The sequence below is a fragment of the Amborella trichopoda genome, chromosome 7 (assembly GCF_054954075.1).
Source record: "Amborella trichopoda isolate Santa Cruz 75 chromosome 7, AtrichopodaSantaCruz75HAP2 v2.0, whole genome shotgun sequence".
NCBI lineage: Eukaryota > Viridiplantae > Streptophyta > Magnoliopsida > Amborellales > Amborellaceae > Amborella > Amborella trichopoda.
Window position 1 is genome coordinate 2309682 of NC_142342.1, and position 60879 is coordinate 2370560.

Below are 60879 nucleotides of genomic sequence, written 5' to 3' on the forward strand. Positions count from 1 at the left end.
CTCTTGAGGAGCAAGTTTTGATGAGAGAGAGAGATATAAATCGTGGTCACATCTCTTTTTTTCTTTGGATGTGATCCTTTCTGGTCTTGCACAACTTTTCAGATAGATTCATGCACCAATATTCCACATGGTTCTTGATGGTCTTCATACTTCACTGCCGCCCTTCAAGAGATTTGCATGGAGGTCTTACTATAGCTTTTACCTCATCTAATAACTCATAAAAAAATATAATTCAAGCATTGGAAAACGTTTACATTGATCATCTCTACATGAACAATATGGTTGTAAAAAAAAATAGGATTTGAAACTCTAAAAATAGTATATATTTTAACAAATTATCTAGACCGTCCATTTTGTCCTAATAATAAGTTTACAAGATCTGTAAGATTTGCACTATTTTTTAAGTTTCAAATTATATTGTCCATGTGAGAAATTGATTTTAGAGCCATCATAGATATTTTTCTCGTCGAAAGTGCTTTCCATATGAGGATTTGTGGTGAGGCTCTATTTGCTTTTAAAAAATCATACGCTTAATAGAAAGTTCATCATTTTTTTAAAAACAATTGTTTCATGCGGCGGGGACTGCATTTCTGCATTTGCGATCCCCGAAGTATAAAACATCCATCTTAAAGATGGATGCTTAAGATGGATGCAAATAGATGGTCCATCTAAAAACAATTGAAACTGACTATCTAAATGTTTTTTTAATAGAAATATTATTTTAAATTTTTAAAGTTTATTTATTTATTCATATTCATGAACCTCCATATTAGAGATTATATGTTCTTAAAAACTAAGTCCAAAAATCAATCTCAAAAATAAATTTTTAAGAAGTGACTCATTTGTACATGGACTAATAGAAGCCGTCGGATCTTGCCAAGAGTGAGTGCCCGAGGGCTTCCATTATTTCATGGATTGAAAACTGAATTCGACTCCGTATTTCCCAAAAATGGAATGGGACAGTCATTCGAAAACGAGAAAAGAAAGGCGTCAAGACATCTATATGACCCAGTGAGACATCTCACGAGTTGGATTCGAACCAAGACCTCTTGCACTCAGCGAACTACCCTTTTTTCGACTCGTGAGTTTGGTAACCCGGTCTGTCACGCCACATACTACATTCGGAGGCGCCCTTCCACCTACTTATCCCGCGAAAAAAGTGTGTTGTTTTTATTTTTTTAACACCCCTCGCAAAGTAGATCTTGCTTTTGGTTCGTTTGAATACTGTGCGGTCTTCTTTTGTTCGCTGTGACTCTCTCTCTCTCTCTCTCTGTCTGTCTGTGGATAGGGTTTGCATGACCTCATTGAGAGGTGTCATGAGGATGACCTCGCTTGTACGGTGGAGTGATATTCGTTTCTAGAGTGGCAAATTAATTATTATTTTTACACTTATTTCTTAAATAAAGCATGCTTCTGGTTCATTTGAATACTGTGCAGTCTTTCTTTTCTTGGCTACAGCTGTGACACTCTCAGATGAAATTTTTATTTTCCTATTGAAAAAGTTCATAGAGTCGAGGCTCTAAACAATCAAAATAAAACCCACCTCAACATTTTTACTAGAAGAAGTTATTTTGATGTTTAAATATCTTTAAATTGATCATCTCGACATCAAGATGCATGAACATTAGAAAAAAATTGATTTCAAGTTTTGAAAATAATGCACCGTGTAACGTATTTTTGGACCGTCAATTGTCAAGTTTTCATAGATCTGCTCGATCTATCATATTTTTAAAGGTTTAAATTTTATAATTAAAAATAAAGCTATCACAAAGATTTTGAGTACCGAAACCACATTTCTCGACACTATTTGAAAGTGTGATTTACTTAATTGTTTAGAGCCTCGGCTCTATACAAACCGCTCCAAATAAGTATTGGTACACGCAACCTTTCTCCAAACTACTTATGTTGGGGGTTTGTCACATAAATAAACCCACCCAGTTGCATAGCTATTTCTCTCTCTCTCTCTCTCTCTCTCTCTCTCTCTCTCATATTTAAAGACAATTTTTATTATCTTCACTTGATTGGTGCTCACAACCTTATTGAGAGCAGGAGCTCCAAACTATATTTTTTGGGGTTGAACGTAATTAAAATCACCCGTATACATGGCTATTTCTTTTTGTTTCCATTTTGTGTGTTAGGCAGTAAATTTGGGGCCTTACTCTGGAGCTTTATGGCTTCCTCCTCTTTCAAATGTTATGCAGAAGAAGCATTTCCGATTTGGGTATTTAAAAATCATGCAGGGACAGTTTTAATTTTTGTGAGGGGTAGTTTGGGGAAAATATAATACCAAGTTCAAATTTAATAGTGAGAATGGGGCTGGAGTCGTGGTGGTAGCACCACCTGAACCTTAGTTAAAAGTTATGAACTCAATTCTCACTAATACTTTCAAAAAATTGATTTTTTTCAAAATGTGGAGGGGCCTTTAATCCCCAATGCTTTACCAAAAAAAAATTCATATTTATAGTGGTATAGTCTATGGAGTACCATGATGAAGGCCTCTAAGAGAAACATTGTGGAGTCCAAAGCATGTATGTTATAGTAAAATTGGCTGGGCGCGTGCTGATAGCACCACCTGAGCCCCAATTAAAAGCCATAACCTCTATTCTCACTAATACTTTCAAAACATTGACCATTTCCAAAACGTATAACCGTCTCTAATCCCCAAGGCTCTACCAAAAAAAACAAAATTCATATTTATAGTGGTATAGTCTATGGAGTACCACGGTGAAGGCCCCCAAGAGCAACAACGTGGAGTACAAAGCAGGTATGTAAATTTGAATGAGGTACATGTTTACCTAGAATGTTCTACAAGATAGCGTCAAATATATACCATTCAACTAAACTAAATGATGTAAAATATTGTAATTATACTTGTAACAAGTTGCCACCTTATAGAAATTTTTTTTTAATTAAAATACTAGTTTGAAATGTGGAACCAACCCGGTTTATTTAAGAAATACTATTATAATTTATATGTATTCAAAATTTAATTTGTATACAATGAGACCATTTATCTTTGGTACAGAGAAGTCACAATTATTTACAACCATACGATCTGAAATCTAATAGCTTGGGTGTATCACAAAGTTCGAAAAACAATTTGAACTTTGAGATTGGTCAATAAAATAAATGCAGCTACCCAATTTCACATCCAATGGTCAAGATTAATTGTGATCACCTTGTACCAAAAATAAATGATCTCATTGTATATTTTCTCATAATACCACCTTGTATAAAAAATAAATGGTCTCATTGTATATCCGCACATAATGGGAAAATATACTATAGGAAAGTAAATAATGAGACCATTCATTTTTGGTACAAGGTGGTCATAATTAATCTTGACCATTGGATGTGAAATTGGGTGGCTACATTAATTTTATTGACCAATTTCAAAGTTCAAAACAAAAATTCTTGAACTTTGTGATACACCCAAGCTATCAGATTTCAGATCGGATGGTTGTAAGTAATTGTGACCTCCTTTGTACCAAAGATAAATGATCTCATTGTATAGAATCCCTTGTTTTATATAAGAAGTTTGGATCCAATTTCTATGTGGCCAAACCCTCATATGTAGAAATACGGGCCTCTTAATAAATCTATTTTTGAGATGGATTTTAAGGCTTAATTTTTAAGGACATATAATTTCTAACTTTGAGATCATGAATATGAATAAATAAATAAAATTTAAAAACTAAAAATAATAATTCTAATAAAAAACATTTGGAGCGTTAGTTTCCATTGTTTTTAGGTGGAACACCTACTTGCATACATCTTTGAGATGGATGCTTTACACTTTCTAAACTGCGTATGTAGAAATGCGGTCCAGCGCGCATGAAACAATTTTCCATGAATTTTCCCATGAAAAAGTGATAAAGTGACGTAATGTGATAAGAGAAACCACGTATGAAATAAAGTGATGTATTGTGTCAATAAGACTTCAAAACTCCATCCAATTAATCATATCGACCTCAAAATGTACGGACAAGAAAAAAAAAAAGATTACAAATTCTAAAATTAATACATCTTGTAACACATTATCTAGACCGTCCATTTTCAAGATTTTCATACGTTTATAAATCTACTTAGATTTGAACTACTTTTTAGTGGTCCGACTAAATATTAAAAAAATTCAAAATAAAATCTCAAAAAATAAGAGCTTTGTTTGAAATATGTATTTAAATGTCTTTTATCATTTTGGTGGAAAGTGTTTTGGCCATGAATACTTATTTTTATACTTTCCCAACTTTTTGGAATATTTAAAAAATACCCCTAGGTACAAATTGATTTTTTAAAATCTATTTTTCATTATTTTTTCAATTTCATGTGGATGTGGTTTATTTAATCAAGCTTTAAATATACTTTTCTTATTTTTTTGGAGTTTTTAAATTTTTATTAATACTTTTTGGACCTGCCAAGACCACTTCAAAAATGGTTTAAATCAAGCAAATCTATAAATGTATAAATTTTTTGAAAATAGACGGTTTAGATAATGTGTTGCAAAATGACCACGTTTGGAATTTCATGCAATTGTGACATCATCCGCATGCTATGACATGTCATTTTGCAAAATGACCATGTTTCATTAGGAGGATTACCTTCGGTGGCCTCGCCTTCAATTTCTCCCAAACTATACAATATTTGGAGCTGAAAAAATTTGCAGATAAGCTCCTCACTCAATTCCCTGAACATCAATATAACTAATGCAGAGAGAGAATAAAACCAAAAAATTAACAATAAAAAGAAAGAAGGTTGAGAAAAAATACCATCTCTCTAGGGAATCCACCCCAAAACAATGTCTTGACAAGACCAAATCTCTTCACGGGAAGAAATTTTATTAACTCTTTTACTCTGAGATAAGATTTTCCACTTGATTTTCGATATGGATAGGAAACTTGATCTAAAAAATATCTATTTTTATAGGAACGATGATCTCAGGAATATCGTTTTTAACAGGAATGAGATGAAAGTCATCTCATTCACCTTCATTGCCTTGATCTCCAACGTTACTTTCCAAATTCCATTCACACTAAAGTTGAGCGACCTTCTGCGTGAGCTCTTCTACTATATCAGCTAAGGCAATAACTTTTTAAATTTCTCCACTAGGGTTTGAACTTCCTGAGTCAACAACAACTGTAATCTTTCGAGGGGTGCCTCCATTGAAGTCATTTTAACCCGGTCTGATACCAATTGATGCAGGGAGAAAATAACACGGGAAAAATAAACCGCTCTGATGCCAATTGATGCAGAGAGAAAATAACACGGGAAAAATAAAAAATAAAAAATTGAGATAATATACCATCTCTCAAGGTCTGCAAGGGAATCCACCTCAAAACAATCTCTTCATGAGAGAAAATTTTATTAACTCATTCACTCTAATTTACAATGAAGGGAAACCTCCTCCCTTTAAATAGACTAAAAAAAGAAAAGATAAGCAAAAGAAAAACCTTTGTACATGCACTCTCCTATATTATCAAAATAATGAATGACCTAATTTGGATTTTTTTACATACTTTAATTAAGGGTTATATTTTGGGGATTTTTAAGAATTATCTTAGTTTAGATTATTAGGGGTTACTTTAATTATTCTTTTGTTTAGAGAGTGCACATGGATAATTAAGTGGTTATGAGTTTATATTGTATTTGTCTTGTATCGGTGGGGATTTTTAAGAATTATCTTAGTTTAGATTATTAGGGGGTATTTTAATTATTCTTTTGCTTAGGGAGTGCGCATGGATAATTAGGTGGTTATGAGTTTAGTAGTTATGAGTTTATTTGGTGGTTATGAGTTTATATTGTATTTATCTTGCTTTGGTTGGGTTACTTAGTTTGGAATGTAAATAGTATTTATCTTGTATTGGTTAGGTTACTTAATTTGGAATGTAAATAGGATAAGATGAAATCTAATGGGAGTTTTATCTTTTCACAATAATACGGCTTTGGATAAAAATGTAGGATACGAGGGTTTTGGATAAAGACCTCGGAAAGCAATAGGATGCTTTGGTAAAACGTAGCTATCTATTTAGCACATGAAGTTAAATAGAAGAAAAATAGAGATGAGAGAAAATAGGGAGGAGAGATAAAAAAAGAAAGTGCAATAGGAAAGTGCGTATAGAGAGGTTTTTCTTTTGCTTATCTTTACTTTCTTTAGTCTATTTAAAGGGAGGTTTCCTTTCATTGTAAATTAGAGTGAATGAGTTAATAAAATTTGGTATTATGAAGATATTTGGTCTCGTAAAGAGATTGTTTTGGGGTGTATTCCCTTATAGACCTTGAGAAAAGGTATATTCTCTCAACTTTTTATTTTTTATTTTTCCCGTGTTATTTTCTACTTGCATCAATAACCTATTGGATGGCTGTCTTCAAGATTGAAAAGTCCCAAATAAAACCTAAAACAAATACTGCAATAAAATGACCTTTGGCTAATAAAATCTCCATAACCGCTGGGATATGATGAGTTTTTAGATGTAACTTAAGGCAGAATAACCTCAACTTAATTTTCCACTAGCTTCTGGATAGAAAATAGATATGAATCTATTAAAATCCAGCAAAATTGTAAGGAATATAATGATTAAGGTGACCCTAGGCTCCCAAAGGCAAATCACCTATATTTCACCCCTGAAATCACAACCAATTTGCCCTTTAGTTTTCTACTCTGTGTGATCAAAGTTGCAAAAGTACCCAAAGCCCTAGGCACTTTTGGGGTTGGAAAATTGGGTTGTAACCTTGGGGCTTTAGATTTCTTATGCGGCAAGAATTGAGCTCTTGTAAGAGAGACCCCTATCCTAAGCCCAATTATGTATTACAAGTACCAAACTAGGCCGAAATCAAGTTAGAAACTCTAGTTCCTAGGGCTCGGGTCAACCCTATTTTCCTTATATTTTTCTCTTGAGTCTACTAATCAATGCAGCCCACACCTGGCTCTGGCCAGCCTAAGCCCACGTCAGGCTTGGTCTAAGGCTGGCTGGCCTGTCTCATTGCCAGCCCTACACATTAGCTCCTTAGAATTAGGCCCTAAACACCTCCAAAAGGTGTTAGATACCTCCACACACGCAGTCTCTCCATAGAGAGAGTGCGAGACTTAGATCATAGCCAAAATATTTCCTACTCCTCTGGGAGTGTACAATTCATCTACTCCCTCTGAGAAATTTAGATATATTTTACATCCCAAATTTTAGGGATGCAACCTTGGAACCGGGCAAAAACCTCAAATAAATAAAACAATCAAGTCTACTTGTTTAAAAAAAAAGGAAAAAGTGTTTGATGTGTCAGTCGACTCACACTATTTTGTGTGGACTCCCTATAATATATCTCAAAGATGTATTTTCGATCTAAAATTTAAGGTTCGGTAATCTCAACCATGATAATAATCTAAATTTATAGCCTCCTTCGTCCCTTAAGACCAACAAGGGGTACTATGGAAATATTTACCTGCTATCCACCAATTACGCCTTTCAGCCTGTTCTTAGGCCCTGACCCACCCTCCGTGGACGAACCTTGTGGAGTAACCCTTGGGTTTTCCGAGCATTCGATTCTCACCACCGTCCTAAGGGAGTTAATATACGATATGCTCCGTAGGAGCATGCTTTATGTGCTCATAATTATCTCTTGCCTTTCCTTTTCCAAAGGGAAATTGTGCACTTTCCCATGACCACAATGGATACGTGTTCCTTTTTCATGTGAGATTGTGCACTTTGCATGACCACACTAGATAAGTGGACAGGAGATCATCCAATCAATGGGTTAGATGGTAATCAAGAGAACCGTAGCTGTTGGGCCCCAACCCTCTCTTTTTCACCATCCAATTTCCTATCATGCGCCATTGACCCTCACGACTACTTATCCCAAATGGTAATGAGGATTACAATATAGAGACCCATTTGTTTTTTGGATTGACTCAACTATTTATCCCATGCCCCTTGCGCCCACCTAAACACGTATACGACGCATACACATGCACACAAATGTTAGATAAATAAGGATTATATATATTGAGACCATTTAGCTTTGATATAAGGTGGTCACAATCATTTACAACCATTTGATGTGAAATTTGATAGCTTGCATGCATCACAAAGTTTGAGAAATTTTCTTTTGAAGTTTGAGCTTGGTCAATGAAATAATTGCAGCTACCCAATTTCACATCAAATGGTCAATATTAATGTGACCACTTCATATCAAAGGTAAATGGTCTCATTCTATACTTTCCCATAAATAAATGCTTATAATAATCATGACTTCTAAAAAAAAACAAGGGAAGTCATGAGAAAATATATGGAGACTTATGGCCTCACCGAGAGTATGACCCTTGATAGACAGAATAACGAACTAGGATTTATAGAGCCAACCTCAATTAGTTGAGAAAAAAATCTGATGATGATGATGAATAGTCATGACTTTGAATCATGCGCACTAAATATCTCCTTGCATACATTCACTTCCATTTGATGCCCAGTAAAATTGCTATATTTTTTGCTTAATTTCCCATAATACAATTCATTTTATCTGAGCCAGAGTTTTTCTAAAATTCAGCTGAATATTATATTTCATAAAACTTCTGCAAATGTTTTACACAAAATACTATATCTTCAAATAAAATTCAATTGAAATCATTAATGAGTTGTAAAAATCCTGGCCTTTACCTCCTATGAGCTTTCATCTTTACATTAATTTTCCTTTTTGTTAAAAAGCACTTAACCACAACATACTCGACTATGCAAAGTCTAAGTTTTCCAACTTCAATCGTCAATTTTTTAGCAGCTAGTACAACTTTCTGAAGGTTTGGTTGGTTACAAGCTCTGATACTTAAAAGTTACTCTTTTTTGTAGTACGATTTTTAAAACAGATTCAATTTTTTTTTGAGGAGTGAAATTCTAAATTTTTTAATTTATCTGAGCAAATATTCAATGCGTAAAGCAAGATCCCCATATATTCTTGGGGCCTTTCCAGAAAGGCATCCACTGTCCATAAACCAATATAAACCTAAGTTGACTGTCACATGAAATATGCGGTGGGGAGCCATCTATCATACACCGCCCGTGCATAGTAGTCTTTGTATTACAATCCACTCCATCAAGACCAATCTCTTTATATGTCACAAAGAATCAGAGTTGGCAAACTAAGTAAGAGATTGTCACAAAGAATCATAGTTAGCAAAATTAAATAATAGAGGCCAGGATGTTCCGACCAGTGCCTTGGTTGGGTTGGTTAAAAGTAAAATTTGTGTTTGGTCGAAACTTGGTCCAAATGAAAATTTGGTTTATTTTAGCTAAACAGATTGGCAAATCTTGACCGAACGATTTGGTTCCATTACTTTTTGTAATATATTTTATATTTTTTAATATTATTTTTATTTAAAAATTATGAAAATCCAACCAACTAATATTACTAATTAAACTACACATCTCACCGGTTTTGTTGCCGATCTGATTTGACCTTGTTAACACCTCAAATAATACAATAAGCGCTATGTATCATGCATGCTAGAGTAGTGTTCGATTGCAAAAACTGGGCTCCGAACCCGAACATGGTTCGGTCCAGGTAATTCAGAACCAATTATGGGTAACTAAGAATCCGGGAAAGTCTGGCCCAGCTAAAAGTTATATATATAAAAAAAAAGTACTACATAAATCAAAAAACTAAAAAAATTATCTTTAGAGTATGTTTAAACAAAGGGTGCAGTTCGCATACGGACGCCTCCATAGGTGTAGAGGTAAGGTGCCCCTTAAAATTTTATCATGGTATATAATTTTGATGTAAAATGTTATTAGGATTATCTCAAAATCTATGTTTTTATCTAATTATAAAATTTTAAATTTCAAAAATGGTTAAAATCCAATAGATCTATAAACATATAAAAATCTTGAAAATGGACGGTGTAGATAATATGTTGGAAAATGCACTATTTCTAATACTTAAAATTTTTTTTTTTTTTTATTTCATACATCTCGATGTCGAGATGATCAATCAAAGGGTTTTTCAACATTAAAGCTGACTTTTCCGATGGATTTTTTAGTGGCATCCGTAGTTCTACATTATAAGGTAACATCCTTATATAAACTTTTTCCTTACACAAAACACATCTAAATAAAGTTAAAAAAGTAGCGAAAAAATGGGTTTTCAATAAAGCAATTTGTGAATGGGGTGTTTTGAAATAATTCAGGAGTACTTTAGAAACAATCTAAAAAAGAGAGAAAATGTAAAAAATAAATATTTATGGTCTAAACCCTTTCTAATCTTTGCAAAAAAAAGTTTCTTATTTTTTAGATTTTTAATAAATGTTTTAAAAAAAAATTCGATATCTTGGAGGTTCACCACAAAAACCACCTAAAACAAAACCGAACTGCCAGAGGCCGGTTCCGGGTTCAGACTAGCCGGGATGTGGTTCAGACCAGCCGGGATGTCGAACACTGTGCTACAGTCACATAAAATGCTAGATAGAGAATCTTCCTGTTTTATTTCTCTCCTCCTCAACAACCCTGATAGTCATTCAACGGCACACGCAAAGTGACATTAAAAAGGAGAACATCTTTTTTTAATTTTATTTTAGAAAAATTACGTACATATTCCTTATATTTTTGTTAGTACGAAAATATTTCAAACTTTTATGTTATGACTCTGATGTCAGTTTTTTTAACTTGATAATATTTAAGAAAAAAAAAAAAAACGAAACTACCTATTTTTCGGTTTTTGAAAAACAGAAATTTTTTTAATTTTAATTTTTCAATAATCGTTTTTTTTTTTTGGAATTTTAGATCTCTCTCTACCCTTCATCGCACAGTTTTTGGATACCGATCTATACGGATGCCGATGCTGCCATGAGGGAATGCCTTGATCCTTCACTTGTGATCGACGGCAGGAGGGCGAACTACAACCTTGCATCGATGGGCATCACTTGATCCTGACCGTCCACTCCCCAAAATGGTTTTTCACCATTTTTGCTCCCCCCTCTCTCTCTTTCCTCTGGGTCGATATGTTTATCCATTCTCTCACTATACATTATATTCGGTGGACTTTCTAAAATGAAGTAAAGTGGCAATCACAAAGATTCCTTATAAAAAACATTCTTCCTTAATATTAGAAGGGACCACGTACTAGTTCAGATCATTGAAACAGTATTGGGGGATGCAATGAACAATGGATGATTCTTTCTCTCTCTAGATTATTCACTGGGAGAATCAATGAATAATCTAGACTGCACGCTCACCAGCGTCTTGGTTTTCTTCCTCGCCTTCATTGTTAGGGATCGACAGCTCCTAGCCTTCCTTCAAATTTGTTGACCCCACCATAGAGATCGGCGTCCAAAATCCATGGGGTGAAGCGTAGAGAGAGATTGAAAAACCTAAAAAAAAATAAAAATTGGTTATTGAAAAATCAAAATTAAAAAAAAGTCGGTTTTTCAAAATCGAAAATGGGCAATTTCGTCTTTTTAAAAAATATATATATTATGAAGGTTGAAAAAACTGATATCTGTGTAATAACAAAAGGTTTTAAATATATTTATAATATCAGAAAATTCAATAGATATTTACGTAATTTTTCCTTTTATTATATTCTTGAACATTTTTCGAATCTTTTAGTTAAGTATAATCACATTGTAAAGGTCTCAAGGAAAAGACAAGAGCGTTATTCTTTCTATCCGAATCTTTGGTGACCATTCGGTTGGCTTGGAAAGGCAAATCCCATGGACTATGCAATTTCCTAATATTTATTTTTTTATTTTTATTTTTTTAAGCATGTAAAAAGAGAGGCAAGTGCCAGGTGCCAACCCATCATGAATTGTTGTTTTTCATGACAAGGCCTGACGTTTTTGTTCTCTATTGCTCATTGTGCTTCACCTGCACGACTCTTGTATCGGAATAGAATATCATCCATGTTTAGTAGCATAGTAAGTGGTACCTTGGCACATTGTCGGATTTTTATCAATATTTTTTTTTTTTTATTTCAGTATAGAAAACAATGACATTTCTTGTAAATTTATGCTAAGTACCATGTAAAGTTTAGAATAAAAAAAGATTATTTCCTTGGGTTAACTTTACATGGGACATTCCAACAAATAAGGTGCTTTTGGATTCAATATTTTATTTCCTATAGACAATAAGAATGATTGTAATACATCTTGACATGGTATATTCTTTTCTTGGGTGAACTTTACATTGTAGATTCCAAACAAATAAGGTGCCTTTGGATTCAATATTTTCTTTTCTATTGACAATAAGAGTGGTTTTTTAATTTTGTTTTAATATAATTTTTTATAATTTAAAAAGAATTTGTGCCACATTAAAATAAGGTGCCAAAAATATAACACACAACCAGAAAATTGTATATGAAGCTCTAGTAAACGAGTATATTGGAAACTTAGTTCAGTTTTATGTTAAAGATATCAACAATTGAAGCTATTTTTATAATTAGACAAATGGTTGAGAAGTTTAGGGAAAAGAGAAAATACTTTCATATGGTCTTTATTGATTTAAAGAAACTATACAATAAGATACCTATACAATTAATTTTATGGGGTGATGGAAAAAAAAAGGAGTCTCTATAGGATATATTGATTTGGTGAGAGATATGTACGAGGGAGTGTTAACTAGTTTGAGAACAAATAAGAGAGAAACAAGTTAGTTTTCAGTAACAGTAAGCCTTCATCAATGATCAGTGTTGAGCCTATATGTTTTTGCTTTGGTTATGAACAAGTTAACTAGGTATCTATAGAATGAGGTACCATGGTGTATATTGTTCATAGTTGATTGATGAAACTAAAGATGGTGTTAATGCAAAGTTAGAACTTTAAAAGGATGCCCTAGAATCCAAATGGTTCAAAATTGACCGATCTAAGATAGAAGAAATAGATGCAAGTTTAGTAACAACAGGAGTAGAAATGAGGTAGTAATTAAAATTGATCCCAAAGAAGTACCTAAAAAATATTGTTCTTTTGTGGGTTCGATAATCCATGAGAAATAGAGAAATTGAGGAGGATGTCACACATAGAACTACAGTTGGGTGGGTGAAGTGGAGGTGTGCTTATGGAGTTTTATGTGATCGCCGAATACAAATAAAATTGAAGGGGAAGTACTATACGACGGCTGTAGGACCAACTATGCCTTTGGGGACGGAACATTAGGTGGTCAAGAAACAACATATTTATTGAATTAGTGTAGTTAAGATGACGATATAGAGATAGATGAGTGGTAGGACAAGAAATGATAGAATTCAAAATAAATACACTGGAAGGAACTTAAGGGTGGCTACAATAGGTGACAAAATGAGTGAAAATAGACTTAGGGGGCTAGCCATGTACCACATCGATCATAATATTGGTGGATTCGCATGGGGTTGTTCGCCGTACTTAGTTGATTGACAAAAGTTTCTAAAACTAGGTAGCGCCTTTTGAATCTTAAGTAGTCTATCAATGGTGCGAAGCATCTTTGCCTCGGGGAGTGAAACTTAGGTTATACCTTATAAAGTTAGCGAACAACGATTTGGTTCAAGTGGAAGGCCCTAAAAAAGTAGCGAGAAGACCTAAAAGGAAATGGATGGAATTAATAACAAGAGATATGGTGATTTATTGTCCAAATAAGGATATGATCCTTGATTGAGATAAATAGCATAACACAATATGTTTAGCCACCGAAATAATTGGTATAGGGTTTTGACGATGATGAAAAGGATGATGATGATATTTGTTGATTCGAAAAGTTTTTTCTTTTCTTATTTTTCATTAATTTATGCCAAAAAAAAATAATTGCAAATTTCAGCTATTTTTTGCAAATTTGAGTTTCATTACCATATACATATATATATGAAAAGTTGATTAAAATATTAGAAAATATTTAAAATGAGAGTCCCAATTTTTTAATCACTTTTCAGAGAGAATATTTCATATATATATATATGGAGTTATATTTATTAAAATATGAGGTTTGTACAAGGTGGCAACTTTACTTTTAGAAGTAAGGTTGCGATGTTCTACATGATCAATTTAATTAGAGGATGTAGATTTCATCTGTATTTTAAAATAGTGTAAAAAATAGCATATCTTCTAAGTTAGTATCAAATTTAAATCACCAAATAAAACAGACAGTGGCGATTATAGTAACCTTTCACAATCTAATATTGCAACTTTATATAATTTTTTCCCTTTACTAAATGCTCTTAGATATATAAATTGAGAATTAGATGTGAGAAGAAGACCATATGGGAATTCAAAGATTAATCGTTCTCTAGTACGGAGATCTAAGCAAAATTGGAGAAAATAAAGGCATGAAGACTAATTTAAAAGACTTACATGTAAGATTAATCATTCTCGAGTACGGAGATCTAAGCAAAATTGGAGAAAAAAAAAAAAAGGCATGAAGACGAATTTAAAAGACTTATATGTAGGGTTTGATTGGGTGTCTTCTTACCACTTATGATCCACTATTTCATTAAAATCAATCCTAATAATGAATTGCATGTTTATTGGCTCATAGAAGTATATGAGATAAACTTATAGGAATTTATACATAAATTGATCTCTCTAAAAAGCTAGTTTTATTTTGTTAAAGTAATATGTCAAAAATCACATTTTTAGCCACAAATTACTAAAAACAGTTAAAAAATTTTAATTAGTTCAACTAGGAAATAATCTTATAAAATACAAGGTATATACTAGACAACTAATAAAATAATATTATGCATAGTAAATTAATTTCAGATAAGATAGTCTACTCCTGATAATATTAACTGTCATCTAAGTAGTTATTTTCGTTTGGTAATACACCTTACATAGTAAGAGACATGTGATATGCATGTTTCAATTATTGTGATTATAATCTCAACAAGGTAAAGACAATTATTTTTATAAAAATATTGATATCCAAAAAAAATTTGGGATAAAAGATTAAGTTTCCTTAAAAGTTGATATTCCTCAAAATAGGAGAAGGTCTCCCTTCTTTCAAATTCCTAGATTCGATATAGACAAAAGTATTTCTTAACTCGAGGGTTTCTTTTTCTAATCAGATTTTCTATGACACGCCAAAAATAAATTATTAGTGAAAGTTCTCAGCATGGGAGTACTTGTTATTTCATAAGATTGCAACTGTCCTTGCTCTTGCTCTAACTAAAAATAAGTAGAATAAAATTTTTTATATAAAAATTGAGAAGAGTTTTGCAAGTGCGTCGGTTAGAGAGGAGAGAATATGGGGGACAATACCTTTTGTCACACTTTTCATGGACCTTTTTGCATTTCTTATAGGTTTGTATCAACTTTAACAAAGTGCCTGGTCTTATAATAAACTTCAAGAAAGCTAACGCCTCTAGACTTACAGGAAACCATGCACGAAATTTCTATAGAAGCCGGTGTACAGTTGGAGATTCCTCCTTTGGATTTTCAGATTGATAGATAATGGACAAAGGAAAATTGTTTCATATTTCTACGATATACGGTCCTAAGGTATAGAGCATTTATTTCAAAGATGAATGCAAATAGATGGTCCATCAAAAAACAATTGAAACTAATGGTCCAAACATTTTTTTTATAAAATCATTATTTTCATTTCTTAAAATTTTTTTTTTTTTTTTATATTCATGATCTCCATGTTAGAAATTAAATATCCTTAAAAATTAAATCCAAAAATCCATTGCAAAAACAGGATTTTAAAAACCGTGTCCACGGCTAAAACGTGAATCTCTACCTACATGGGGCCTACTCTTGCAGCCGCACTCTCTTTTCTCCACCTTAATCCCCAATCTCCATCTCAACACACCAACGTTAATTCTAGTTACCAATCCCATGAATCTTTGGCTCTCTCTTTAACACTTAATTCTAGTTAGCAAGTAAGACTAAGGCCGGCAATGGGCCGGGTGGCCCATTCTGGACAGGTTGGCCTGGCCCTAAAAAAGTGGGGCTTAGGCTACAAACTGTGGTCTAAGAGCCAGGCTAGAGTTAGTACCAGCCCAGTTTGACTCGGCCCTGCCCTGATTTTATCCAGCTCTAAGAGAGCCAAGGTCGGGCCTGGACCGGCCCTATAGGGACAAGGGCCAACCTAGCCGGCCTGTTGCCACCCTCTTTTGATTAAGACAAAGTCCAAGAGATCAGTAGGGACTTGATTGGACCCGACCCAAAATTAAAAAAAAAATATTTACTATTATGTTAAATATATATATATAAAAGTTTATATAAGGTTGCAACCTTAAAATGTAGAACTACGGATGCACCTCAAAAATCCATCGGAAAAGATTGTTTTAATATTGAAAAACTCTCTAATTGATCATCTTGATGTTGAGATGTAGGACTATGAAAAAAGAAATAATTTTGAATCCCAAAAATGATGACATCTTACAAAACATTATCTAGACCGTCCATTTTAAAGATTTTCATATGTTGATAGATCTACTTGATTTTAATCATTTTTAGAGTTTAAAATTTTATAATTAAATATGAAAATAGATTTTGAGATAATCTCAAGATATTTTTACATCAAAATTATACGCTATGATAAAACTTGGAGGTGCGCCTTAAATGGATTGTTTAAGGTTGCAACCTTATGAAACCACACCTATATATATATATATATATATATATATATATATATATATATATATATATATATATATATATATATATATATATATATATATATAACATAGATTTATGATATTTAAATATTAATATTTATAATTAAATATTATTAAAAATAATATATTAAATATTATTTGTATAATAACACAATTTAGGTCAGGTCCACATGGACCCGAACCCGAATAGAGTTTGGATCCGATATTTGGACTCGACCCGAACTGTTGGGTCTAATTCTTGGATCCATACCCGGACCCAGGTTAAGTCTGGATGTTGGGTCTTGGGTCGGGTCTGGGTCCATTGCCACCCTTAGAAAACGGCGCCTCCAGCCCTTTCTCTACGCTTAACGCTAATTACCTTTGTGGGACCTCTTTTAGCCTTTTGATTAGGATAAGTCCATGAAAGCGGCGCATTGCTTCCCAAGGTGGGGCCCATCCCCTACATAAGTCTAATATGGCGGCACAAAGAGAAGATGTACGCGTCGATTTGGAGGTCTAATTAATTCGAGCATAAATAGGATGATGTAAGTGTCGAATCTTCACCTCTCCACCATAAATATTGTAAGTTTCCCCCTTACAGAAAGCTAGCGTGGGTATCTCTCTCTAAGGCCCGCATAATTCCTAATCTATGATAAAAAATGGATAGGGGGTGTATTAATTACCTGAAGAAAAATAAAACAAAATAAAATTAAAAGTATAGTGATTTACATACTGATTTTAAAATTTTAAGTAAAATACAAAATTTTTCATTTATATGTAAAATTTACAAAAGATGGTAGATCAACTTTTTTTTTTTTTTTCAAAACTACCCTTTGGTCAACCTGAATTTAGATTTTTTTTTTTTTTTTTAGTTTACTCATTAGAAAAACGGAGCCTTAAAGTATGGGGCCCTGCCCTACTAATGATAAAAAAAACCTAAAAAAAATTTAAAAAAATTTAAAAATTGAATTGATCAAGGGATAATTTTGAAAAAAAAAAAAAAAAAAACCGATTAACCGACCTTCTTTGTAATTTCTACCTATAAACGAAGTGTTTTGTATTTTACATAAAGTTTTAAGGTATATATGTAAATCACTAAAAAAAAAAAAAAAAGAACAAAGAGAAAGGTTGGGACATCTCTCTATCACCATCCACTGACACCTTAAAAAAAAACTAATTCCTTTTCTATTTCCAAAAACAAATAGGAGCTTCCCCATTGAATTACCTAAAAAGAAGAATGGGCAAAAGTTTAGCATGGACTTGGAATTCTGAAGCCCCACTGAATTACCTAAAAAGAAGAAAGGGCGAAAGTTTAGCATGGACTTAGAATTCTCCACCAGAATTCTCCATTAGAATTCTCCACTAGAATTCTCCATTAGAATTCTCCACTAGAATTCTCCACCAGACTAATTAAGTGGTTCCCATGGAGAAAGCTAGGGTGGGGCTGTCCATTTTGTTTCTCTCCCTTTGATTGTCGCAATCGTCCACTATAAATATGGGGGGGTGGGGGGTGGCTCATATGAAAAGATAGTATGGGGTTCTCTACTCTCCTTCGTTTCTTCTACCAGGTTCTCTCTCTATCTCTCTCCCTCTCCCTCTCTCAGATTGTTAACAATGCTTTACTGTGAATAGGTAAACCCTTGGTGCTAAATTGTTATTTTGCTTTTTTGCGTCATATCTTAATATAAGCTTGAGTTCGTTGTGTTACTATACTCATATCCCTTTGGTTTCTCTGTTTCCACAGAAGTTTAAGAGCATTTTAAGGGCAGCATTCCCTACAAATATTGGGCAGCTTCAAACTCATAATCTTTCTATGTCACATGTACCACTATTTGGCCCTCCCCTTCACATGCGTCAACAATCTCAGCAGTTGCACCGCTTGGAACCAGCATTCGTGCATAATTCCACGATTTCGAGCAAAACAATCGCAGCCATTACTCTTGCGGCTGCTGTACAACTCGTGAGCGGTCAGTGCGACTACACCGGTTGTAGCAGGATTCCGTCAGCCGTTTTTTCACGTTATCCGGATTACTTCGACGCCTTTGTGATCTTTTTAGTGCTAACTTTTGCTAGCTCTGGTATGGGGACGAGGCTTGGTCATTATTTTCCTTTACTTGGGAAATTCATGGGAGAAATAGGGGTTTTATGTGTGATTTTAGCATTTGGATTGGCTATTTGGGTCATACTTCCTTTAGGTTTAAGGTGGATCTCGTGGGTCTCTTTGCTTCCTCTTTTGCCATCCATATTAACTTTGCACCCTAGTGTGCTTAGTCCTCAAGTGATGCGAAAGTTTAGAAACCGGTTGCATTATTTCAAGAAATGGGTTAAAAAGATCATTTTTTAGAGAAACATGAGAAACCTAATGCTGTGAAAGTGATCGTGATTTTTTTGTGCAAAAAGTAAACGGCCTCTTTGTATTATGTAGAGTTTTCAATGCATTTAAGAGTTGTCATTATTAGGTTTAATGATAGTAGTCAAAATCACCACTCAAATATTTCTCAAAACCTTGAGGGTATTATAATTTTTGTTAAAAATAAAAGGACATTCGTTTTAGAGAACAAGCAAGAAACTATGGTGATATTTGTATAAATAATCAACGATACACGTAATATTTATCCCTTTTTTATGGTCATCCTATTATGGCTTATAGATTGCAGGATTTTTTGGGCTTTAAGAGACAGAGCTTGGCCCCTATAGGAGAGAGCAAAGGGACCCTTGCATGGCACGTAAGAAGAGTGCAGTATTCCCGTAGATTTTGGATTCGCTCACTTTCCACTTATGAGAAAATAAATATAAAATTTTTCTTTCGTGATAGCGATGTTGTAGGAATTTTGGCCATGTTTAGAGAAAGAGTGATTTATGCACGGTTCCAAAAAATTTATATAAAATACGAAATGCTTCACTTACAGGTAAAAATTACAAAGAAAAGTTGGACAACCCATTTTTTTTAGTTTTTTCAAAATTACTTCTCACTCAACTTGAATTTTGAATTTTTTTTTTTTTTTTTTAAGATTTTTCATTTGTAGGACAATACCTTGAAGATTGGGGCACTGCCCTACTAACAAAAAAAAAATAATAATAATCAAAATTCAGGTTGACCTATAGGCAATTTTTAAAAAAAAAAAGGTAGATTGACTAACCTTCTTTGTAATTTCCGCCTATAAACAGAATAATTTGTATTTTACCTAAAATTTTAAGATCCATACGTAAATTACTCTTAGAGAAAAGTATATATATGTTATAAACAAAACTATAATCCCCATTAATAGTAGATGATTTGGACTTTTCGACGCCACAACACAACCCTTTGGGATGAACAACGTAAATTTATTATTATTATTATTATTATTATTATTATTATTATTATTATTATTATTATTATTATTATTATTATTATTAGATATTCACCTATTTAGAACTTTGCCGATGTTATATACGATTTTGGGTCGAAAATCGTTTTTTGGAGTTTGCCAGTTCCATAAGCCGGATTACCCAAAAACCGTTCAATCGCACCCACCAGCAATAAAGAGATGTATAAAATGTGTTGAAGACATGGTTTTGCAGTCTTTTGGGCTAAAACTTGATTTTTGAGGAAATAAAATTGAAACAAAAAACCTCTGGCCTTCAAGGCATCTTGCAAGGTTCTTTCCTTTGATGTAATCAACATTGTAATAGGTACCACAATTATTTTTTAAAAAAATATAAAAATAAAAATTAAAGAGTTCATTTTCTATGGTATACAATCATGTCTAATTGGTCGAGGAATATATTGTTTTACTCAAATTCAGTTAGAATTTTGAGTAATTTACTTATGGGCACGCAAAAAAGTAAAATACAAAATAAGTCAATTTTGAATGAAAATTACGCAGAAGGTTGGTCAACTTATACGTTTTTATTTTTCCAAAATTACCTCTAGGTCCAATTATGGCATCCACGGATTGCCTTTTAATTTAATGTAATTTTTAGTTTTTCATTAATTGGGCAATTCCCTAACGTGAGGGGCAGTGCTAGTCCAAAAGATAGTCCGAGGTTAACATCCACGAACCACCTTATTTCTTAGCAAACAAATTAGCTAATGCAGTCTGATGATGCCAACCTCGAACCGCCCTAAAGAGCACCAAAGAAGATGGTCTGAGAATGGGCAGCTCAGACTGCCTCTGAATACTTAACAAAGTCAGTCTTTGCAGTCAAAGAATGCCAACATCGAAGCACATTGTAAAGTACCACAAAAGGTCGTCCGATGATGATAGCATCGGACATACTAGATTCTTTTCCAAGCATTAGGGCACAACCCTTCTATCGAAAAAACTCAAAAAAAAATTTAAAATGCGGTCTGAGGATGGTATCCTCAGACCTAAGGGCAATTTTGAAAAAAATAAAAAACCTAATGTTGACCAACCTACGGCGCAATTTTTAACCCAAAATTGACTCATTCGTGTTTTAATAATTTTTTATGTCCGTATAATTCACTCAACAATTTTTCTCCCACTTTAACATATGGAACTTGTTTCTATATGGAATATCTTGTATGATCACACCAACAAGTAATTCTCGTTATAAAATTGAGTTCTTTAGGCAAACTATTAGGTATAAGAATTGGTCATGCTTGGATAGAGATCACTGAATGCATTTGACTGTGTTATTTTAACAACTTAGATACGGAATTGTGCTAAATCGTCTTTTTCTTGTGACTTCTTTGTGTAAAAGATAAATGGTGACTTTGTTGATAATCTCTATGAATACTACGAATTAATCTGACTTACGCCAAAAAAATAAAATTAAGCTTAACTAACTGTTAAGACGTAAAATCAAGGTATCAAGACCTGTGTAGTGGATGCCCACTAACCAATTTTACTTGAGATCGGCTAGATCAACGATCTAGATTGGGCTGGCGACTGAGCCATTCGATGAACTTAAAAGAAAACAAAAAGCAAAAAAGGGACATTTGTGTATTTTTGTTTTTGACCGTTTTTTGGTTTATAACACTTATTAAAATTATTTAATAATTGCTGATATTGTTTTCCTTGGAGATTTGCATATATAATTATACATTATTTATAATCCCTGATTTCGACTAGAAATTAATATGGTCCTGATCGATTCTTGATCTAGATTGGGAATTTTCATTCCAAATTGATATTTTTTCAAGCATTGAAAAATTACTGCATATATTTTTGACAAAGAAACCATTACTGTATATATTATGTACTATATATAAGATCCAACTGCCAATTTCAACTGGGAATCGGCACGACACAATCAAGATCAATCCTCAATCCAGATCGGCAATTTCTGATCCATACTGATATCTTTTCAAACATTGAGCAAACCCATTTACAAAATTCACTAATTCATTATCTAGAGTAAAAAGTTAACATAAAAATAAATAATAAGACTATTTATTAAAGAAAGCTATCACCCCAAACCATTGGGCAACTTGGTGTGTCACTTACTACATAGTCTCGGAAAATCATTCCCCGAAACTAAGGGTAAAGAAAACTATAACCCCAAATACCCGATTTCACATATGACAATTAAAGATGATGGTAAACATAGTGTCGCAAAATAAATGATCAGACAATATTTTCAGGAGCACGTACATCATAGTCTTGCAAGAGTATATTGTACATTAACTCTCTCCATAAAAGAGAAATTTTGGAAGATTTTTATATTTTAATTTTTGGGACCCAATTAATAATAATCATATAACTATTTTCTAACAAATAAAATAAAAATAAACTTTGAGTTGAGTTCTTCAACACTTAGGTGTTGCCCTCGGAAATTGAACATTCCCTATTCAATCTCGGGGGGCGTTTTTTTCTTCAAGCATATACAACATACGATTTGAAAATTTTATTTTTCAAGGATGGTATCTAGGCTCTAGAGGTTATATCCCAAAATATAGGGTGCTCTTGGCTAGAGATTTATCAACCAAGGGAGCAAATGAACAGTATCATCCCATGAGAGCAGCATATCTTTCAACTATTTTCAGATAAAGTCCAAAATGTACGAGTTAATGACCCTTTCAATCTCTAAAGTAGAAAAATCCAAGGGGAAAAAACTGTGGTGATTTTCCACGTAGAGATGAGTGTTTTTGTTGCATCCAATATCTCTCACCACGTTAACTTCAATCTTTGCGAGATGTACCACCTTAACACCATCAACTGCCACATGCTTTCTCTCACTAAAGATTCCACCACCCCCCACCACACTATATAAACCCCTCTCACCCCTAACTATCCTCTCACTTCAACTTCTCTTTCTCTCTCTAAACCATGGCTCTCATTTCTAAGTCTCTTCTTGTCTCACTTCTCTTCTCTCTCCTTGTTTGTGCCTTCTCTTACAGAGGCAAGTTGCAGAGAAGCCTGGATGATGCTCGACAATGCAGGATGAGTAAGATATCGACGAGCCAGGCTTCTCGGATCATTCGATCTGAGGGCGGCATTACCGAACTCTGGGATGAGTACGAGGATCAATTCCAGTGCGCGGGTGTTGCAGCCATGAGGAATACCATCCAGCCCAATTCTCTCTCTCTCCCCAATTTTTCTCCTGCTCCTCGTGTGGTCTACATTGAGCAAGGTAAACCCATACTCCATCAGCACTAGTACCAAAAAACCGCACTGGATTGTGCGGCCTGACTATCTAAGCGTTACACCAATGATTTAAAAAAAGGATTGGTGATACGGATCGGACATTGCAAAAATCGATGTAGATCGATGAATCGGCAGTCCGGATCATTATTTTACTATCCAAAAAAAATTGTGAACCAGCGTAGAGGACACGTGTAAAAATAACGAACCGGCCAAAAACCAGTCAGGATCGGTGAATTGGCATTTTTAATATAGCAAAATAATGTTTTTACAGTAGAAAAATATCATTTTACTTATGGTAGTAAATCGCCAGCTCTCTTCTAGACTAAGACGATTGAAAGAATCTATATGGGGTGTGACTGATTCCCAAGTCCAATTAGGCAATTCTACGATTGGACAGTTTTTAAATCACTATGTGACAAACATTAATGCATTCGAAAACTACTAACTATTTCAAAACGGTTAGGTACTAGTTATCCTCACTAAATTACCGAAAAAAAAAGAAGAGAAAAGACTTAGACAAAAAACTACCCAAGAAATGTAACCTATAGGCTAGGGATTTCATGGCCCAGCTTAATGCATGCATTTCATTTCATTTTGTTTTTAATCTAAACAAAAAATTTCAAAAAATTGGGGAATTTTCCACCTGTCTGATATTGAAAAGGTGGAATAGTTGTATATCCAGAGAAAAAAAAAAAAAAAAAAAAAAAAAAAAACGACAAGATGGGGGTGGTCTCACATCACTCACTTTCTCTCTCTCTCAACGGTGGAAGAAAGTAAGAAGAATGTTGTTTATTTCATGGCAGGTAGCGGCATACTGGGATTATCAGCCCCAGGTTGCTCAGAATCATTCCGCAGCGGAGAGAGACGCTCATTCCAACGTGGAGGACAAACCAGAGAGAGAAGGCTCAGAGATCAACACCAACAGGTGCAGCGCATTCGAAGTGGAGACATCATTGGCATTCCGCCCGGCGTCACCCACTGGTGCTACAACGATGACAACTCTCAAGAGCTCATCGCCTTCTCTGTTATCGATCTCACCAACAAGATCAACCAGCTCGATCCCAAACTTAGGGTAGAGAGACAAACTTTCTCTCTCATAATTACATGATAGTTCTTAGACAGAACAGGCCGAATCGAGTTCCTGCCTGTGACCCTAGTAGTGGTTTGGGATCCTAGTCCTTACTTTAAAATATAATGATATTATTTTTTAAAAATTACTATTAGAAGAGTATTTTTCTCTTGAGAAATTTTATCGAAATACATTTAATTTATCATCTATTTATCGTGTTACCTGCCGTCAATTATTCCAACTCATAACCACGTATTTCAATGTTATTTTGGAATTAAATAAAAAAATTGGGTAAGACGTTGAATAGTTCATGTTTGATAAAGATTGAACAGTCCCTATTGAATTGGTTTAGTTGGTATTTTTCAGCAATTTTATCTGGCTGGTGGGGAACCTAGGGGTCAGCAAGAGAGAGGAAGAGAGGAAGAAGGCAGAGGTCGGCAGGAGGGAAATGGAAAGGCAGGAAACATACAACAGAGATATGAGAGTACAGAGGGAGAGAGGAGAGGAGAGCAGGGAAGAGAGAGATTCATTCAAACAATCTTGCCTCAGATCGACACGAGGTTTTTAGCCGAATCATTCGGCATTCCAGACGAATTGGCGCAAAGGATTCAGAGAGAGGATGAGAGAGGTCTGATTGTGAGAGTTGAGAAACAGGGGATGAGAGCTCTGATCCCTGAAGAAGAAGAGAGAGAAGAAGAGGAGAGAGAAAGAGAGGGAGCGAGTGTGAATGGTTTGGAAGAGCTGTACTGCAACGTCAAGATCAGGCAAAACATTGACACGCTGAGAGATATTGATATATACTCGCGCCAAGGTGGTCGCCTCAAGACCATCAACCGCAAGAACCTGCCTATTTTAGAAATCTTGGACATGAGTGCTCAGAAAGTGGGCTTGTACTCGGTATGATCTTCTCTTTATCTCTCTACAGTCTACACCCCATTAGCACACTTGCAAACACTCCATTTCTCCCACCTACAATGTAACTAATGTTTCAAAAGGTACTTAGCTATATTGCTTTACTTTCTCTACTTTTATGGTCCTTATACCAATTATAGAGCCTCTCTCTCCAAATGAACTATCATGCCTTCCTCCTACTTTCAAAAGTCCGTCTTTGTTAGTTATGTGCCTCTGTCTTTCTTTCTTTCTCTATTTACATCTCTACCTCCACTCTGATCAAAAACTCGAACGCCACCCCCTCATCTCTCCACAGAACGCCATCTTTGCCCCTCATTGGTCGACAAATGCGCACACGATCGCCTACATCACCCGCGGCGAGGGCCAGATCCAAATTATCGGCACCAACGGCCAGAAAGTGATGGACGACAGGGTCCGACAAGGCGATGTAATCGTTGTCCCTCAGTTCTTCTCATCCATGTGCAAGGCCGGAAGCCAAGGAATTGAGTGGATCGCCATCAAGACCTCGGACCTCCCCATCCACACCCCACTTGTGGGTTACACTTCAGCTATCAAGGGGATGCCCATTGAAGTGCTCACCAATGCTTATAGAATCTCAAACCAGCAGGCACAAGATATCAAATACAACAGGGAAGAACAGCTCATGATCTTCCCCTCTTCCTCCTCGCGCTCTGACTCCTCTTGAGGAGGAAGTTTTGATGAGAGAGAATAGATTGAGAAGATGAGGATTTTGGTTTCTTGTTCATATACATATATATCTGTACATATGCATATAAATAAGTGAGAGAAGCAACTCGTGGTCTTCTTTCTAACTTCCAATAAAGCATGCTTTTGGTACATTTGAAGAGTGTGCGGTCTTTCATTTGTTGGATATTGCTGTGTCGTACGTTCTCTTTCCACTCTACTTTAGGGTTTGTCCCACAAGTAAAAATGGGAAAATTATAGAAGGAAAAAGTTTATATTAGGATGCAACCTTATAACGCAGAATTACGGATACACCTAAAAAGTCGATTTAAAAAGTCGATTGGAAAAGGTAGTTTAAATGTTGAAAAACCCTTTGATTAATCATCTCGACATCGAGATGTACGACAATGAAAAATAAAAAGATTTTAAATCTCAAAAATAGTGCATTTTAAAACATATTATTTACATTGTCTATTTTCAAGATTTTCATATGTTTATAGATCTACTTGATTTTAACTATTTTTTAAATTTAAAATTTTATAATTAGATATAAAAATAGATTTTGAGATAACCTTATGAACATTTTACATCAAAATTATATACCATGATAAAATTTGAAAATACACCTTTTCTCTACAGCTACGGATGTATGTGTATGATACGTGCACCCACTATAGAAAGGAAAAAGTTTATATAGAGCCAAACAGCTACGGATGCATCTGTATACTAAGTGCACCCATTACAGAAAGGAAAAAGTTTATATAGAGCCAATGCTCGAAACAATCAAATTAGAGCCTACCTAATAAATTTCACTATATGAGGTTATTTTGATGCTCAAATATCCTCAAATTGATCATCTCGACATTAAGATGCATGGACATGAGAAAAAAAAATGGATTTCAAGTTTTGAAAATAGTGTACTTTGTACTGCATTTTTACCGTCAATTTTCAGGATTTTCAAGTTTTCATAGATCTGTCGATCTATACTATTTTTAAGCTTTAAACTTTATCAATTAATATTAAAATATATTTTAAGGCTATCACAAAGGTTTCTAGCATTGAAACCGCATTTCTCAACTTTATTTGAAGGTAGGCTCTAATTTGATTGTTTAGAGCCTAAGCTCTATACAAACTGCACCCTTATAGAAATAACCCAAATTCAACTTTGTATGCATTCTACCCCATTACTTTTAAGGGGAGTATATAATGAGACCATTTATTTTTGGTACATGAAGATCACAATTACTTACAACCAACCGATGTGAAATCTGATAGCTTGAGTGTAACACAAAGTTCAAAAAAAAATTCTTTTAAACTTTGAGCTTGGTCAATGAAATAAATGTAGCTACCCAATTTCACATCTAATTATAAAGATTAATGGTGATCGTCTTGTATCAAATGTAAATATTCTCATTACATATTTTCCCTATTTTTAATATCATATTAAAATCCAAGAATGTTTTTTCCTTATATTTACCACAATAAAAAAATTTAACACTAAAATACTTTTTTTCTCTCTTGCCCTATAGCAAATCTCTCTCTCTATCCCTTATCTCTCACTTTTTCTCTCAAACTCTCTCTCTCTACCCCCTCTCTTTCTCTCTCTACCCACCATCTATCTCTCTTGCCTTGTTGGGTGGCCTGGCGAATCATTCTCTCTACCGCCTTGTCTCTCACTTTTTCTCTCTACCCCTCTCTTTCTTTCTCTACCCACCATCTATCTCTCTTGCCCTTGTTGGGAAGCCGAGCAGGCTGATAATGTGAATAGCCCGCACCCCTTGCTGCTCCGCCGGTGCACCCATATAGCACCCGCACTAATTGCTGCTACGTATGCACCATTGGTGGTGGTAGTCGAAGAGAGAGGATATATAGGAGAATGGGGCATCCGTTATTGGGGCAGTTGAGAGTTGTTGTTTAGGCGGGGTGCATCATAAGAGGAATGCAAGACAAAATTAGCAGGGAAGATTTGCTCTTCTTGTTACTTCATTTATGGAGAAATGCTGAAATTGTTGTCTTCAGGGAAAGATGGGTACCCATCTAAACTCAAAAGCTATATCTATAGAATATAATGTGACATTTTTTAAAAAAATAGAGAGAGAAGTGTGCACATCTGTGAGAAGGAGACGACATCTTGTTTCATTCCATAGATCTCCGTTCCCCACTGAGAGAATGTGTTTGTTTCCTTCCGCAGAGACAATGGGTTTCTTTTCTAGAGAAGGCGGGTGGAGAGAGAGAAATGGTGGGTAGAAAAAAAAGAGAGGGCCGGTCGAGAGAGATAGAGAGAATTTTAGAGAGAGAGAAGGTGGGTCAAGAGAGAAAGTACTGTAATAGGGGAAGAGATATAAAAAGAGCATTTTAATTTTAAATTTTTAGACTTTTTGACTTGAAGTAAATACAAGAAAAAATAATGTTGGATCTAGGGTATGATACTATAACTATTGGGAATAGATTGTAACGCACTATAAAATTTACTGGTAAATAACACCGGAAAAAATTAACAGCGTTTTAGATAGAGAAATAAAAACGAGAAAAAAAATCACAAAAAAAAAGAACAAAACGTACGGATACGAGTATTCCGACATTGATCAAATTCAATAGAAAAAAAAAACACCCACAAATAGGCCACTCTCTCTCTATACGATCTATAAAGATCAATTCTTTTTTATTCAATGAAAATCGTCAGTTTACATTATACAATCCTCGTTTTATAATCTCAAACATTTGCTAAGATAACTCCTAGTCACGTACCCCGAAAGTTCTAAAAGGAACTTCTAATACAATGCTAACTCTATCTAATATCCTAATACTTACTAGAAAAGACTATAACACGACACTTCAACCCTATCTAAAGCCTACAAGACCATATCACGTGCCATCCCCATCTAAAACCTACAAGAACATATCACGTGCCATCCCCAAAAGATAAATCCTTTGCTTTCCTACTTAAACCCAAACATAATAACTAATCAAAATATTGATTCTTTCCATCTAACTCAAAAAGATATCCATCCTTTCAAAATAGGAAACGAAGTATACTTTTTAAAACTAAAGATAATTTTTCTTCTACAAGTAACTCCTATCCAAAAAAAAAAACTACGGACTTTTTGTTTCTTAACAAGAACTAAAAAAACTACAAGCTCTTTTATCTCTTAACAAAAAGAGACTTTATAAAAGTAACCTAAAAAAATACTAATCCTATTTCTAAAACTTGATCCTAATAAAATAAAATAAAAAAATCTATCCACATCTCTAAAAATAAAAATAAAATTTTGAACATCTCAATTTTGATCGGCATTAAGATTTCTACAAAATTGATTTTAGGGACATCTATAATTTTCCCCTAAATAAATCCTTCCCAATGTACAACTATTTTTTATTGATCCCTCTCTGGTCCACCCCAATGCATAGCTATTTCTTTTACCTCTCTCTCATGTGGAAAGATGAAATTATTCACATAGATTGGTGCTCGCAACCCTATTGAGATAGGGCTGGGCCCGATGACTTCGCCCGTGCCGACCCTAAAAAGGTAGGGCCAGGGCCAGGGCCACAGTTTGTGGCCTGGGGGCCTGCCTTGGGTCCCGGGCAACCAGGTTTGGCCCGGCTTTGTTAAGGCCAGCACATGCTTAACCCATTGCCACCCCTATTGCCACCCTTATGAGATCAGGAGCTCCAAACTATTTTTTTTAGGGGTTAACATAATCAAAATCACCCTTGTGATTATTTCTTTTGGTTCCATTTTGTGTGTTAGGAGTAAAATTTTGGGCCTTACTCTGGAGGTTTATAGCTTCTTCCTCTTTCAAATGTTCTGCACAAGAAGCATTTCCGATATGGGTATTTAAAAATCATGGAGGGACATTTTTAATTTTTGTGATGGGTAATTTGGAAAGAATGTAATACGAAGTTAAAATTTATAGTCAGAACGAGGTCGTGGTGGTAGCACCACTTGAGCCTTAGTTTAAAAAGGTCACGACCTCCATTCTCACTAATACTTCAAAAAATTGACTCTTTCTAAAATGCGTTGGGGCCTGTAATCCCAGCTGATTTACCAAAAAATTAAAAAAAGCTCATATTTATAGTGGAATAGTCTATAGAGTACCATGGGAAGGCCTCTAAGAGAGAGACTGTGGAGTCCTACATGTGAAATTGAATTTGGTACGTTTATCTAGAGTGTTCTATGTAAATTGCTCCAAGCATTTTGACTTTGTCATAAGGAAGAGATAAGGTCCCTATAATGGCAAGAGATAATCTAGAAAGCCTCTCTGTATGACCTACATATACATGTCCTTTGATTGTGAGATATTTAGGAATGAGAAGTAGCCTCCTATGCTGGCACCTTGAATAAAATCTTTAATTTAGAAAGTACTCCATGCTCCTTCCAACAAGTAGGATTAGAGCAAGGCTCATGAGAAAAATTATTATTCAGGTAATTCAACAAACAAACAAACAAAAAAAATCTTTTTCTCACTAAAATGACTATAAAAAATGGTGTACTCAAATGAAAATATTGTTGGCTTCATAAGACAATTAGGATGTTGTTGAAAAGGGATATGAATACCCTTTGGAAGATTTCACTGAGTCAAAATAAAAAGAGATTGCTAAAAGAGCCATGAAAGCTTTTTTTATTGGGATTGTATACTATAAGACCATATATCTTTGGTGTAAGAAGGTCAAAGTTATTTCTAGTCATTATATGTCAAATTGGATGGCTTGTGTGTCAAGAAGTTCGATAATTTTTTCAAACATTGAGGCCAGCCAGTGACACTCTTACAAGTTACAACCACCCTATTTGAAATTTGATGGACAAGAGTGATTGTAACAAAAGTAAATAGTCTCTTTGTATACTTTTTTTCTTCTTTCTTTTACACAAATGCATAGATGAACCACTTCTTGAAAAGCTACTTCCACAGTAAATTCCAATCGAGTGGAGGAGAGTCTTCAAAATTCCTCTAATGGAGCAAAGTGAAGAATGTTCACCTTTAAATTCTTAGGACCGAGTATGAAGCATTGCACATAAATAAATCTTGGACACTCTTAAAATACTTCTCAAGAGTCTTGGATGTAGAAAATTAATTGAGAAGAAATTGGAAGAAATTGAATATGTTCAGCTGATTAAAAATATAATGGTCACTTGATTATAAGTATGAGCATATTGTTGTAGTCATCAAAGAATCGAAGGATCTGGAAGCTCTGACAGCTGACTAACTCATAAAATCCTTGTGGTAATTTAAAAAAGAAAATCTACTTGGAAATTCTTGTATACCTTTTGTACAATAAAAATAAAAAGGTAACAAACATCCCAAGCCATCAAATGTTAATTGAATAGTCTGGGGTTCACAAACTCCATGTACAAGTTTTCTCAGACTTTTATATCAATGGACAATCTAGCCATCTAATTCACAACAGATGGCTGTAGTGTCAGTTAACTTCTTATAGTAAACTTGTTGAATACTTTTCCTTTTGTTAAATTAAATAAATAAATAATAGATGATCCACCCAAATACCATAGGAGTATAAAGTACAGCAGAAAGGAATCTTGCGGCATTTTATTTTGAAATCAGTGGGGAAGATTCATGCGGCATCTTAATAAAAGAAAAATAAGTGTTAAAAAAAAGACTTAATAAAAGAAAATGAATAATAGGATGTTAAGGATCGTCCATCAAAAAGGATTGTTCAGATTCTATTTCTGAATTGGATTTTTATATATGGCAACCATACATTTGATTATATTTTTTTATTAATTTTGGGAGTAGTATAAAGATGATTTGAGAGTTTTGAAATAGATTCCACAAGGTGTTTTAGCCATGGTATCAAATATAGAATTCGATCCCATAGTTTACAGAAGTGAAGTTCTAAGCACATGATCGAATGATGAACACCTTCAAAAAAAACCTGGAGTTATATGAAGCTTCAAGCCTTTTCCAACACTTACGTGATCATATTGTCCCAGACAATATAATCACACTAGTGTTTTGGTGTTCCAAATGTAAATAGGTTGTTTTTGCTGGATTCACCATGTATGAATAATGAGCAAAAGGCCATGCATCAGCTCCAAACATGGGCAACAATGGGATAAAAGTCCCCTTGACGGATTGAATTCGATTATTAAAGGGTGCAGTTTCATACTTCTCTAAAAAAAACTTTGAAGGTTGCAATGTAGTAGAGTTGAGGTATTTTATCATATCCATTTGATTTAATCAAATGATGCAGAATTTTTATACGGTTTTTTGAGAAAGTGTTAAATTCTAACACATCTGTATGATGCTAAACCCTAACATATCCGTAGGATAGCGTCAAATATATACTATCCAACAAAATTGGACGATGACAAATACTGCAACTATATTTCTACCAAGTTGCCGCTTATAGAAACTTTTCTTTAATTAAAATACTGGTTTGAAATGTGGAACCAACCCGGTTAATTTAAGAAATACTTTTATAATTTATATGTATCCAAAATTTAATTTGTTTTATATTTGAATTTTTGCATGAACAAGTTACAAGGTGACGTATTGTGATAATAGACGCCCCCATAGGTTTGGGTTAGGGGGGTTTAGCAGCTTCACTTGAAGCTTTTCAATAAAAGTAGGATTAGAGAAAGGAGGTGACGTATTGTGATAATAGACGCCGCCATAGGTTTGGGTTATGGGGGTTTAGCAGCTTCACTTGAAGCTTTTTAATAAAAGTAGGATTAGAGAAAGGAGGAGAGAGAGAAAGAGAGAAATAAAAGTAGGATTAGAGAAAGGAGGAGAGAGAGAAAGAGAGAAGTTTGGGAGATTGAGGTGTGAAGATAAAGAAATGATGTGTTTAAAAATAGTTGTTTTTCTATAATTTGTTTGGGTTAAAAAAATAGAATTAAAGTGGATAAAGTTAGATTAGAAAGTTAAAAGATATAAAAACCTAGGATTTTCATGCTTCAAAATATGTTTTGAAAACTTGGTTCTATAGAGATATGATATCCAAAAATAGGAGGTATGGAGATATTTTTCTAAAAGTTTATATAAGGTGTCAGTAAGAGGTAAGACATATTTCTGAACTCCTTCAAAAAACGTTGTTTAGATATTGAAAAGCCTTCAAATTGATCATCTCGATTTTGAGACATAGACATGGAAAAAATTAGATTTCAAGTTCTAAAAGTAATGTTTCTTGTAACGCATTATTTGAGCCGTCCATTTTCAAGATTTTTAATTGCTTATGGACCTGCTTTATCTTAACTATTTTTTTAGTTCAAAATTTGACAATGAGATATGAAAATAGATTTTCAGGTTATCTAAAAAAAATTTGACACCAAAATTATATCGTACGGTAGTTTAGAGTTGCACCTTTTTTGTTTGATTGTTTAAGGTTTCAACCATATGCAAACCGCACCTTTTTATTAAACATGTTATTGTTATTTTGAGGGTTAGAAAATATTGCCTTGCCATTCAAACTGGTTTATAAATGTAAGGTTAGCAATGGGTTGTGGGGGCCAGCAATGACCAACCTAGGGAATGTTAATAAATTTAAAATCTATAATCTAGCCCCAATATTTGGGTTGGGTTGGGCATGCGCCAAATGTCATATCGCCTAGTCTAGCCTCGTTTTCTCTTTATAATAATAAATAAATAAAGGGAATAGCTTTCATGGTCCTGTGGAGCAAACAAGGGTACAAACTGGTCCACAGGACCATGAAAGCTATTCCCTTTAAAAAAAAAAAAAAAAGAAAAAAAAAAGAAACATTCCCCACAAAAAAAAAAAGAAAGAGAAATAAAATTGAAAGGAAGAAATAAAGAATTATAAACATTTTTAATGAAAATAAACTAAGAATATGAAATTTGAGATATAGAACAGTCCAAACAATCAAGAACTCAACCCACTTTGAAAAATCAAGAGGGAAAAAACAAAAACTTGGTGCACCTCCGATTCTCTTCCACCACGTAAAGCAGCCCCATCAACACGACTATACACATGCAATGCAAGGTGGAACCCATCCCTGCCATGCACCACACGTGTATGCAACCTCGCGCCACCAAAGATTCCCATTCCTCTCACCACCACCACCACCCTATATAAGCATTTATGAGCCCCCACGTCTAATCACCTCATCCTAAGTGTTTTATATCTGAAACCATGGCTTTCACGAAATCTCTAGTTTCTTTTGTGCTCTTCTCTCTCTTCGTCTCTGCATTTTCTCTCTCTACAGAGACTCGATCCCAGGAGAGTCTGAGAGAGGCTCGACAATGTCGAATCGATCGCATTCCGACGAGTCGACCGGCTCGACGCATACAGAGTGAGGGAGGACACACTGAGATTTGGGATGAGTACGAGGACCAGTTTCTGTGTGCTGGTGTCGCTGCTATTCGCAACACTATTCACCCCAACTCTCTCTCTCTACCCAACTTCGAACCAGCTCCACGCCTAGTGTATATCCAAAAAGGTGTTTCATCCCCTTGTTCATCGAAAATAGCTGATTTTTTCCAATTTTTCGTCATTCTCTCTCGAAAAGATTTCATCTTCTTGTAATCTCTCTTTTCTCTTACCATCTTTCCTATAATATTAACTCCTTCTCTCTCTCTCTCTCTATCTATCTATTATACATGTTAGCTAAAGGAAATGCACCTTGAATTGATGGCAGGGCGAGGCATCATAAGCATTGTATTCCCGGGTTGTACAGAGAGCTTCCAGTCACAGGGATATATTAGAACCAGAGTTGGAGGAGAGGGGCAACAGCAGCAGGGCATCAAAGACCGGCACCAAAAGGTTCAGACCATCAAACAGGGAGACGCGATTGCTATACCCGCAGGTGCTGCTCATTGGTGCTACAACGATGGTTCTGAAGACCTCATTGCCTTCTCTATCACTGATGTCACCAATGACGCCAATCAGATTGAGCAAAGTTTGAAGGTTTGCACTTTCTCTCTCTCTCTCTCTCTCTAGATTAGACTGGTAAGGTAGCATTCCCGCTCTCCCTCTCTCTATATATATATAGACTGGAGTGCGAGGCTATGATTCACACCCAACCACTCCCTCTCTCTCTCTCTTTCTGTCATGATCATACCTTTGATGTTCCAGTGAATTACGTACCGACACATAAAATATACTAAAATATAAAATGAAATGAGTCAATTTTGGATTAAAATTAGACCGGAAGGTCGATCAACTCCAGGTTTTTTATTTTTTTTCAAAATTGTCCGAGGATATCATTTTCGGACTGTATTTTATGGTTTTTTATATTTTTTTAGTATCTTGATAGTAGGGTTGCGCCTTAATATTTTGGGTAGTACCCAGTTAGTCCGATGTTAGCCGCAATTTGTTTATTTATTTATTTTTTTTATTTTATTTATTTTTACCTTTTTAATTTATTTAAAAGCGGTTTAAAGTTGGCATCTTCGTACCGCCTTAGCTCATTTTTTTTTAAAAAAAAATAAGGGGCCGAGGACTCCAACTTTGGACTGCCTTGTAGACTTGGCATATCCTACGAACGAAAAACAAAATAAGAGCGGTATACTCGGCCAATTTTGAAAAAAATAAAAAAAATACGTAATTTCTACTATTGCCCCATTTCAGAATTTTTTTTTTTTTTTCTGTTTTTTCTTCGTGTCCGTATGTAAATTACTCTTGCTTGATAATACACTGCTGTTGTATATTTTCAGTCGTTCTACTTAGCTGGTGGGCAACCAAGGAGGGGTCAGGAAGAGGGCCAGCAAGAGCAAGAGCAAGAGCAAGAGCAAGAGAGACAAAACTCTGTAAACGTTATCAACGAACTCAACGCGGAGCAACTCGCTGAGGCATTTGCGGTGCCAATCGAGTTGATTCGAAGTTTGCAGAAGCCAGATGAGAGGGGTTGGATTGTGCGCGTGGAGAAAGAATCGCTGGGAGTTATCAGACCCGATGAGGAGGAGGAAGAGAGAGAAAGGTACAGTGAGAGGAGCAACGGTTACGAAGAGAGAGAATGCAATGCTAGGATCAGGCAAAACATTGATAACCCACGTAGGGCTGACATCTACTCTCGCCAAGCTGGTCACATTCAAATTGTGAATAGGCAGACGCTTCCAATCTTGAGCATACTGGACATGAGCATTGAGAAGGGCCACCTTCACCCGGTATGAATCCTCGCTCTCTCCATACCTTCAATTGGTAGGGTAGGGATGTTTTGCTCGAGTGTTCAAAAAATCGATTCGGCCAAGGTACTCCGATACTGGCCGAGAAAAGTTATTCGGCCGAGTCCGAGTAACTTGGCCGAGTTCATGTAATTCAGCCAAATTTTGATCTCTCTCTAACAACAACTACTACTGCTATTACTTCTAGTGCCCATTGCCTCTCACTACTCTGATTACTGTTATTATTGGTTCCTCTCTCCCTCTCTCTCTCTTCCCCGCACTTCAGTGCTACATGCCCACGGCACCGTAAACCCTCGCCTTAACTATAGTTATAGTTATCAAGTGTGGACCGGACCACCCAGTTAAATTGTCGAACAATATCTCGACTGTTTTGATTTAAAGCAGAAATCTAGTTTAATTGAAAATTGATAACTATTTGACTGGCTGGTTTTGAGTGATTACACCAGCTAAACAAAATAAATTATATTTTATATTGTCAAAATGATATTCTTTTTTTTTTAATTATATTTTATATTATCAAAATGTTATTGTTATTTTTTTTATATCTTCTTGAAATCTGCACTGCATAATATCCAACAACTTTTAGCAGCTAGATCAATCAATAAATAAACTTATATATTTCATGTTTTTAAAATATTTTCTATACTTTTGACCGCTTTCGTTTGATCCTAATAAGTGGGGCTATAACTCCTATCACCACCACCATTATCGTTCTTTCCAACAATTACTCTCCATCTCTCTGCTATTAATCTTATCACCCCCACACTACACTCTCTCTCCTATTTACTACTATTGCTCCTCGCTCTGTATCTAACCACTCGCCTCCCTCCTCTTGCAGAATGCCCTCTATGCCCCCCACTGGACAATAAACGCGCACACCATCGTCCTCATCACCCGCGGCGAGGGCAACATTCAGGTGATCGGCACCAATGGCCGAAAGGTCATGGATGACCGGGTTCACGAGGGTGACGTCTTTGTGATCCCACAATACTTCACGGCAATGAGCAAGGCAGGCAACGAGGGCCTGGAGTGGGTGGCTATCAAGACCTCAGACCTCCCCATGAAGAGTCCAATTCTTGGCCATGCCTCAGCCATCAAGGGAATTCCCATTGAAGTCTTGAAGAATGCTTATAAGATCACTACACAGGAGGCCCGAGATATCAAACTCAACAGAAAGGATCAGTACATGCTTTTGCCACCAAGATCCACCTCTTCTAGACCATGAGTGAGTTTTTGTACATGGAGATAGACTACATGTGAAGGGGTAGTTAAGGTTTTAGTCTACTTTTTAATAAGAAGCTGTGTATAGGCATAAGAGAATAAGAGAGAAGATGGAGATGAGTTCTTTTTGGACTTGAATAAACAGAGGTCTTCCTCCTTGTGGCTATGTGTTTTGTGTGAGCGCTCTCTCTCTCTCTCAAATAATAAGGTCTCACACGCATAAACAATAATAAGGTATTAACTGTTAACTAATATTTACGCTGGTTGGAATAAAATGTTGCTTTTCTAAATTAAGGACATTAATATAGAACCTCTAACAATCAGCACCATTGGTCCATGAATTTCTTAGAGAAAAAAATCTCGATAAGGCGTGAATTTTAATCTGAGGTGCACTTGGACAGCCATAATCATCATAATTGGTCCATGAATTTTTTGTTTAAAGAAAATTATATGAAGCTTTAATTTCATTTACAAACACTTCAATAATCCGCTAAAAAACTCTCTAATTAATCATCTCATTCTCCGACGTTAGGATTTCGAGTCCTTAAAATTCATCAGGAAACTTTCCAAGTGATCGTCTCATCTCCAAAAATAAGGATTTCCATTCAATCTCTAATTAATTAATCATCTCATCCAGGGAACTAAGGATTTCGAGTCTTTAAAATCCGTCAGGAAACTTTCCAATTAATTCATAAATGAGGTTGAAATGGATTTTTCAGGCCACTGCAGGGGTTTTCTGCATGAGCAGTGCATTTTCCAATAGGGCCTGGCGAAACGCCTTACCTTGATTCTTTAAGAAGTTGACGCCATATACAAGCCACACCCTCAATCATCAAATTATTAGTTCTTGGAGGTAACTAAATTTTCAGTGTTTGATGGAAGACTTGGGGCGACTACTAAACCCGGGCCCGAGCCAAGTGCTCGGCCTGAGTCCGAGTAACTCGGCCCAAGTTGCGTCGAGTATTGTTCAAGCTCAAAATTTTTAAAATTTTAAAATATATATATAAAAAAATAAAAATAGGAAGCACATGTTTAAAGTAAAATTAAACAAAACACATCTACCTAAGATCAAGAAAGAGGTAAACAGAATTCAAAAAAATCAATTTGTGACTAGGGATCTTTTTGAAAAAATCTAAAAATAGAATATATAAAAATAGTTATTCATGGCCAAAATCCTTTCGAATATTTTCCTAAATGATAAAACACATTAAAAAATGTATTACAAATAGATTTCATATTTTAAAAAAATTTATAATATTTTTTTAATTATTTTTAAGATCCCCAAGTTGGACACCATCCTGGGAGATCCTAACGAGCCCGAATTACTCGAACAGTCCAACACTGAATAATTTGACGTTTTTCTATGGCATTAAACAATATATTGAAATTAGAGAACATATTGAAAGGATGCAGTTTATATAAGGCCTTGGAAGGATGCAGTTTACATAAGGACTAGAAGTGTATTGTTATATTGTACAGATTAAAATTCATTTTGGTTGTTGAATTTTCTATTAGTAGCCTTTCTATAACTAAATGTATTGTTAAATTGTATAGATTAAAATTCATTTTGGTTACTAAATTTTTTCTTAGTAGCCTATCATATCCATCCTAACATTTGATATCAATTACTTCGAAAATGGCTACTCCATGGACTATTCTTTCCAATTTGATAAAAAAAAAAAAAATTAACTGGCTTTAACTTTTTCATTTAAAAAAATAAAAAAAAATATCCTATTATCCCCTATTTTTAACTTCTATAGCTCATCAAACTTAAAAATTAAAAATATTACTTATAAGCAAAAAAACTCCATCTTTTCTGTTTTCCAATCCTTTAAACCCTTTTGACTATGTATTATTGACTTTAACAACTTATGAAATAACTCTCTCTTTCTCTAAACCTCCATCTCTCTTTCCCATCATCTCTCTCTCAAAACTCTCTTCTCTAAAATCCAAACTCCATCTCTCACATCAACGTCTCTCTCTCACATCATTCTTTCCCCCTAAACTCAAACACCATCTTTCTCTAAAACCCAAACTTTATCTCTCTCTTGAACTCCATCTCTCTCATACATAAGAAAGTGTGCTCGTGTTCGAGCTCAAACTAAACCTTTTGATTGTGCTCGAACTAAAACTAAACCCCTTGACTGGTAAACTACATAGAAACAAAGAGAGAGAGACAGGAGCTTTAAAAAAAGAGTGATGGAATTTGAATAGGGTGTTATTTTAATATTTGTTTGAATTAAATATTTATGAAAAAAAATGTCCAGAGTTGTAAAATAGAAAAGATAAAAATCTTTTGTAATATTTTCAATTCTTGAAAAAGTTAAAAATAAGAGAAAGAGATCTTTTCTTAAAAATAAACTGTTTTTCTTACTACATGCTATAATTTAACTTTTTCATTTAAAAAAATAAATTGTTTTTTTTACGTCATGCTATGAAACTACTGTGAAGAAAAACCAGCTGAACCCATTGATATATCTCTTATAGGCAAAAAGAAATTTTCCACCCTTGATTTTAGATTCAAAACAACAAAATTGAACGATCATCCAAGAAAAATATTCCCTGATAATATTTTCTAAGGATCCAAACAGCCCCGAAGTATTTAGGAACTTACAATCCAAACACTTTCATTTTAAATTACAGATCAGGTCGTTCTAAAGTGGATCAAGAACTTTCAAATAAAAAACTCACTCCTGAGTAGCATTTTTTTTGTATTCAATGTGCTCCAAAGGGAGTCCATTTTAGGCGCTGAAGAGGAGGATTTAGCCAGATATCACCAAGTTTTGGGCACAAGTCCACTAACGGGCACTAAATGAGGCATCACATATTCTCAAGGAAAAGCGCAAGGCATCAGATAAGAACCAATATACATACAAATAGAGATCAGATTCATGAGAATGCTACACCATGACCTATAAATATTGCATTTGAATAAATGAAAATTCCCCAAATAATTATCTTTAACAAACTTGGCATGTATCATCCTACTCCTCAGAAAAAAAATGAAGATTATATCACCCAGTGGGGAAAAAAAAGCTGTAACAATTACCCAAAAGAAAAAAAGCTGTAAAGATATGTTACATGAGAAAATCTAGATGAGAGCCTGAATGCCCATTTGCTGCATCTCTCTTAACCTCCACATTGGGTAAAACACATCCTCACCAAGCTCTTCGGCGTCCATCAGCTGCATTGCCCACACGTAGATTACAGCATGAATTGTGTCCTGTAAAAATTCAGTCAGTAAACAATGATGGCGAGAGAGAGGACCCAAATATCATGAGTGAGAAAGGGAGAGAGGACCCACATATCATATATGAGAGAGAGAGAGGGGGGGGCTCATATGTTATGAGAGAGAGGAACCATAAATTATCTATCAAATAAAAAAGGGACCTGTATATAGTACGAGAGGGAGAGGGAGAGAGAGAGAGGGAGAGATATTCTAAAATGGAAATCAATTGTCCCTACTATTGGATTGATGTGGGATAGGGACTCAATCCTAGAAGGATGAAGCATACAGACACTAAATATGGAAATATTACCCTAACTAAAGAGAATTAGTAGTTGAACTGTGAAAAAAAAAGGTTCTTCTAGTGTTACCATCATAAGAATGTAGGAAATGAGCAAAGCATTATAGAATCTGATTCTTACCCTGCCACCATCAGTGATGGCACCATAGCTATCACGGACACAGTAGACTTGCTGTGTTCGAAACTGTAAAATGCAGAATGCATGCCTCAGAAGAAGCTCTTGCATGTATAATCATAACTTTCTTCAACAATGAAACAAGTAAGGATCAAAGAACAATGAACCAGAAAATATTAATTAACCAACCATAATGATGATTACAGGAGTGCTTCCCATCAATTTTTGTTCTACAACTTCTGCATCAGATATATGCAAAATCTGCAATAAGAGGTACAAATATATAGATTTATCACAACAAAAAACCAACAAGGATAGACATTAAATAAATAACAAATACTTAAGAAATCAAAGCTTTTAGCCAAGGCAAGAGCACTAGCTCAGGACCAAAACATTCTTACCCTATTATCAAACACCAGATTGTCAAACTTGGATTTTGGGAAAGAGAAGCAGCAGAAAAGAAAAAAGAAGGCAAGGGTCTTTGGTTTGGGTGCTTTGGGGAGCACCCTGCAGGGGGGGGGGGAGGAATTATTGGATGCGATTAATCACAAGAGTACTGAATTAACAATGATAAAAACAACTGATAAAGCTATGTTTCTCTCCATGGAGCAAACAAGGCTTGAGTCATTGCAAAACCTGAACACACATGGACACATGGAATTGGTACAAAAACTTAAAACAGATCCACATAGAAGAAATCGCCTCCCTGAGGCTGTAAGAATAAAAAATAACGATCCACCTGCTGCAGAATTACAAAGATGTGTACGATGTGCATTTAGACTGAACAAGGAACTACTGAAAATGATGAGAAAAATGCCATGTATCTTCTGGCTTCTTTATACTAGGAACATTTACGATTTGTAAAGATACTACTACAATCTTTCATGGATAGTTTCTATCTTTAAAATAAACAAATGCTCTTTTACAGGTGGGTGCCAAAATTTCAAATCATCTGACATCCAGTAGAGTAACTGCAAAACCTTGTACCGTAGAAATGCACGACTCATTGAAATGGCCTTGAATCTAAAATCCATAGCCTGACCATTAGGCCTATGCAATGCCAAATTCATTCATTTCAGGCACCAGCCATGTCAAAACGTAATTGGCACACGCAAAAATATATTCACACCAAGTGTTGAACATTGTTTGCAGCAACATGCTTGCAATCAAGTAAACTAACACCGTGAAAGAGTCATGATATCTATTAAGTAAAGAGTTCTTCTTACAAATAAGAAAATCAGGCGACTGCATAATATATTTATGACAAATGACAACACATGATACATAGATTTGGACGAGGAGCGAAAGAAATACCTTCGTATACCACAACGGACCACAGTCCTTAGGGATACTCTAAGGCAACTGGTTAGAAGCTTTTCCCAATTCTTGGGACCATAACAGAATTGCTAGTCCACTGTCCAATAAGGGGGGCAACACATTTTCTAAGAGAAAGAAACAGAATGTGGAGATACATGTTGTGTGCAGAAGCTCTAAATCCAATGGGTTGATTTTTGGCAAATAAAACACAAAAAAAGAAGAACCGACAAAAAACAAGCAACAAGCAAGAAAAATAAAATAGGAAATAAATAACAAAAAAAGAACACCACGATTTACGTGGTTCTTCACAATGTGACTACATCCACGGGCAATACGATAGATGTATTTCACTAAATCAAATAAAGAAAATTACAAGGCGCTTACTTGAGAGAACCAGAGACACAGAACTCAATCTCCCACCAAGTTTTCTTTTCTCTACAATTCTCTCTCTCTAGACTACTCCCAAAAGTTTCCCTCTAAATTTTTGGATCTTTTTCCCATATGGGAAGTACTTGGAGCCAATCTCAAAACACTGACTTCATGGAAACTTAACTTTGCCTTTATCTATAGAACCATATGTCTATCCTAATCTATACGGACTTACCCATAAAATTAGATCCTAAATTATAGGCACAACCAAATAAATAGGAAACCTAAAATATAAGGAAACTAATCCCATAACATAGGGATTCAAGGCAAACCATTATATCAACAAATCTCCACCTTGACTTGAATTATAAAAGAGATTCTCATCAACCGTCTTCTCCACACGTGCCCCCACAGGCGCTCACCTTGGCAACACATTAGTCAAGTTCAAGCATAGCTTGAACTTCTGGCAAAAATAACTTTGGAATTTGGAAAATCAATATTCGAGATTTGCTAGTGCAACAAGGTCTACATAAAGCTCTGATACCAATTTGTGGATAATGGTTTGCATTGAATCTCTATTTTATGGGATTAGTTTCCTTATCTTTTAGGTTTCCTAATTATTTGGTAGTGCCTATTATTTAAGGTCTAATTTTATGGGTAAGTCCATATAGATAAAGATAGACATATGGGTCTCTAGATAAAGGCAAAGTTAAGTTTCCATAAAGTTAGTGTTTCGAGATTGGCTCAACGTACTTCCCATATGGGGTTTGTTTTTAAGGGTTATTTTAGAGAGAGAGAGAGGAAAAGATTCAAAAAGTTAGAGGGAAACTTTTGGGGGTTTTCTAAAAAGAGAAAATTGTAGAGAGAAGAAAGCTTGGTGGGAGAAGTTTAGTGTATCTGATTCTCTCCAGTAAGTACTTAGTAATTTTCTTTCTTTGATTTAGTAAAAAACATCGATCGTCTTCGCCCATAGATGTAGTCACATCTATGACGAACCACGTAAATCCTGGTGTTTTTTTTTCTGCTATTTATTTTTTGCTTTATTTTTCTTGCTTCTTGTTTATTTTTGTCAGTTCTTTTTTTTCATACTTTATGTGCCAAAAATCAAACCATTGGATTTAGAGCTTCCGTGCACAACAAGTGGTATCAGAGCCTAGTTTTGGGGCTACTGCTACGATGGTAAAGGTTTGAATGCAAGGTTCAAAGTGGAGAAATTTGATGGCAAACACGATTTTTCAACAAGAACAATGAAGAAATTTATGTGGCTAAAGATGAAGAATTTATGAAGTTGTCTAATGGATGTTGGCATAGTCAGTAGGTGATTTTGATACCAAGGTCGAGATTGTTAGATATGACGACTATCCAAAATCACCCACATAAGGAAATCCCGTATTATGTAGAATTGAGATTGGTGTTGATAAGTTTCCTAAAGGAAATAGAAATCCAAAAGGATCAGAACTCTTGGATATATCTCTTGATTTTTGAGATATATATAACATCTATAAGAAGTTTCCTTTTAGTGTAGATTCCTAACCTTATATATATGAGATGAAAGAGAAAAGAAGATATATCCTATTGGGTCATCATATGGGAAAGGTGGCTTCCTCTAGAGAGAGAGGAGGGTAGGGCCGGCCGCATGTGCATGAGATGCAAGGTCTCCCTTAGAGGGAACAGAATTTCCTATGAAGAAAACATTGTGATGGTGTTTCCTGTAGACTCCTGAAGATTGAGAGGCTAGTTTCTTGTAGAGAAGTGGTTTCCATGGAGATTTTGGGTGATTTCCCCTTTTAGTTATAGAAAAAGTCAGTTTCTTGTTGCTCTCATGTCTCTATCCGGTGTTGTCGATAAAGGTTGCCAGAAGTAAAGATAAGGAAGAACGACATGTGGTGTCGGTCGGGAGTGTCTTAAAAGGTTTGCTCGACTGAGTTTTGTCGAGAGTTAGAGAGGTAACTTTATGTCCCAAAATCTTTGATGTAACTTTCATTGGTATAGTGGATTTCAGTTTGCCGTGCCCGTGGATGTAGCCCTTCTGGTGTGAACCATGTAAATCTTTGTATTCTTGTAGCATGTGTTTCATGCTTTATTTCTCGTACCTTATTTGCCAAAAATCAACCCATAGGATTTAGAGCTTACACACACAACAGTACATAATTTAGTTGACCAGGCATGTATCTACTAAAAAAGCTTTATCTACATTCCTTGAGAGAAGAAACTTCAAAGTCCAATCACAAATTTGATTCAATAGGACAAGGTTTCTTTACCCAACTTCAACTTTCTCCAATAACATGTATATTGAGGGCTAAAATTCATGAATTAGCAGATTGGGCCAGCTGCCAGACTCTTCACCGATCCCTCCCCCTTGCAAAAAAGATAAACAGCTTCAGGATTTAAACTTCCAAGCCGCCCCAAATAACTAGGATAAGGCTTGGATGATGATTGATGGTGATGAATCTAAACCTCCACCTCTTGATACTTAGTTTGGGGAGCTTCACATTTGCAATAGAAATCCATTTGCTCACCGAAGTATGTTCCACTCTGAAGCGCTCACTGAGTGTAAGCATGTTGTTGTCCCTTTGGTACCTCTAAGATCCACTTCCCGGTTCCAGAAAGATAGCCACTCCAAGACGCATCTACATAGACTCCGCCCCATCTAGGAAGGACCGAAACATTAAAGAGGAAAAAAGGGCTCCAGAGTTAGGAAGAAAGCCGGAATCCCTCTCACAAACTTAAAATGAATGAAAAAACATCCCTCTGTCTCTCTCAACATCACATAAAGATCAAGGAACTGGATCGCCAAGTTTCTAATTAGTAAAGAAACACATTTTTTCTTTATGCCCTTTCTTTGAATGATAAAAGCATTGCTTTAATCATCTTTGAAGGTTCGCACACTAGGATCTCTCTCATGACTACCCATCCCAATGCCACATCCTTGAAGGGGAATGGCTCTCCACCTTCCTCCAAATAGGGAGCATCATAAAACATCTAACATTCACAAAAAAAAGTCTAACAATATACTTCAATCAATCACACAACATAACAGAGAAAAAGGGATATCCTCCAACAAATTCACCAGCCCAAAAACCTCCTCATCAATGGCTACCACTTCAACCAAGAAAACAACTTAAAATTTAAAAGTATTTAAGGCTATGACAAGCCTGACAACACTAATTTACATGTGTTGCACGTAGAAATGTAATAAGAAAAAATAAAAATAAATAAACATACTGATCTCAATATCAAATAGAAGAGAGTAAAAAATTAATAAGGCACTCGAAATATTAAATAATAAAAATATATTGGCCCGAAAATTAATATGCTGAGGCAGGAGCATGTATGCCCTTCTTCTTTTTTAAGTTTAATTAAAAAAATCTTCAAATAAACAAAGTTTTTCACATGTATAATGGACATACATGGGGCGTGCATGTACAGTTATCGGGTATAGTTGGCCATACATTTGGGTGGTATAGTTGGTCATGCATTTGGCTCTACATGTTTTTGGTAGAAGTTGATCATCCATGGGGTGTGCATGGAGAGGCAGCCCCAGTTTATTTCAAAAGGCCGCCGCTTTGTATAATGTGCACCATTTATTGTATGCACGCTCCCAAACTAAGGAACTCCTAAGAAGCAAGGATCCCAAGCTCCTGCCTCCAACTAACTACAGAATGTACTAATTGAAATAATGAACTATGTTTGGTTGTTTGAATACATTACAGTGGAGCCTGTAATATCAACTGCAGTATGCAATATTCTATTATGCAAGAGTCAAATAACTATATAAGATGCATAAAAAAACACCATATGGGACAAAGCACAACATAGTTAAGGGAATAGGGGAGTTGTGTAAAGATGACAGTCTTTCTAAGAGAAAAAAGTAAATTTCATGTGCCTCTTACTTAAAACCATGGTGGAACATACATTACAGTACCAGCCCAATAATAAATAAATAAATAAATCAACATTGCAGAGTCAAATAACCACAGCTCAAGCCAATTTGTAATCACAATAAAAATAGCAACAAGATCCCAAGGAGAATGAATGACTCCCATCTTCAAGGCAACTCCAATGAGTTCCAATAGCCAATCACATGATCAAGTATTCAAAGATGGAACCACTACTCGAGTTGCAAGGTCCTTGAAATAAAACCATTTACAAATGACCACTAACTGGCAAGCTCAAGTAAAATCACTTGAGTTCATCTGAATGCACAGAAATGAGACAGAAATATTCACTCCAATCATCCAATGTATCCTTTCAACGTCTCTCTTTAAAATTAGGTCATAAATGGCAATTCATAGTAGCCAACCCTTCTAATATCAATAGCCATCATAGGGTTCTCAACCACACAAAAGAAACGATAATAGCATCCAAAAAACTAGGACTAGGAAATGTCAAACCTCAATCTTTCTTATTGATGCAAACTTAATTATTTTGTTCTGAATATGAGTTTGTGTGGGCTACCTTGTTATCAAAAAAGATCCCCTGGCTTACGTAAGCTCTACGCTCTGCTAAACACCGTTCAATTACTTCAGGAAAACAATTTTTCTTCAGTACTTCTGCATCACCCTGTACAATGAAACCAAAATGTCAATAAATAGGCATTATAATCACCATGAAAATTATTGCCCTTCCATTCATTACAACCAACAAACACAAATATTTCATTTAAGAGAGACAACAGCCACAAACCTTGAGATAGGCATTAAGTGTAGGAGAAATCATTTCCTGAACTTCAGCAAGAAACTCTGGCAACGAAAATGACCTATACAAGAAATCGACACCAAGAGCCAGTAACTCAAAGACTTCTACTATAATTATATCAGGTGACTTTCAATAGATATGAAACAAAAACCCAAACAGGTAAGATATATTACGGGTCACGAAGGTGTATTTCCCTGTAAGCTGTTGCTGCCGCCGTTTCGCCAAAAACAGTTTCATTCAGACTGTAACGAGAAGAGGTTAATTTATCTAGTATGAGTGAAACTAATTCATCATGACTTAAGTAACTAATAAAAAATTACAATATTGTTTACAAGGTTACAGCACAAAATGAGCAAGATGCAAACTTACTCTTGAATCTTATGAACAACAGGATGATCACTGGTTTCCCACCGCTCCCTCATGTCTTCAGCTATCTGTCAAATCCAAGAAAACAAGACAAATGTCTACGAACTGATAATCGATGAAATATGGCCCTTATGAGAAGCACATTTCATAAAAGAAAAGTCCACACCTCCTGACCCTTGGTTACAACAGGTTCACTAATCCCATTAATACGCTTGAAAATTGGATGTGCTTGCACCTGGAAAAGATACAAATCAATCAGAATAAGAGTCTAAGACCATCTCAACAAAACTGAAGACAACGCTCCTCTGAATTCATAATGATATTCTATGCTGTGGAAGACCAAAGTCCATTTGGGTAATAACAACCGATAAAATGATGGATAGTTAAAAGACTATGGATAAAGAGTGGAAACCCTAAGAACAGAATACGGCCAAAATGGCGGTTCACACTCCACACCTTCTCGTCCTCATTCTGTTCAATCCCCCTAGATACTTAAGATCCCTGTGGACTACAATTTTTCATAATCCATTGGTTTATAGTGGACTTTCACTTTTTAATTATTTGAAAATAAACATACAATCACCTTTTCTTTAAATGCCTCCCATTGTGACTGCTTCTTGGGTACAAGAACAATATCAGTTGCCGTGCTCCTTTGCCCATTTGCTGATGTGGCAGCAGCACGTTGCATATGCTTCCTCTTAGTTGGGTTGCCATTCAACTCCTCATTTATTATTTCGAAACCCTTTTTAGCTAATTCCACAAATGAAGCATCCTTTAATTTTTGAAAGGCCCCAGTGGCCTGAGTAGAAGAACAGACTGTTTGCCGAAATCTGCTAAATAATGTTTCAGATGCTTCTTGTGTTTCTTGACTGGTGCTAGCATCAGAAAACTGAGCTTTTTCTTCTCCTGATGCAGCATGGCTTCCATTCTTTTTACCTACAGTACTTGATGACCCTGATGGTGGTTCTTTTCCAAGCCCTAAAGAGTCTTTGACCTGCACAGAAAAATACTTAAATCAAAGACCCCAATAGAAGGTTAATGTAAACTATAAAGCATCACGCACAGAAGTGTATGCGTGCAATATGTATAAAACTTACCTCCTCTGTAGCAGCTGAGATCTTCTCTTTCAAATTAGCAGAAACCTGGCAGCAGTGGAGATACACACAGTAAGGTAGGATAACAACCATATTATTGCCTTGTTGTTAATGGAACAATCATATTAATGACTTTCTCTCACAAAAAAAAAAAAAATTTAAAAAAAAAAATCTTTCTACATGAGAAACAAACAAGAAGCTCCAGATTCACATTGGGTAATTTAAAAACAAAGAAACGAACAAAGAATTTAAAAAAATCTTTCTACATGTTAGGTAATTTGAGAAAGTGTACAGATTCACATTGGGCCCAGTAACAAAAATGAAGGGTACCCACGTGCTTTCTTCTAATTTCTTGTAATTGCTATAAGACTGTCGAGAGCGACAGTACAACAAAGGCATTCCAAGGAAAGAGATGATAGTCAAACACACAGAGAAGGGAAAAATTCCAACAGAGTTGAACTCACACTTTAGATTTCCTAGACTTCTAGATATGATAATATCACGGGCTCATCCAAACATTTGCATATCTCAACATGAAAACGGAGACCCTAATTACCCATCGGGTTGCATTAAGTGTATCCTTAACTAGAGGTCTATAAGAGGGAAATACAAAAGCCCCAGGACCAATAACAAGCGCTAAGCTTCAGCTTCCAAGGAGTCTAGGATGCTACTTAGTGTCTCATAATCCTTCTTGACTCCCCCCAGTTATCATTTTTAATACCTCACATCCACTAAATCTTCATCTTTTTGGGGGGAATTGTCATCGAAGGCAAGTTTCAGAGCCATGTCCTGAAGTTTTACCCACATATCCTGTACCATACTTACTGAAAGCTGCCCTAAGAACATGTGTCACAAATCCATCAAAGTATCACCCATCATCACCCATCTCAATTCTAAACTCCTGGGCTAGTTCCCCAATATGACATTTGATGCAGGATTCCAGGCACTACCTGACATCTTCCTAATCCCAGCAGTATTCTAACATTTTGATCAAGACAATGAATTATGCATTATGACTTAAACGAGACAAACGTGTCGAGAGAAAATTCAGTCAAGTGAAGATACTTTAAAAAGAACAGTGATATAAGGGGATTTCTTCTATTGGAGATTTCTTCTATTGGAGGTTAAGTAATATAGGAGACTTCATCCAAATAAGCAAAAAATAAAAAGAAAAAAGAAAAATATTTTCAAACCTTTTTTGCTTGGCTTTCAGCCTCAGTCCAAACATCGTCCACACGCTTGTAAAGCTGCTCAGTCGTCTGCTTAGTTCTGCATGCGCCATAGTATCATCGCTCCCAAAATCAGGCCTTCCAAGTGAAGTGTCTGCGTGCCTTGACATACACAGTATGTCTCAGCCTATCACTAAGAAAACAAAAGGCTAAAATAAAAATATCTTGTTTCGAATTACCTAACTTTCAGTTCTTCTTTAACTTCTTTCAAACCTCCTGCTTTCTCTTTCAAGTCTTTGATCGTTTTCTGGAATTCCGGATTACTGACAACACCAAAATCAAGTAAATGGAGTAAAGATTCAGTTTTTTTTGGGCATGAATGAAATGAAACAGAAACTAAGAGTAGGCGAGAAGACGATGGACTTTTCAAGTCAATGAGAAGATGAATAGTAAATTTTTATATCTTTATTTTGGAAAGCACACAAAAGGAAAAAGTTAAATGCATAAAGGAAAAAGTTAAATGCATAACCAGCAAAACATAGGAATCATAGTGGGTAAAAACAATGTAACATCACATTAATGTTAGCAAACACAGCAAATGCATATAAAGATTTGAATATGGTTTAACTCACTAGAACAGTGAGCGCTCCACATGAAGTAGTAATGATACTAACATTTTTTTTTTTGAGGAAGAAGTAATAATAATAATAACACTATTACCATCATCAACATTTATAATAGGAAAAAACTTATATAAAGTTGACACCTTAAATTGCAGAATTAAGATGCACCCCAAAACTCCATTGAAAAAGTCTATTTTGATGTTGGAAAACCATCTTATTGATCATCTCGACATCGACATGTATGGATATTAAAAAAAAAGATTTCAATTCCTAAAAAAAGAAATCTTGCAACACCTTATTTGGAAGGTCCAATTTCAAGATTTTCATGCATTTATAGATCTGCTTGATTTTAACTATTGTTGGAGTTTAAAATTTTATAATTAGAGATGAAAATAGATTCTTGGGCCATCCTAAAATTGTCGACACCAAAACTGCATCTTATGGTAAAGTTTGGACGTGTGCGATACTTTGATGTTTAAGGTTGAAACCTTATGCAAACCTCACCCTTTATATTATAACCATTCTCTTTTGTTTCTGATAAGTGTCCTTTTTTGCATATAATATTTCGACCATTTTAAGCACTACTACTCTCCTTTCTCTCAATACTAACCATCAAAGAAATCTCCAATAGATTTTGGCTCTGTGATGCTACTAAAAAATCAATCTGATATATAAAAAGACAAATCACTCTAACATTCACCAACTCAGCTCTTCACAAACTAAAAATATGGTTCACAAATATAATATTTTGAGAAAAGATATGGGGACATAAGGCCTCACTGAAGGTATGGCTCTTGATAGAGCAGAATGGTGGACCAGGACATGTGTAGCCGACCCCAAATAGTTGGGAAAAGGCTCTGATGATGATAGTGGTGATGAAATAACATTTTGATGAATTGAAAAATAAAGAATTATGATGCAAATAGCTCTAGAACATACATATTCATCGAAAAGATAGCATCCATCAAAAAGATATTTCCCATCTCATTTTCTCCATTTAGCTCCTAAGCCAGAAAAAAAAATAAAAAAAATAAAAAAATAAAAAACTTGTAAAACATTAAAATAAATAAATAACAAGAAACATAAAGTCAAAAAAAAACAGATTGAAGATAATGCCTAGTAAATTTACGATGTAATTAACATCTATCAAATTGGAATTTTATGTTATAATTCAACCAGATAAGGCTCCAACAAGAGGCAGAAATATGCAATAAATTACTCAGAATTGATCCAATCCCAAAAACTATTTCATTATAAAGAAATAAATAAATAAAAATTGTAATAGTATGTAATGAAAACAAACTAAAAAAATTGTAATAGTATGTAATGAAAACAAACTAAAAAATTGTAATAGTATGTAACGAAAACAAACTAAAGAAATTGTAAAAGGTGAAGGAACAGGAACACTGTAAATCACTAGCTCATGAAAATCAAATAATCCTAATAAAATTTTCCATTTCCTACATTTATTCATTTAAATTGAGGCTTTGTACACTTCAAATTACAGAATTAACCAAAACAAAGAACCAACCCAAGAAAACATAGAAAAAAATAAGATTTTGATCACACGGAAGCACACCTATTGGCTTGTCCCTTGAATTGCTTTGAAAACTCATTGAAAACACTGAATCGGCGAGAGGCTGAAACCCCGGGGGCACAAATAGAACGAGAGTACGCTGCCTGTAAATTATTTTAAAAATAAGAAAACAGTCAAAATATTTGTTGAGACAAACAAAAAATAAACGGGTAAAGAATATGAAAAAGAACAAACCTGTAAAGATTGAGTTTGATGCAGGGAAAGCATGCGCTCTGAAAGAAAGAGGTCACGAATCAATTTTCTGCTACCCATTACAGCTTTATATTGAGCTCTCAGCTGCAAATAACTGAAAATCCCAATGGAAAATTGTAAAACACAAGGAACGATGTGTGGAGACAGAGAGAGGAGTTTTGCAATAAAAATAAATAGGGTTAGTTTGAGGAAGGAAGAGTTTTATAAGGAGACAATTAACCGCCGATACAGAGAGAGAGAGAGGGGTTGATGAAATAGGGTTTTCCCCTCTCTAAGGTTTCTAGAGAGAGAAAGTGATTTGAGAGAGCTAGAGAGAGAGAGGGGTTATGGCCTGGGGTTTTCGGATGCAGAGAGAAGCATTAAGAACCGATATCTTAAGACAGTTACAAAATCACCCTTGGGATAGTTAGTAATATCTGATTTAAGCATCAACTTTGTGATGACAATAGACCGCTCAAAAGATTTGTGCTCCCGCTGGAGTACACTGTCTATTTAAATGGACTCTAACGCCAGGGTCTTCAAAAAAAATAAATCTACATATCATAAAATATATAGAGAGGAGGTTCTAGTATCGGATAACTTTCAAATTGATCATCTCGAGAAGATATTAAATGGGTGGTGTTCAGATCAAGTAAGCCATAACATGCCCCTAGTCCTAATGCAGCTTTAACGACTCCTTATGCCTACCTAGATCGGACAACTAACAAGCTCAGAGAACGTAAATTTGACATGATTACATCCGTGAATTCAGAACAAGCTCAGAGAATGTAAATTTGGCATGATTATGTCCTTGGATTTAGGCCCTAGTCAATTGATCGAACCAGAATCGAGTTTGATGTTTTAATTTTACAAAAATAGAAAATTTTAACATCAACAAGATTGAGAGGGAGGTACAAGATGTAATTTACCTTAATAAAAGGGATACTAAAAGAGTATAATATAAATAAATATATATATCAATTATTAAATATATATATTGTTGAATTTTTTAAGTTTAGATATACTAATAGTAAAATTAGAACTCAATGAGTAATGATACTTTGGACTTGGAACCAACTGGACAAGGTTTCATAACTAGGACACTAGACCTAGAACAGACCTGTCGTGTCCATATCACAGCCCAAGTCCTAATGCAACTTATTGACTCCAGCATGATTCGGCACGCATTTACACCTACTCATAATCAGACTACTAACAAGCCTTAAAGAATGCGAATTTGACCCGATTGCGTCTGTTGATTCAGGCCCAGGCGAGTTGATTGGACCAAATTCAAAATTGATGTTTTAATTTTACTAAAATACAAAATTGTAATATAAAGAAAGATTAAGAGGAAGATATAAGATTTAATTTACCTTAACAAGAGCGATATTAAAAGCGGTACAATAAAAATAAATGAATATATCAATTATTAACTATATAGACTTAATTTTTTAAAAGTTTAGATATACTAATAGTAAAACTAGGACTCAACGGGTAAGGATACCTTGGACTTAGATCCAACCTGACAAGGTCACATCTAAGACCCTAGACCTAGACTATACCTGCCAAGTCCATGGCATAGCCCTAGTCCTAATATCGCATAAGGACTCCCACCTAATTCAATACACATTTACACCCACCCAAATCTAACTACTGCCATGCTCAAATAACGCAAATTTGGCATGATTACGTCTGAGGATTTAGGCCCTGATCAGTTAATCGGACCAAAATCGAGTTTTATGTTTTAATTTTATTAAAATAGAAAGATTAGTTATCAAGAAAGATGGAGAGGAAGGTATAATATGTAAATTACCCAAATAAAAGGGGTACTAAAACTAGTAGAATATAAATAAATGAATATATCAATTATTAACTATATCTAGTAAAATTTTTGAAGTTTAGATATGCTAATAATAAAATTAGGGCTCAACGAGTAAGGATACCCTAGACATGACCCCAACCTGACAAGGTTTCACATCTAGGACCCTAGACCTAAACCGGGCCCGACAAGTCCATGTTATAGCCGCAATCCTAATGCAGCTTAAGGAATCCAACACCAACCTAGATCAGACTACTAACAAACTTAAAGAATGAAGATTTGACATAATTGGGTCTGTGGATTCTGGCACTGGCTAGTTGATAGAACCAAATTCAAGTTTGATATTCCAATTTTATTGAAATAGAAAAAATTGATATCAACAAAGATTGAGAGGGAGGTACAAGATGTAATTTACCCTAATAAAATGGATACTAAAAGAGTGCAATATGAATAAATTAATATATATTTATTATTAAGGGAAATTATCATAAATATAACTTAATTTTCACCTAATTAGAAAAAAAACTCTCAATGTTCATAAACTTCATCTACACTCTTTTTCCTCAATGTTGACATTTTTTTTTACCAAAATAGCTTTCACGGTAATCGTATTACCGTAATGACAACTGCATTACATTACTTAAAGTACCATAATGATAGAGCATTCATAGTAATACGACTATCGTGTAGGCTATTTTGACAAACAAAAAAATGTCAAAATTGAGAAAAAAGGGTGTGGAAGAGGTTTATGAAAGTTGAGGGTTTTTTTTCAATTGAAAACAATTAAGATATAGTTTTTATAACTTCCCTATTATTAACTATATATAGTTGAATTTTTGAAGTTTAGATATACTAATAATAAAATTAGGATCAACAAGTGAGGATACCTTAGACTTGGGCTCAATCGAACAAGGTTTCATAACTAGGACCCTAGACCTGGACTAGACTTGTCAAGTCCATGTCATAGCCCAAGTCCTAATGACACTTAAGGACTCCAACATGATCCAGCACACATTTACACCTATTAAAATCACTACTACCAATCTTAAAGACCGCGGATTTAATCTGAATGGGTCTGTTGATTCTGGCCCTCTCGAGTTGATTGGACCAGATTCAAATTTAATGTTTTAATTTTACTAAAATAGAAAAATTTATATCAAGAAAGATTAAGAGGGAGGTATAAGATGTAATTTACCCTAATAAAAGCAAAACTAAATGGGTAAGGTTACCTTATGCCTGCTGTAGCAACCCAATTATTAATTATATATAGTTAAATTTAAGAAAGTTTATATATACCAATAATAAAAGTATGACTCAATGGGTAAGGTTACCTTAGGCCTACTGTAGCAACCCAATACTTTTTTGAGTCAGAAAGAGAGAGAGGCCAGCGTCGGCTGTGTAGAGAGAGGTCAACGCCCATTGTGTAGTAGAGAAAGAGGTCAGTGCCGGTTGTGTAGAGAGAGAGGCCAGCGCTGGCTGTGTAAAAGAGACAGAGGCCAGTGCCAGCTGTGTAGAGAGAGAGGCCAGTGCCGACTGTATAGAAGAGAGAGAGGCCAGCGCCACTTTGTAGAGGAGAGAGATGGAGTAGCGCCACGTGTGTCACTGTCGTGCATGGACAGTGAGCGCCACCTGCTGAGTGTATAATGTCAAGCGTGCCACTTGTCCTATTTCACGCCACGTGGCGCCTCTTGGACTGCCACCCAGCCACAGGGTACTTAAGCCCTCTCCTCTCACTCTCACGCCACTTTACTTCTTCCTCATCTCTCTCTGTCTCTAAGGCTAAGCCAAGAGCTAAGAAGGAGCTTCCCTTTAGCTCACTGTTAGAACAGGCCCTTTAGGGGTTAAAGAAAGCTGTGGAATAAGGTTTTTGGAGGCAAAACACATCCAAGGTAAGTGGACCCATCACCATTGCATTGTAATCATAAGGATGTATGGGAATTTATACATGTTAAATGAGAAATGAAAGTGTATGTGATGAAGAAATTCCTAATGTCTTGTTCACTGAAAATTAGGGCTTTTGTTCTATGAAAATGATAGATGCTAAGAATGAATGTATGATTATTAGATCATGTAAGAAATCCATGTTAAGTGTATACATTGTGAGAGAATAGTTTTAACCATGTTCTTCACTATGGAATGAAGGTCATGGAATGTGTTTTTGAGATATGTTATATGCCACTGTGAAATTCCAGGAATATATGTGTTTTTGAAAAAGGCTTTTGAACAATCAAATGGGGTTCGATCGACCACAAATTTCTGCCATTGAAAATAGGTACGAGTATAGTAAAATGTTCATTTTTGCTCACTGATGAAATTCCTTATGGAAATGAAGTTATATTTCAAAATGAGAGGTTAGATCATTGTTGATTGTTTTTCTGGATTTTCCACCAGTACTACTATGGTCACTGATTTTAACTAACCAAAAAAAATCCATTTTCGGTCAAACCACATCCATTCGAAAGATCTTTGAATGGGCTAAAATTGCATGTAGAAACTATTTTTAAATTCTCCTTAGATTGAAAGTTATACTTCGTTTTATGAAAGTATGTCACTGTGGGTAGTGTTGATAAAATTCTTTATTATCACCTTATTTGACACGAATCTTTAAACCACCAAATGGAATCCAAATAATTTCAATTTGTTAGAAAGATATATATCTTGGATTAAATTTTGATTTTAGAACCGTCGCAAGTTGCTTGACGGTTTGAGAATTATAGTGATATAAAGCAAGGTATGTCATTGTCCCCTGTGCACCGCATGGTCAAACTAGTAAACCCTCACCTCCTTGAACCTTTAAGAGGTCAAACGAGGTCGAATTGGCTTCAAACCACCCCCCATTCGAAAGATAGGGTTGCCTAGTGTAAAATTAGCGTTGGAAACGTCTTTAAATTCCAAATGAATTGAAAGTTATGTCCTTGTTTTTTATCAGATATTAATTTTTGAGATTTCAAAAAATGTGACATCGACATTAAGACTTTGTGACTCTGATAACATATGATATTGATGTTATTACTCTAACATTGATGCAGGTTTTTTGTGATATTATTATTGTTATCATGCGTTACTGATACCATCACCTTGTGATTGTGATACGGGGATTCTGTTAAATGAATTATGCATGCTATGACCGTTACGCAATGGGTCCTCCATTGGTAGTCGACATTATAATTTCTGTCATACTGATGCTGTTATGCATACTATGACAACTATGCAATAGGTCCTCCATTGGTAGATGGAAGTACTGTGCCTCGACTCTTATGATAGAGTGGAGTTAAGATGTGTCTGTAAAGAACTGGTAGGGTCGTACCCCCCGAATTGTAATGAGCACTATGCATTGGGTCCTCCAATGATAGTGTAACGCCCTCTCGCCTTAGGGCACAAGAGAGGGTCGTATCTTGTAAGGCATCAACCTATCAAAAACCCTAAAGCATGCTGGGGATGTGTGTGTGAATAAGGATATTACGAAGTGGGACCTCCGCATTATCCTCCCTCCTGAATCAGGTTAGAAGTCCCAAGTTTCAAGATTAGCTTAGCCTGATCGATGTGGCTTCTACTTCAAGAGTAACTTAATCTGTCCTGCTTATCTGAATTGTGTATTCTGTGAGACCAACTGATTGTAACTGTAACATGCATAAAGGTTGATGTCATCTCAAGAATAAGTAATGCCCTATTAACTAAGTCATGTCTTTTGTGTATAGCATTCTTATGTACTCTAATTTGTGACTATACTCTATGAGACAAATGCGAATTCTGATGAACTATGAGCACGTTATTACATATATAATGATAGTCAGTAATGCAAGGGCAGAGATCTACTTACTGGGCTTAGTGCTCACTCCACTTATTTTATCTGTGTAGATTGACAGTGCTTCACCGCGCGTGACGAGCAACTGACCCGTGGTAGCAGGCGTGTAGCGTTCAGACCGGTTCAAGATCCCCTTTTGTCTTTATAGGTGTCTGGTGGCGCTGCCACGTGTTGCTTTGTTTGATGTAATGTTTTGGAATGAATGTTAGGCTCTTTAGCATGAAACTTTATTGTAAATACTTTTGGAATGGAATGAAGCTAATGATTTTATTTTATTCAGCTTTCAGTGCTTGATGAAATATATTTATTTTCTTCTTGTGGTTTTTCTTTGATTCTTCACTTTTAGCACGTGTTGATGTCACTCCCACCCGAGTGACGTACGCGACATCTGATCGCGATCCCGCACTTTGTCGCCGTCCAGTTTGAGACGTTAGAGGTCTGGGGACGGGGTCGTGACAATTATGGCATCAAAGCAGCCAGGATAGGATTCTTGGCCTAGGGAGTTTAAAAGTATCTTTATATTAGTTTTGGGTAGATTAGTAACTGAGTGCTTGTGTCTTAGGTTGAAGATGCCAGAACACGGGCCAATAATACAAGTTCTAGTAATGAGAACATCGAGGCCCTCGATGAGTTTGTCAAGACCTTGGGGGCCATGACACATATGATAAATGAAGCAATGCCTGCCCCGTCTACCCCCACCCCTGACATGAATGACTGCAACTTGATAGAAAAGTTTAGGATGTTGGCTTCTCCAACCTTCTTGGGGCTTGGGGGAGTAGAGAAAGCTGAGAGATGGATAAGGCAGGTGGAGAAGATATTCAAAGTTCTTAACTGTACTGAGGAATAGAAAGTGAGGCTAGGCACTTTCATGCTTGAAGGAGACACCGAGTACTGGTGGGGCTCAGTGATGCAGTCCTGGCAAGAGTCAGGGACAGAGGCGAATTGGGGAAATCTCCTTCAAGCCTTCAACGAGAAGTACTTTCTTGATTATGTGAGGGAAAGAAATGAAGTAGAATTCATCGAGCTACAACAGGGAAATCTAACTGTGGATCAGTATGCAACCAAGTTTGCTGAGCTGTCTAGGTATGCGCAACATATCATCAATACTGAGGCATGGAAGGCAAGTAAGTTTGAGAGGGGTCTTAGATAAGAAATTAAGGGGAGAGTGATGTCAGCAAATCAAAAAAATTTCTCCCCTTTAGTAGACTTGGCTATGAAAATTGAGAGGGACTGCGAAGAGTCCCGAGTTGGAGGAAACTGGAGAGTAATACCCACCCAGTTTGGAAGTTTGGGAAGAAAAGCTCGACCACTCCCAAGGAGGAACTTTAAGGGAAGAGAAAATCAGAGGAGCAAGAAGATTCATAGAACGTTACTGGGCGATGTAAGAGAGAATCGGCGCCCGACGTGCCCACATTGCAGGAAGGATAATCTCTTGGCAGCTGATTGTCGAAGGAAGACTGGAGCGTGCTTCATGTGAGGCAAGTCGAGCCACCAGATTAGAGATTGCCCAATAAAGGGGCAAGAAAACCGACTAAAGACTCAAGGTCGAGTGTTTACTCTTACTGAGCAGTAAGCTAAGATATCAACTTTAGTTATCCGAGGTATGCTCTCCGTTTGTGGCATTGAAGCAAAAATCCTAGTTGATCCTAGATCTACACACTCTTTTATTGCACCTCACTTTGCATGTCACATAAATGCTAGACCTTCTTTGCTTGACTGGATATTGATTGTATTCACACATATGGGGGAATCTATAGAAACTGATACTGTTTATAAACATTGTGGGGTTTTACTTGAAGGGTGTGAGCTACATATAGATTTGATATTGTTAGATATCCAAGGCTTTGATGTTATTTTGGGGATGGACTGGCTATCCACACACCATGCTACTGTAGATTGTCGTAATAAGATTGTAACTCTTAGACGCCCCCACTAGCCTGAGTTGAACTTTGTTGACATCAAGAATGTTCCTACTCTACACTTTATTTCGGCTATTCAGGCTTCCCGTTTGCTGGCTAGAAGTTGTGCTGGGTATCTAGCTTACATAGTGGAAAATCATGATGACCAATCTAAGATAGAAGAGATACCGGTGGTGAGAGAGTATCCGGAGGTCTTTCTCGAAGAGTTAACCTCCCTGGCCCCAAACAGAGAAATAGAATTTGAGATAAATGAGATTCCTGGTACTGTCCCCATCTCCAAAGCCCCTTATAGAATGGCCCCAGCTAAGCTAAAAGAGTTAAAAGAGTAATTACAAAAGTTATTGGAGAAGGGTTTCATTCGACCTAGTGTGTCACCCTGAGGTGCACCTGTCTTATTTGTTAAAAAGAAGGATGAGTCTTTGAGGCAACGTATAGGCTATAGGCAGCTGAACCACGTCACTGTGAAAAATAAATACCCCTTGCCTAGAATTGATGACATTTTTAATCAACTTCAAGGGGGCCCAAGTATTCTTCAAGATTGACCTTCGGTCATGTTACCATCAGCTTTGAGTCAAGGAAGAAGATGTACCTAAGACCCCAGTCAAGACTCGTTATAGTCACTACGAGTTCTTAGTAATGCCTTTCGGGCTAACTAATGCCCCAGCCGTCTTATGGATTTGATGAATAGGGTGTTTAGGCCCTTGTTGGATGATTTTGTGGTGGTTTTTATAGATGACATACTAGTATATTCAAGGAATTTAGAGGAGCATGAACAACATTTGAGGATGGTCCTCCAGACCCTAAAAACAGAAAAGTTATATGTTAAGCTGGGGAAAAGCGAGTTTTGGCTTTCAAGTGTGGCCTTCCTTGGGCATGTTATTTCTAAGGATAGGGTCATAGTTGACCCTTGTAAGATTGAAGCCGTGCTTAAATGGGGAAGACCGACAAATGTGACACAAGTCTGTAGTTTTCTGGGGCTGACATGATATTATAGGCATTTTGTAGAAGTTTTTTCCAAGATAGCACTTCTCCTGACTCATCTAACTAAGAAAGAAATAAAATTTATATAGTCAGATGATTGTGAGAAGAGTTTTCAAGAATTAAAGAAGAGATTAACTACAACCCCAATACTAACCTTGCCCGAGGGAAATGAAGGCTTTTGTAGTTTACACTGATGCTTC

The 60879-nt window shown here is 35.5% G+C and overlaps 3 protein-coding genes and 1 long non-coding RNA gene across 6 annotated transcripts; 2 read left to right on the forward strand and 2 right to left on the reverse strand.

Moving 5' to 3' along the window:
- Positions 1 to 22777: 22777 nt before the first annotated feature.
- On the forward strand, positions 22778 to 25946 carry LOC148781175 (11S globulin seed storage protein 2-like). Its single transcript, XM_088872116.1, has 4 exons — positions 22778 to 23112; positions 23930 to 24198; positions 24562 to 25092; positions 25403 to 25946. Exons 1-4 carry the CDS (start codon positions 22809 to 22811, stop codon positions 25790 to 25792), a joined length of 1494 nt encoding a protein of 497 aa, XP_088728242.1. The 5' UTR covers positions 22778 to 22808; the 3' UTR covers positions 25793 to 25946.
- A 7920-nt stretch (positions 25947 to 33866) lies between these two features.
- On the forward strand, positions 33867 to 37275 carry LOC18447114 (11S globulin seed storage protein 2). Its single transcript, XM_006857218.2, has 4 exons — positions 33867 to 34204; positions 34403 to 34671; positions 35421 to 35870; positions 36727 to 37275. Exons 1-4 carry the CDS (start codon positions 33898 to 33900, stop codon positions 37111 to 37113), a joined length of 1413 nt encoding a protein of 470 aa, XP_006857280.1. The 5' UTR covers positions 33867 to 33897; the 3' UTR covers positions 37114 to 37275.
- Positions 37276 to 40017: 2742 nt separating this feature from the next.
- On the reverse strand, positions 40018 to 52509 carry TIM44-2 (translocase inner membrane subunit 44-2). 3 transcript variants are annotated; one of them, XM_006857219.4, is made up of 14 exons: positions 52159 to 52509; positions 51967 to 52067; positions 50004 to 50087; positions 49789 to 49864; positions 48599 to 48643; positions 48085 to 48495; positions 47668 to 47736; positions 47505 to 47569; positions 47309 to 47377; positions 47124 to 47196; positions 46896 to 47000; positions 40941 to 41012; positions 40758 to 40820; positions 40018 to 40332 (listed from the first exon to the last, which is right to left on the reverse strand). In XM_006857219.4, exons 1-14 carry the CDS (start codon positions 52234 to 52236, stop codon positions 40201 to 40203), a joined length of 1443 nt encoding a protein of 480 aa, XP_006857281.1. In that variant the 5' UTR covers positions 52237 to 52509; the 3' UTR covers positions 40018 to 40200. The 3 variants fall into 3 exon arrangements, with proteins under 3 accessions (XP_006857281.1, XP_088728245.1, XP_088728244.1); XM_088872119.1 differs by having other exon boundaries at positions 49789 to 49918; XM_088872118.1 differs by having other exon boundaries at positions 49789 to 49926.
- Positions 44651 to 45045, reverse strand: LOC148781176 (uncharacterized). Its single transcript, XR_016059355.1, has 2 exons — positions 44957 to 45045; positions 44651 to 44795 (listed from the first exon to the last, which is right to left on the reverse strand). It is a non-coding gene; the product is annotated as an uncharacterized LOC148781176 (long non-coding RNA).
- Positions 52510 to 60879: the final 8370 nt, after the last annotated feature.

Excerpts from the sequence above, each read along its gene's own strand:
- LOC148781175 (XM_088872116.1), top strand. The coding sequence starts at position 22,809 with ATGGCTCTCATTTCTAAGTCTCTTCTTGTCTCACTTCTCTTCTCTCTC. Across the intron at positions 23,113-23,929 it reads TGTGGTCTACATTGAGCAAG|GTAGCGGCATACTGGGATTA; the intron begins GTAAACCCATAC and ends ATTTCATGGCAG. Across the intron at positions 25,093-25,402 it reads AGAAAGTGGGCTTGTACTCG|AACGCCATCTTTGCCCCTCA; the intron begins GTATGATCTTCT and ends ATCTCTCCACAG.
- LOC18447114 (XM_006857218.2), top strand. The coding sequence starts at position 33,898 with ATGGCTTTCACGAAATCTCTAGTTTCTTTTGTGCTCTTCTCTCTCTTC. Across the intron at positions 34,672-35,420 it reads AGATTGAGCAAAGTTTGAAG|TCGTTCTACTTAGCTGGTGG; the intron begins GTTTGCACTTTC and ends GTATATTTTCAG. Across the intron at positions 35,871-36,726 it reads AGAAGGGCCACCTTCACCCG|AATGCCCTCTATGCCCCCCA; the intron begins GTATGAATCCTC and ends CTCCTCTTGCAG.
- TIM44-2 (XM_006857219.4), bottom strand. The coding sequence starts at position 52,236 with ATGGGTAGCAGAAAATTGATTCGTGACCTCTTTCTTTCAGAGCGCATG. Across the intron at positions 48,496-48,598 it reads TCTCAGCTGCTACAGAGGAG|GTCAAAGACTCTTTAGGGCT; the intron begins GTAAGTTTTATA and ends TTTTCTGTGCAG. Across the intron at positions 47,570-47,667 it reads TTGTAACCAAGGGTCAGGAG|ATAGCTGAAGACATGAGGGA; the intron begins GTGTGGACTTTT and ends TGGATTTGACAG.